Source organism: Mercurialis annua, linkage group LG6 (assembly GCF_937616625.2).
Source record: "Mercurialis annua linkage group LG6, ddMerAnnu1.2, whole genome shotgun sequence".
Taxonomy (NCBI): Eukaryota; Viridiplantae; Streptophyta; class Magnoliopsida; order Malpighiales; family Euphorbiaceae; genus Mercurialis; species Mercurialis annua.
This window is the reverse complement of record NC_065575.1, coordinates 11534100-11606188: the sequence shown is the minus strand read 5'-3', so window position 1 is coordinate 11606188 and position 72089 is coordinate 11534100. Positions and strand designations below refer to the sequence as shown.

The following is a 72089-nucleotide window of genomic DNA, read 5'->3' as shown; positions in this document are numbered from 1 at the left end:
GGAGAATCACTTCATGAGGCATGGGAGCGGTTTAAGGATTTACAACGAAGTGTACCCCATCATCGGCTCAATAGAGAGCATGTTATACAAATCTTCTATGATGGGACGAATGTCACTACCCGAGCCACTATCGATGCGGCTTCGGGGGGTTCACTTATGCAAAAAACCTATGAGGAAGCCCTTGAATTGGTGGAGAAATTGGCCGTGGTTAGTAGTACTTGGGGTCCTATGGAAAGAAGAGCGCCACCTACTCAAAAGTCACTCATGACTCTTGATCAAGTGAGGGAGATGGAGTCCATAAAAGCCGCAAATGCTTCGCTTCAAGCTCAAGTGGATGCTCTCAAGAAACAAGTCGCTCCTATGCAACGAAACGCTCCGGTGGCTTATGTTCAAGTAGGTTGTGAATTTTGTGGTGATTTTGGCCATTCGGGAGGAGAATGCTTAGTTACGGGTCAAGCCTTAAGTGAGCAAGTCAACTACATCGGGGGACAAAGGCAAGCTAATGACCCCTACTCTAACACCTACAACCCCGGATGGAGGAATCATCCAAACTTCGGGTGGAGAAATCAAGAAGGACAAGGCAATGCTCAAGGGCCTAATCAAGCGGGTCCAAGCTTCCAAGGTGGAAATAGACCTCCCCAACAACAAGGAAATTACCATCACAATCAAGGTCATGGCAACAATGCGAGTGCTAGACCTCAACATCCTCCCGGGTTTCAAACTCAAAGAAACATGGATGAAGGGAATATGCTTGCTAAGTTGATGGATGAGCTTAGAGAGATGAAGCAACTTCAAAAGAATCAAGCCGCCACTAATCAAATGCTTGAGACTCAAATCTCTCAACTTGCTATCAATCTTCAAGGTAGACCACAAGGGGGATTGCCATCTACTACGGAGAACAACCCTAGAGAACATGTTAAGGCGGTAGAGCTCCGAAGCGGGAGAAACCTTGAGAAAGCCAATGGAAAGAGGCAAGTTGTCGAGGAGGATGAGCCTCAAGTGGTAATTGACATAGCAAGTTCAAGTCAAGAGTTGCCAAAGGAATGTGAGGAAGTGGTTGTCGAGGTTGAAGAGCCCTATGTGAGGCCACCACCGCCGCCACCGTTTGTACCACCGGTTCCATTCCCAAGCCGGTTAAGGAAAGCTCAAGGGAACGAAAAGTTTCATAAGTTCCTTGAGATTTTCAAGAAGTTGCAAATTAATCTAAGCTTGGCGGACGCACTAAGGGAGATGCCCCAATATGCAAAATTCTTGAAAGATATAATTATGAACAAGCGTAGTTGGGAGCAAGGTGGGACAATACCGCTCACGGAAAATTGTAGTTCCATAATCCAAAGCACCCTACCAACAAAGCTTAAGGATCCAGGGAGTTTTTCTATACCTTGCACTATAGGAAATATGAATGCTATAAATTGCTTGTGTGATCTTGGGGCAAGTATTAACTTGATGCCATTGTTTCTTTTTAGGTCTTTGTTTGGTGATCAACCGGTAAAGCGCACCTCGATGGTATTGCAACTTGCCGATCACTCTCTCAAAAAGCCGTATGGGATAGTGGAAGACGTACTTGTTAAAGTGGATAAATTTATCTTTCCGGTGGATTTTGTGATCTTAGACTATGCGGTGGATAAAGAATGTCCTATGATCCTTGGTCGCCCTTTTATGAACACCGGGCGTGCTCTCATCGATGTTCATGCCGGCAAGCTCACCTTGAGAATTGATGAGGAAAGTGTGGAGTTTGATATGAAGAGAGTGATGCGGAATGCCATCGAGGAGGAGGATTGCATGAGGATAGACTTGATTGAAGAGATTGTGCAAGAACAACTTCAAGAAAATGTGCAAGTGTTGAATCAATCAAAGGGGGAAATTTCTGAAAATTTTGAGTTGGCAAGCTTCTCAAAGGAAAAAATCTCTGCTTCCTTTAACACTAAGGGCTCGATCGAGCCCTCCCTTTTAATGAAAGGCTCGATCGAGCCCCATGAGTTAAAGGGGGCAGAAATTTTTTCTCAACACATTTCCCAAGTCTCGTTTCATTCCGAGTCGGGGGATGATGAATATACTAGAGAGGATGAACCGAAGCCGGAAAGTTTAAACAAGAGCAATGGTGTGACTCCACCATCTTCGGAGTTGCCCCCGAAGGTTGAAATGAAGCCGCTTCCGCCACACCTCCGGTATACTTTTGTTGGGGAAAATGAGACCTTGCCGATAATCATCTCAAACAAGCTCTCTAAGGATCAAGAAAGGAAGGTTGTGCAAGTGGTGAAAGAACACATGTTAGCAATGGGTTGGCAAATCTCCGACATTCGAGGAATAAGTCCTCAAATTGTGATGCATAAGATTAATCTCGAGGACGAGTCAAAGAAGTCGGCTCAAAGGCAACGAAGATTGAATCCGAATATGAAGGAGGTAGTGCACAAAGAGATCGTCAAGCTCCTCGACGCCGGAATAATCTACCCGATTTCGGATAGTGAGTGGGTTAGTCCCATTCAATGTGTTCCTAAAAAGGGCGGTATGACAATGGTGGAGAATGAAAAAGGAGAGCAAATCTCCACACGGACGGTAACCGGTTGGCGAGTATGCATCGATTATCGGAAGCTCAACGAGGTAACCCGAAAAGATCACTTTCCGTTACCATTTATCGATCAAATGTTAGAGAGGGTAGCGGGACACAAGTTTTATTGTTTCCTTGATGGGTACTCGGGTTACAATCAAATATTAATCCTCCCGGAAGATCAAGAAAAGACGACCTTCACATGTCCCTACGGTACCTTTGCATACCGGCGAATGCCTTTCGGACTATGCAACGCACCCGCCACATTTCAAAGGTGTATGACCTCAATCTTCAACGATATGATTGAAGATATTATGGAGGTGTTCATGGATGACTTCTCCGTGTTTGGCGATTCGTTCGATGGTTGCTTATCGAACTTAAGGCGGGTTTTAGCAAGATGTGTGGAGACAAACTTGGTACTAAATTGGGAAAAATGCCATTTTATGGTGGAAGAAGGCATTGTACTCGGGCATAGGATATCGGAGGCGGGAATTGAAGTGGATAGGGCAAAAACGGCGGTTATTGAAAAATTAGTCGCTCCGACTACGGTCAAAGGAGTTCGGGCATTTTTGGGCCACGCGGGTTTCTACCGGCGATTCATTAAGGATTTTTCATCTATCGCACGACCTTTGACAAGTTTGCTAGTAAAAGATGCGTCGTTTGACTTCACAAGGGATTGCCAAGATGCTTTTGAGAAGCTAAAGTCGGCACTTGTGACCGCTCCCATTATTTCATCTCCGGATTGGAGTTTGCCTTTTGAGCTAATGTGTGATGCTAGTGACCAAGCATTGGGTTGCGTGTTGGGGCAAAGAAAGGACAAGCGGGTGCATGTGATCTATTACGCTAGTAGAACTATGGCGGGAGCACAACTCAACTATACTACTACCGAAAAGGAGATGTTGGCGGTTGTCTTTGCTCTCGATAAGTTTAGACAATACTTGCTTGGGTCGAAATGCATCATATACACCGATCATGCCGCTTTACGGTATCTATTCACTAAGCAAGACGCAAAGCCTAGGCTTATTCGGTGGATTCTTCTCATGCAAGAGTTCGATGTAGAAATCCGAGATAAGAAGGGTACGGAGAATGTGGTGGCGGATCACCTTTCGAGATTCGAGAATCCGGAACCAATTCCTATTGGTGTGGAGATTAATGAGCGGTTTCCGGACGAAACGCTTATGATGATTCGGGAAGTGGAGACACCATGGTATGCCGATTTTGCAAACTACCTCTCCTCGGGAGTCATGCCTCCGGATTTGACATCTCACAAAAAGAAGAAGTTCTTATCCGATGTTAAAAGGTACTTGTGGGATGAACCTTTCTTGTTTAAAATATGTGGGGATGGGATGTTAAGACGATGTGTGGCTTTGGGAGAAATGATGCCCATTTTGAGTTCATGTCATGAGACCGGACATTATGGTTCGGCAAGAACCGCCGCTAGAGTGCTTGAGAGCGGGTTCTTTTGGCCAACTTTGTTTCGTGATGCCAAAGAGTTTGTTGACCATTGTGATCGGTGCCAACGTGTAGGCAACATCTCGAAAAGAGATGAGATGCCTTTGACTTCGGTTCAAGAAGTGGAGATATTTGATGTATGGGGTATAGACTTCATGGGGCCATTTCCGGTTTCATTCAAAAACCAATACATTTTGGTATGTGTGGATTATGTTTCGAAATGGGTAGAAGCGGAGGCTTTGCCCACTAATGATGCTAAAGTAGTGTTGAGTTTTCTTAAGCGGCTAGTGAATCGGTTTGGGACTCCTAGAGTGGTTATTAGTGACGGAGGTTCGCATTTTTGCAATCGGCAATTTCAAGCTCTTATGAGGAAGTATAATGTGCATCACCGGGTCGCCACACCTTATCACCCCCAAACGAGTGGCCAAGTTGAGGTTTCGAACCGTGAGTTGAAAAGAATTTTGGAGAAAACGGTAAATGGATCCCGAAAAGATTGGTCCTTGAAGTTGGATGACGCATTGTGGGCATATCGGACGGCCTACAAGACTCCACTCGGTATGTCACCATTCCGCATTGTTTATGGGAAGGCGTGTCATCTTCCTCTAGAGCTTGAACATAGAGCGTATTGGGCTATTAAGAAGTTAAACTTTGACTTCAAGAAGGCGGGGGAAAAGAGATTGCTTCAATTGAATGAGTTGGATGAATTCCGATTCATGGCATATGAAAATGCCAAGCTTTACAAAGAAAAAACGAAGCAATGGCATGACGCCCATATTGCCCCCAAGGTGCTAAAGGTTGGTTCATTTGTCCTTCTCTATAACTCTCGTTTGCGGTTGTTTCCGGGAAAGCTTAAGTCCCGTTGGAGTGGCCCATTTAAAATCAGAAACGTGGCAAATCACGGTGCGGTAGAATTGGAGAATTCTAAGGGTGAGACCTTCAAGGTCAACGGACAAAGATGCAAGCCATATCTTGGGCCATTGATCAATCGGGTGGAAGATGAAGTTTCTTTCACCACTCCTACTTGAATTCACCGCGAGATAGTCGAGCTTTCGACTTTAAACAAGCGCACTCGGGAGGCATTCCCGAGAGGTTCGATTTTCTACCTTTTATTTTATGTTCTTAGCTTTTAATCTTGTGTTTTTGTGTTAATCTTTTTGTTATTTATGTTCGATTTGATGCCGGGTATGTTTCGTTTTTGGTGTGTAGGAATCAAGTGGAAAGGAAAAATTTTCTGCCCCCTTTTACACATAGGGCTCGATCGAGCCTTCCTTCTTAAGTGAAGGGCTCGATCGAGCCCCCTTTGTAAATGGAGGCAGGGAATTTTTCCCACATAGGGCTCGATCGAGCCATCCACTAAAATTCAAGGGCTCGATTGAGCCAAGCCAATTAAGGAAGAATGGGATTGTTTTATTTTGATTGGTTCAAAGATAGAGGTTTGGATTGATGATGTGGCATGATCTCAAGCCATTAAAAGAAAACACATATCACATGGATGGGTGAGGTGGCTTCATCTTAATCTTTCAAATTCAAAATTCAAAATCAAAGGTGTTTCCCCCTCATTTTTGCCATAAATGTCCACATTCATTCATCTTCTTCCTCACTCTTTTTACCCCATTTAGAAAACTCCATAGCTTTCCTCCTCTTCTTCAAAAAATTCGGCCACCACCTTACCCCCACCATCCTCCGGCGAACCTTAAATCTAACCACGCTTTCAAACACCCTTTTCCTTACTCTTCTAATGGGAAAATCCGGGCAATCATCCAAGTCCGCTAAAAATCCACCACCTCAAGAACAAGCTCCACGCACCTCCACCATTCGTTCTCGCCGGAAAACTACCGCCTCCGGAGCAAGAGAAGTAGGGGTTAACACTCCGGCATCTCTCACAAGACGTTTCAACGCACCTTTTCAAATCCGTTCCGAAGAGGAAGGCTTGCTCTATGAGAAACTCAAAGCAAGAGGTATTACAAAGCCATTCCAAATTGATTGGGAAACCATGAAGAAATTAGGGATTGAAGCTATGGTGAAGAAGCTTCTTTGGCGCTTAGACTTGCTTGAATTGGCACAACTCCCTCATGACTATTGTGAAGCTCTCGTTTATGAGTTTTTCACAACTTTGAAAACAAGTGGAGAATCGCTTACCGAGTTTGAGTTTCGATTGGGTGGAAGGCAAGCTCATTATGAATTGGATGAGTTGACATGGGATTTCAAAATGAGCAATGAAGGTTTGAAATGCATTCCGGGGGTCGGTTTTGATGAGCACGCCATTTGGAAGGAACTCTCCGGGTTGGATCATTACAACTCCAACACCTCCAAGACCAACGAAGTGATGGATACCGCACATGTGGTAGTCCTCAAATGGTACGGTCACACTTTTTGTGGTCGAAACGAATATAGCAAGTTGGCTAAGGAGGATCTTTTGGCTTTCAACGCCATGTTACACCCGGAGGTGGAAGCATACCGAGTTAATTCGGCGTATAGGCTCATGCGCAATATTGGTGAAATACCCGAGCTAAGTACGAAGAAGATTGGTTTTGGGTGGTTTGTCACTATGCTAGCAAAGAGTGAGACGTTGGAATTCGGTGACTACAAGTGGGAAAAGCCGAAAATGATCAACATGGAGCACTTGCGGGCGGCTTCATATGTCAAAAAAGGAGAAATTGTGCCTTACTATCGAAGAGCCGCTTATGTGAGTCGACATGGTGCTCGACCTCCATCACCGAGTGATGAGGAAGAAGACACCGAGCAAGAACAAGAGCAAGAAGATGAGGCGCCGAAGCAAAGGCCTCAAAAAGAACAAGTGCGGAGGAAAGACAAGGGTGTAGCGGAGACTAGCGCTCACGGAGAAGAGCAAGGTGCCGAATGGGAGAATTGGCCCGACACCGAGTTCCAAGGAGCCCAAGCTAGTCATCAACAAGCCCCGAGTGACTTTGAGGCGGAACAACGCCAATTCATGAAGGAACAAAGGTATATGATGAAATACCTTCGGGCTAGGCAAAGAAGGCAAGAGGAGAAATTGAGGGATTATCTCAACGCCCAAGGCGGGCCACGCTACCCTTCGCCCACACCATCTCCGGAACCCCCGACATTCGATTAGCAAGATTTGATTTCTCCAACTCTTTCTTATTCAATTTCACGCTTTATTTTTTCTCTATTACATGCTTCGGGACTAAGCTAGAAATAGTGTGAGGAGGGTTGGTTGTGAAATTGTATCTTGCTTTTATGTTTTTCTTATGTTTTATGCTTTCGTTTTTTTTTTTTTTTTTTTTTTAGTTGTTTTTAGTGTTTGCGCTATTTATTTTGGGTTGTTTAGAGTCACCTTAAGCACGAAATCTTTGGCTTTAGTTTGTTGAAAGCATGATTAGTGGCCTTGGTGTATTTTTGGAATTTGTCAACTAATGTATTTCCCGATCAATGAAGTCATCAAGTGTGTTTTCTAGTTTATTCAATCAAATGTTGATGCTTGCTTAATGAAATGCAATGTGTATGACATGTTTCAATGAGATTAGGGTGAATTCAATTAGTTGGTTGTTGTGATTCTGGCAATTTTCGTGGTACTTAATGAGGATGCATGATATGTGCTTTAAATTGTAAAAATTGGTGCCATTTTGAAATGTGATAGCATGATTGGCATGTTTTCATAGGAATTAAGTATTTGGCATGACACCACCTTTATTTGAGTGTTTGATTGAGCCTAATTATTTTTGATGAGTGTCGTTTGCTTGCTAATTCCTAGAACTTGCTTGGTGTCCGTTCGAGACTATATGGTTGAGTGTTAATAGCTAAATGAGTATGGCATTAGGACTAACCCCATTTTCGGATAAGACCACTTTAAAAGCCTACCCTTCACCCTTAGAATTCACCATTTGAGCCTAAACCCTTCCTTGATACACACCAATTATACACCATTATCCTTCAACATTTTACCTCTTAAACACCCAAATTTGATTTGAATAACTTAATTTTGAAAGATTGTGACACTAGCTTGATGATTAGGAAGAAAATGTGAAAGTGCTCAAAGAATAGGAATTTGCCTCGAGAAAAAGAAAATCAAAAGAAAGAAAGAATAAAAACAATATCAAGAAGAAAAAGAAAATAAAAAATTAAAAAAAAAAAGAGGAAAAATGAAGAAAAAGAAAAGAAAGAAAGAATAAACAAAGGCAATAGAAAAATAAAAGAAAAAAAAAATTTACAAGTGTTGAAAATCCGAGTTAGGTCAAAAAGTGCATAATAAGTTAGTTGTTCAAGTCAAGTTTTAGCCAATTATCCAAATTTTCCTACCCCTAACCCCTAGCCAAGCTACAACCCTTACACAAGTCCATATGATAGTTGTTGATTACCGAATCAAGTAGTGGAGTTCGGGACTAAGAGCAAGCTTATGGTGAATTTTCGCATGTAGTGAGCCTAATTGTTTACCCGAAACACTTGAGTGTTGGAGTGCCATCTTGAGAGAATTAAATTGCTTTTGCTTGATGTCTATGAACAATATGCCATGAATTGCCAATTCTTGTGGACCAATGTGTGCATGTCCCGTAGATGATTGTAACTTCGAGATTGCTTGACATGATGCCATATCGATAGTATTCTCAATGTCATTGGACTATGTCATTATAATTGCATTCCTCATTTGTTTGCATCGCTTGTGGTTGATAATACTAGTTGATTGTTTTTGTGTCTTCATTGATTGGGAGTTCGGTTGTTGACATGAGTTCATAATCACCAAGGTTGTTAATGTTGTTTTGTTAGTAAGATTCATTTCTTGCTTGGGGACAAGCAAAGGGTAAGTGTGAGGAGGTTTGATAGGTGCATTTTACACCTATGTTTAGGAGTTGTTTTCGCTTGTTTTTAGTATACTTTGAAGCGCTTTTTCCCCGTATTGGTGTGCTTATTTTGTGTATTAGTGTTTCAGGTAAAATGAAGCAATGCGAAGTGTTTTGGGCTTAAAGAATGAAGAAATCAAGTATCGGAATAGGAGCGAGTTGAAAGAGCGAAGAAACGAGCAAGATATGGGCGTTTAAAGGAGGGGCTCGATCGAGCCCTTCACTTATGAAGGAAGGCTCGATCGAGCCCTATGAACAAAGCTGTCCAGAAGTTTCTTCAAGGCATAAGGCTCGATCGAGCCCTCACTCTTAAGTGGATGGCTCGATCGAGCCCCTTAAAAAGAAGCTCAGAATTTGAATTTCGAGACAAGACAAAACTCAAGGGCTCAATTTCTATTTTAGGCCCAACACTCCTTAGAAGGGTGTCCTTTGTTTACCTCATTTGTAACCCATATAAATAGCACATTATCTTTTTTAGGGTACAACAAGTTGTAGACATTTTGATTTATTCTCTAGTTTTTACCTTTTTTAGATTAGCCATCTTCTCCTTGGAGATTCCTCCATTGTTGGAGCTTGATGCAAGTTTTATTTGCTTTATGATAACAAGATCTTCATTTTTATTACAAGCTACTTATTGTGAATCTTCATTATCTTTATGTTTGTCTGTTCTACTTATTTAATCAAGGTAATTCTTCTTACTTTAATGTTCTACTTTGCTCATTCCTTGATTGTTTGTGTTAATCTAAATATGAGTAGCTAAATTTCCTTTGTTAGGGGGTTAGTATGATAATTTAGGGGTTTGATTGATTGGTTGGTCCTTAGTGTTGTATGCTTTTGTTTCTTTCCTATTACTCATTGCTTGATTAGGATTAGCTACCTTAATCAATGTCATAGTTTGATTGACGCACCGAGAGGTGGTTGATTAGATCGACCTTTAGGTTAGAAAACCTAGATTTTAGAGCTCCACGAGAGTGGGTTTGAACCTAGGTGACCTTGGAGCGGATTGATTAATCGTTTGATATTGATTTAGTTTGCCTTGTAACACGAGAGTGAGCTTGGTGTGATTGAATGACTAGATAGCGGTTTTGGCATTCCTTGAGGCTCGAGAGAGCGGGAATGACGTTTTAGGCCTCGCTCGGTCCTTAGTAGTTTACACTTGACCAATCATGATTGCATAACCTAGGTTGGATTACTAACTCCTTGACATTCCCCTTTTATTGAATTAGATTCTTGATAATTAATTCTCTTTACTTGTTTAAATTGCAATTTCACGTTAGTTTAATTCTTAGTTAGTAATTGGATACTTGAACCTTCAATTGATCGTTGCTTTCCGAATTGAATTTCCAATTACGTGTTCGCTCACTTTAAACCTCTTGTCTTCGTGGGATCGATTCCGTATTTCCGGATTACTACAAGTTAGTATTTTTGCTAACAGCCACCCAAGTAGCCATCAAGTGTAAACATTCCTCCTCGCATCAAGGAACGAGAGAGTTCCTAACTGAAATTAATCTGCTCTCAACATTTCGTCACACGAACCTCGTTTCTCTCCTTGGCTTCTGCGAGGAAAAAGATGAACTAATTCTAGTTTATGACTACATGGCCCATGGTACCATTCGCGATCATCTCTATAAGAAAAACAATCCGCAATTATCGTGGAATCAAAGACTCAAGATTTGCATAGGTGCTGCTCGCGGATTACACTATCTTCATTCTGGAATGAAACAGTCAATTATCCATAGAGACATAAAGTCGACCAATGTATTGTTGGATGATGAATTTTCAGCTAAGGTCTCCGATTTTGGACTATCGAGATTAGGTCCGATCACAACATCAAATAGCCATGTAAAAACTGAAGTGAAGGGTACATTTGGATATCTGGACCCTGTTTATTATAGGACTAAAATGCTGAGTGCGAAATCAGATGTTTACTCTTTTGGTGTGCTGCTGTTTGAGGTGTTATGTGCAAGAGCAGCTGTAGTGGAAGGAGAGCAATTTTATAAGGTTAGTTTGGCCGAATGGGCTCTGCATTGCCATCAAAGTGGCGCCATTGATTCTATGATCGATCCTTTCTTAAGAGGAAAAATTGGTTTTGACTCTTTGATCACTTTTGTTGAAATTGCGATCAAGTGCCTGGCTAATCAACGCATCCAACGACCTTCTATGAGTGATGTTCTTCACAGTCTGGAGCTGTCATTGCAACTATAGGAGAGTCATCAGTGAGAATGTCTAATGGTTTAACATTCTTGTTCTTTGTATATTTGTAAAACTGTAAAGTTTATCAGTGATCACTGTAAACTTAGAATATTAACCGTTTATGACAATATCTATGAATTCTGGTGGAAAGATTTACAAAGAATATGATCTAAATAAAAATTCCATAAATCTTTCAGTATAACCTTTTTTATTGCAATTTATCTCTAGAGTACAAAGAATGGTTCATTAAGTTTTTTAATTCCTATATTTTAAATACTTCAGATTTAGTTTCTTTTCAGGCCAAATACTGAATTAAAGGGCATACGAATCTGTTAGAGTTTTGAGCAGAGAAGAAAAATATAAACAGCACATAAATTTTAACATTCATTTTTCCTCTAACTCACATCTGTTCTTGATTTCATAGATATATATAGGAGATTACATAATCAAAATAATCATTACATGGACATCTCCACCTTACATTACCATACTTCCAGCCATACTTTCAGCCATACTTCTAATCCTAATCTAATCAGTAACCTAACATCACATGCTGAACAGTAATCTGCCAGCATACCAAAAAAACAAATACAAAATACATAATTTAAGCTTCTAGAGTATCTTAAAAAGTCTCACAAGTTAACACTCCTCCTTGAGACTTTTCTTAAAGACTCCAAGCTTGCTTCCCAGAACTTCAACTTTCCATGAGGAAAAGCTTTGGTGAGTAAGTCAGCCAATTCCACTTCATACTTGCGATATTTGGCTGAACATGTTCGTTCATTCTGAAATGTTCAACTTCATGAATATCTTCTCTTGATTCTTGACTTCCATAAACAAAATTAATGCGGCTGCTCCTGAAATTATTTCCCAAATGAAATTTGTTGTACCAATATTTGGACGCCTCCATCAGCCAATCACATACATAATACTGTTGGAACTAATGAGATTGTTGCTGGAAACTTAGTTTATGTTTAGTTACTTTCTAATGTAATAGTTTTTGGAGGGAAACTAATATTTTGTGTAATGATGGCTTATGTCAGAAGTTTGAATTTAATATTAGAGCCAAAATGTAATCTTCCCTTGTAAGAAACAAGTTAATATATTTTGAATATAAGAAATATAGAAGCTGAGAGAATACTCTAGAGAACTCCAGCTTTAAGAAAAATCTTCTCTGTTTTTCATGCTCTGCTCTAATTTCTACAGTGGTATCAGAGCTTATTTCCTACGGGCTGTGAGTTTTTAGAAAGAGTTTTCTTTGAGAGTAAAACACGTGAGGGAGAGAAACACTTGGGGTTTGAGAGATTGAGAGAGTTGTGGGCAAAGATGGCCTCTACAAGTTCATCAACTCCTGGAGTTCCGATCTTTACGGGAGTTCACTATCATTTATGGTCTGTAAAGATGAAAACTTATCTCAAATCACAAGGGCTTTGGAGAGTGGTTGAGACAGATGAAGATCCACCAGCTCTTAGAGGAAATCCAACCATTGCTCAAATTAGAGCTCATGAAGATGAGTTGCTCAAGAAAGATAAAGCCTTGACCTGTATGCACTCGGGTTTAGCAGATCATGTTTTCACTGGAATCATGGATTTAGAATCACCAAAAGCTGTCTGGGACAAGCTTAAAGAAACATATGAAGGCACAGATCGAGTCAAGGCGATCAAGCTTTTGACTCTTAAGAGAGAGTTTGAACTCCTCAAGATGAAAGATGATGAGCAGATTAAGGATTATTCGGCAAGAATCATGGATTTAGTCAACCAAATCAGACTTTATGGTGAGACTTTATCTGACCAGAAGGCTGTGGAGAAGATTATGATCAGTGTTCCACAAAAATTTGAGGCCAAAATTTCTGCTATTGAGGAGTCTTGTGATCTGGAAAAGATGACTATTGCGGAGCTTACGAGCAAGCTACAAGCTCAAGAACAAAGATCCTCTCTCAGATCTGAAGAATGTACAGAAGGTGCTTTTTCTGTTTTTCACAAAGGAAAGAAGCAGTACATCAAGAAAAGAAAAGGGAAAGGCAACAAGAACAAAGATCTAGATGACTCAAGTAAAACAAATCAAGGCAAGTTTCCTCCTTGCTCACATTGCAAAAGAAAGAATCAAGCTGAGGGTGACTGTTGGTTCAAGAACAAAGAAAAGCCAAATTTCAAATGCAATTTCTGTAAAAAATTTGGTCACACAGAGAAGTTTTGCAGAGCCAAAAAGGGTCAGCAACCTCAACAACAATTTCAACAGCAGGCCAATGTTATTGAGGAGGAGCAGCAACAGCAAGGGGAGCATTTATTTGTGGTTTCTCAAGCAATGAAGGCATCTCAGAATTTTACTTGGCTCATTGACAGTGGTTGTACAAGTCACATGACACCGGATGCAACAATTTTCACCAGCCTTGATCAGTCTATCAAGACAAGGGTGAAGCTAGGAAATGGCTCAATTGTACAGGCAAGAGGAAGAGGCTCAATTTCAATCAACACTAAGCAAGGTACCAAGATTATTTCAGATGTTCTTTACATTCCACAACTTGATCAAAACTTGCTAAGTGTGCCTCAAATGATTAAAAAAGGCTATTGTGTTTATTTTAAAAATTCATGCTGCTACATAGTAGATGCTTGTGGTTTTGAGGTTGCAAAAGTGAAAATGCATGATAATGGCTTTTATTTGAAACTCGATGCTGTTAGTTCACGCGCATTTAGTGCAAAAGAAGATGATAGCATGAAATGGCATAGACGGTTGGGTCATTATAATTTCAGAACTTTGAAGCAGATGCATGAAAAAGAGTTAGTTTCTGATCTGCCTGAAATTACAGCATGTGAGACTGAATGTGAAGGTTGTAAACTTGGCAAATCCCATAGAACACCTTTTCCACAGGGTGGAGTCATTAGAGCTACTCAAAAGCTTGAGTTGGTCCACTCGGATATTTGTGGCCCAATGCAGACACCCTCTATTAGTGGCAGCACATATTTTGCTCTTTTCATCGATGACTTCACAAGAATGACATGGGTTTACTTCATGAAAACCAAGTCATCAGTATTTTCAATATTTAAAAATTTTAAGAAGCTTGTGGAAACTCAAAGTGGTTGTGTGTTGAAGGTGTTAAGAACTGACAACGGGGGAGAATACACGTCCTCGGAATTCAAGTCCTTTTGTCAACAAGAAGGAGTATTGCATCAGTTTACAATTCCTTATTCTCCTCAACAAAATGGGGTTTCGGAAAGAAAGAACAGAACAATGATGAATATGGCAAGGTGTATGTTGTTTGAGAAGAAAATGCCAAGATTGTTTTGGGCAGAAGCTGTAGCGACTTCAGTTTATTTGCTGAACAGAATAGCTACAAAGGCAGTTGAGGATAAAACTCCTTATGAAGCTTGGACAGGTCTCAAGCCTTCGGTTAATCATCTTAAAGTTTTTGGCTCAATTTGCTACTTTCATATTCCTTCAGTTAAAAGAACAAAGCTTGATGAAAGAGCAGCAAAGGGCATATTTATTGGTTATTCAAATGAGTCAAAGGGGTACAGAATATATGATCTTAAAAGCAAAAAAGTTGAGTTAAGTAGGGATGTCAACTTTGATGAGAACTCATTTTGGAATTGGGAGACACATGAAATTCAAAAACATGAGTTTACTTCCTTGTCCATTTCTGATGTCAGCCCTCAAGATGAAGATGAGGATGAATTATTTGACGTGCAAAGCACTACCGATTCTGCAGTCATAAGAAGCAGACCTTTAGCTGAAGTGTATGAAAGATGCAACTTTGTCTTTGCCGAACCAAGCAGTTTTGCTGAAGCTTCCAAGAATCCAGAGTGGATTGCAGCTATGAAAGATGAAATTGAGATGATTGAGAAAAACCAAACCTGGCAGCTTGTTGATCTGCCGCAAAATAAGCATGCTATTGGTGTTAAGTGGGTTTATCGGACCAAATTTAATCCGGATGGCTCAATACACAAGTACAAGGCGAGATTGGTTGTGAAAGGGTATTCTCAAGTTGCTGGTATTGATTACGGAGACACATTTGCTCCCGTGGCAAGACATGATACAATCAAGTTGCTATTGTCATTTGCTGCCCAAAAGAGTTGGAAAGTGTTCCACTTAGATGTAAAGTCTGCATTCTTGAATGGAGAACTTCAAGAGGAGATTTATGTATGTCAGCCTGAAGGTTTCGAAGTACATTATATGGAGTACAAAGTTTATAGGCTCAAGAAAGCATTGTATGGCCTTAAGCAGGCTCCAAGGGCCTGGTATCAGAAAATAGATGCGCACCTAATCCAACAAGGATTTAGGAGGAGCGAAAATGAGCCTACCTTATACTTAAAGCATGAAGATAATGATTTAAAGCTGGTATTGTCTTTATATGTCGACGACCTCCTTGTTACCGGCAACGACGAAAAGGTTGTGGCTGATTTTAAGAAGCAGATGAAGAATGTTTTTGAGATGTCAGATTTGGGTTTGGTGAATTACTTCCTCGGCATAGAAATTTATCAATGCTCATCGGGGATATTTATCTCACAAAGGAAGTATGCACTTGATGTTTTAAAGAAATTTAAGCTTGAAGCTTGTAAGGAAGTTGCAGCTCCTCTAGCTCAAAATGAGAAGCTGTCGAAGAGTGATGGAGAAAAGCTTGAAGATCCAACTATTTACAGAAGTATAATTGGGAGTTTGCTTTATCTAACAACAACAAGACCAGACTTGATGTATCCAGCTAGTCTCCTTTCAAGGTTCATGAGTTCACCTAGCAATATCCATCTAGGAGTTGCTAAGAGAGTGCTGAAATTTCTTAAGGGCACTTCAAGTGATGGAATTTGGTATTTAAGTTCTAAAGAAATTGAGTTGGAAGGATACGCCGATAGTGATTGGGCAGGAAGTGTTGATGATATGAAGAGCACTTCAGGCTATATTTTCACACTTGGTACAGGTGCCATATGTTGGAATTCGAAGAAGCAAGAGGTTGTAGCTCAATCAACAGCTGAAGCGGAATATATTTCGATTGCAGCGGCATCAAATCAAGCTATATGGCTAAGGAAATTGTTAGCAGATCTTGGTGTTGAGTTGAAGAAGGCAACTACAATTTTCTGCGATAATAAATCTGCAATTGCCATAGCAGAAAACCCAGTACATCATGGGAGAACCAAGCATATCAATGTGAAGTTTCATTCTGTCAGAGATGCTGAAAAGAATTTGCAGATCAAGGTTAAGCACTGCTCTTCAGAGTCACAACTTGCTGATCTGTTAACCAAGTCCTTATCAAGGCCCAGAATTGATTTTTTGAAGAATCAACTTGGAGTGTCCAACATCAATCTCAAGGAGGAGTGTTGGAACTAATGAGATTGTTGCTGGAAACTTAGTTTATGTTTAGTTACTTTCTAATGTAATAGTTTTTGGAGGGAAACTAATATTTTGTGTAATGATGGCTTATGTCAGAAGTTTGAATTTAATATTAGAGCCAAAATGTAATCTTCCCTTGTAAGAAACAAGTTAATATATTTTGAATATAAGAAATATAGAAGCTGAGAGAATACTCTAGAGAACTCCAGCTTTAAGAAAAATCTTCTCTGTTTTTCATGCTCTGCTCTAATTTCTACAAATACTCCTCCTGAATTTTCAAAAATGTTGTGCTTGATTCCTCAAAACAAAAGTTCCATCTTCCAAAAACATCGGCCATTAACTTGATTTTCAAACATGAACCATTAACTTTTATATTTACAGCAGTAATAACATCATCATCCGTGGCTTGAGATGCTGAAATAACACTTAGTTCATCATCCTTGACATCTTGCTTATCATCACATTCAACCATTTTGAAAAAATCAGCAGCCATACCATTATCTTCCATAAATGTATAAGTTTTGAAACTTTCATTTTCAAACTTATCACACCTGACAATACTTCCATTACATCCATAATTTTTCATAACATCAAGCTTTAGATAAAAGCTATTACCATCCATTTTAACCTTAACTATCTCACCACCATCACATAAATCAACAATTAAACAATAATCAGCCTTGAAACAAACATCATAGCCATCTTTTAACAATTGAGCAACACTAATCACATTTTGTTCTAACTCAGGAACTAGCAACACATCATGAATCAATTTTAAACCTTTGTCAGTATGAACAGAAATTGTACCTCTTCCTTTTGCTTGAACTATATCCCCATTTCCGAGCTTTACTTTGCTTCTCGCCCCATCGAGATAAGTGAAGAAGCTTTCATCTTTTGCCATGTGATTTGTACAACCACTGTCCACACACCACACGTCCTTTGGAGCTGAATAACACATTTGGGCAGCCATGAATAATTGTTCTTCAGTTTGAGGTTGCTCATCGACAAAGTTGACTTGTTGGGCAACTTGCATTGGAGTTTGATTTTGTTTAGCTTTGCAAAACATCTCCTTATGCCCCCATTTCTTACAATAATGACATTGAATTTGAGGCTTCCCTTTATACCAGCAATCTTTAGCCAAATGATTTGTTCTTTTGCATATAGAACAAGGAGAAAAGTTCTTACTTTCAGCTGATGCATTTGAGTTCTCACCCATTTTTCCTTTTTCCTTACTGTCACCACTGTTTTTTTTCATGTTTCAGCCATTTTTGATTCACTGTCGAAGACCGTTCTCCTGTTTGTTTTGCTTGAAATGCTCCTTCAGATACATCAACATTTCTCATAGAGTTCCTTTGTTCTTGAGCCTGCAATTTGCTTATCATTTCTGAAATTGTGAGCCTCTTTAGATCACATGATTCTTCAATAGCAGTAACCTTTGCTTCAAATTTCTCCGGTAAGCTGATCAGTATTTTCTCCACCACTTTGAAGTCTTCAACAACCTCACCATAAAGCCTCATTTGATTCACTAGTTCCAGCAGCTTTGAAGAATAATCTTTAACTGATTCATCCTCTTTCATTTTAAAGAGTTCAAACTCTCTTTTGAGAGTTAATAACTTCACTGACTTGACTCTTTCATTTCCTTCAAATCTTTCTTTCAATTCATCCCATATTTGCTTGGCTGTTTCAAGATGCATTATGCTTGTAAATATTGCATCTGACAAAGCTGAATGAAGGAAAGTGATAGCTTTATCTCTTTTCATCTTCTCCTCCTCGTGTAGCTTGATTTGCGCCAGCGTGGGATTTGCTCTCAGTGGTGGAACTTGCTTATCTTCATCTACAATCTCCCATAATCCTTGAGACCTCAAATAATATCTCATTTTAACAACCCATATTTGATAATTTTCCCCAGAAAACTGAGGAATAACAGGAGCTGAATTACTTCCTGTGGCCATAAAATCTCTCAATAGTGTTTAAACTCTCAAGAGCAAGTGTTTTATCTCTCAAAATCTCTCAATGATTTGTTGTTTTTTAACCTCACAGCCCTTAAGAATATAGCTCTGATATCATGTTAGAGTTTTGAGCAGAGAAGAAAAATATAAACAGCACATAAATTTTAACATTCATTTTTCCTCTAACTCACATCTGTTCTTGATTTCATAGATATATATAGGAGATTACATAATCAAAATAATCATTACATGGACATCTCCACCTTACATTACCATACTTCCAGCCATACTTTCAGCCATACTTCTAATCCTAATCTAATCAGTAACCTAACATCACATGCTGAACAGTAATCTGCCAGCATACCAAAAAAAACAAATACAAAATACATAATTTAAGCTTCTAGAGTATCTTAAAAAGTCTCACAAGTTAACAGAATCATACACGGCAAATGAAACTAAATATACATGCATTTGTCCATATCAGCCACCTCACTATTTTTTGACCATTCAAATGCTAAGTCTTAGGCATCAGATAGTCAATATGAGTGGGGATATTGAAGGCGACAGATATCAAATAATGAGTGACAGAATTAATTCTGATGCGTGTTTTAGTTGAAATATATGCCAAATTGTCTAAATGTGGGGCTGCACACTAAATTTTCCACACGGTTTTTAACAAGTATTCATGAAGATAATAATTCTTTTATCATCTGCATGTGCTACAGAATTCTTCATCTGTCACTACACTTGTTTGAAAAAGATCTTTGAAAATCAATAAAGAAACAATCAGTTTTCTGTTGTTAGTAAAAAAAGAAACAACACCATGAACACAGGCTCTAAGACCTTGCTCAAATTCATTTGTCTTCACCTGATCTACTTCTCCTTCATTCTGATAAAACCCGCCATTTCTGAAGTAGTCAATCCTCCTTATATGCCCGTGGAAAACATTGCTATTGATTGCGGTTCCGTTGATCTACATACAGTCTCCTTTGATGGCCGGAACTGGACTGGGGATGTCAGCTCACACAACATCTCTACGGCCTCTCCCGTAGATGACGCCATTGGCATTCCTGAAGTTCCTTACAAAACTGCTAGGTTATTCTACTCCAAATTCACCTACATCTTCAATGTAACACCAGGTCCTAAATTTGTTTGGATTCACTTCTATCCATCATCCTATTCAAAGCGTTTCTCTCTGTTTCGGATGGTGATAACCGTACCTTACTTAGCAACTTTAGTGCCACTCTTGCTGCAGATTACAGGAACGTGTACACAGTCTTTAAAGAATTCATAATTCAAGTTCAAAACAACTCACTTCATCTAACATTCACCCCTTCATCGAATGATTCTGATGCATTTGCTTTCGTAAACGGAATTGAAGTAGTTTCAATGCCGTTGCGTCTTTATATAAAGGGAGAAAATGATGTTCCTCTTCCTTTAGTTGGGTATCCTGGAGCAGTTATCATATTCGACGAGGAATCATCACTAGAGACAGTCTACAGAATAAATGTAGGAGGGGATGATGTTTCTCCTAAACAAGATTCAGGTTTGTTTCGGACATGGACGAGAGACCAACAGTACATATATGGAGCAGCTTATGGAGAGCAGGCCTTTGATTTTGATCTTACAGTTAGATATACATCAGATGTACCCGCATATTCTGCACCCGAATTAGTGTATCGAACTGCGCGTTATATGGGTAATAATTATGCAATCAACGTAAATTATAACTTAAGCTGGTATTTTCCTGTGGAGACTGGATTTAAGTATCTTGTGAGACTCCATTTCTGCGAGCTTGATCGATCAATAACAAAGGTAAACCAGAGGGTGTTTCAAATATTTATCAACAATGAAACTGCTGTAGATCAAGCTGATATAATTTCGTGGAGCAACGGACAAGGCGTTCCTGTGTATACTTTATCGTATTGATTTCGCAAATGACAGAAATGAATTTTCAAGATCTATGGCTGGAACTTCACCCTAACACAGACTCGGTATTAAAATCAGAATACTATGATGCAAGACTGAATGGAGTGGAAATTTTCAAAGTAAACAACGGCAGAAATCTAGCAGGTCCGAACCCTCCTCCTTCACAGAAAGAATTGCTAGTAAATACATTGCCTACATCATTCAGAAAATCAAAGAAAAAATCACTCAAATTCATCATTGCTTGTTCGCTTAGTGGAGTGGTAGTGGCAATAGGGATACTTGCTTTCTGGATTAGAGCAACAAGAGAAACAACAAAGAAAAAGGAGACGAGACAAAGTCAGTCATCAATCTGTCGAAATTTCACTATCAAGCAGATCAACACAGCAACTAATAACTTCAACGAGGCGCAGGTCATCGGTACTGGCGGGTTTGGTGTGGTTTACAAAGGTCACATTGATGACCCCGTGACTGCAGTTGCGATCAAGCGGGGGAATCAAGAATCCATGGAGCAGGGTTTCAATGAATTTCAGATAGAGATCAGTACACTTTCTTTACTTCGTCATCGTAATATTGTTTCTTTAATCGGTTACTGCAATGAGGAGAGTGAAAAGATTCTTGTCTACGAGTATATGCCTAATGGTACTCTGTTCGATCATCTTCATTTCGTGAACACCACAGACAAGTCACCACTTTTGTGGAACCAAAGGCTCGAGATATGTGCTGGAACTGCACAAGGTTTATGCTATCTCCATACAGGAATGAAGCATCCAATTGTCCATCGCGATATCAAGACAAGTAACATCCTGTTGGATCAGAATTGGATAGCCAAGGTTTCAGATTTCGGGCTGTCAAAAATGGACCCAACCAAAGGAAGCACACAAGTTAAAGGTAGCATCGGGTATTTAGACCCGGAATATTGCAGGACTCGCAAATTGACAGAAAAATCAGATGTCTACTCTTTGGGCGTGGTGTTGCTGGAAGTAGTTTCTGCCAAGCTTGTGGTGGATCCTGACAACTACAACGAAAAAGACGAAGATGGTGAAAGCTTTGTTGAGTGGGGTTTAAATTGTTACGAAAGAGGAGACTGGGATCAACTTATTGATGAAAATTTGAAGGGAAAGATTGCATCTTCATCTCTCTCAATGTTCATGGAGACAACAAAAAAATGTTTGGCAGAAGAAGGGGTGAATCGGCCATCGATGAATGAGGTAGTTTGTAGCTTAGAATTGTCACTAAAACTGCAAATGAATGTGCACAGCGATGATAGAAATCAGAACTTGACATCAATGGGTAATTCTGATATGAGTCCAGGAGCTGAATTCTCTGAACTCATGGTTCCAGTTGGAAGGTAGATTAGGAAATTTGAGAATCTGCAACAAAGAAATGTTTGCTTACCCTCTCTAATGTTAAATTTATATAAAATGTGTAAATCTTATTAAAAGTTATGGCAGATTTGAATAAGATTAGTGACGATATTTTAAATTCCAGAAAAGGAGAACACAAAATGAGGAATCGTAGAATCGCTATTATCTCAAGCGATAAATTTCATTAACATAAACCAAACATTATTCCATTAGTTATTTATTCCTTTCCATTATATATTCATTGGAAGGACTAGACATCAAAACATTTGTTGTTCACTTATTTCGTATGTTCTGAAAGTAAGCAGCAGGATTCTCCTCAAAAGTCTCCCTGGAAATGCGAGCGTCACTCCCAGGAGCTTTCATCGTTTTATCAGAAGCAACGACAGTTGATCCTGAGCTTGCGGAAACGCCACTGGCCGATCCAGTCACTCCAGTGGGATTAGAAGCTGTTGTTCTTGCCTGACATTTTCACTTGTATTCTTTTCTCAGTGTTAAAGATTTAGTAGTTTGTTTTTTGTTTGATTGTTACAAAAGTTTATATAGCGCAGTTCTTAGATTGGTCACGGTCAAATTTCTTTATGGAGTAACTTCCATCATTTTTTCCATTTGTCCATTTTGCAATCTTCTGGAATTTAAATTTAGCAGATTTGAGAATAATTTTTTATTCATGAAACAAACAGAATCAGAACTTGAATATGGTTTGCCAGGTTCGATCAGTTTAACCGGCTGGTCCAACCAATCCATTTAAAATACGAGTTAGGCTGGTCAGACCTGTCTTAATAAAAAAATTGTTTTTATTTTTCGGTTAAGTCGATCGGTCTTTTTAAATTGGCAACATGCCTTAAAAAACACCAATTTTTATAGCACCTTCTCAATTATGTTATGAACTTATACAATTGTCAATTTTATCTAAACTAGTTTCGCATTACGTGCTATGCACGTGGCTCGTAACGTAACTCGTCAAAGAACATATTAGTAAATTTAGTATAATTATATCAATTTTTTTATTTATAATTAATATTAAATTAATTAGTTAAGAATTTTTGTAAAAGTAAATATATTTAATATTCGGTTATAATTTTTTTTCCATACTGAATTTATTCTTCTTTTGGTTTTATAATAACCATAATTAAAAAATTAACTTAATTTTATTAATTTCTATCTTTAAAAATAATAAGATAGAAATTTAAATAATAATATAATGATCAAATACAATATTTTAATTTTGTAGTTCAATCAAACTAAAAGATAGGTATTCCTACTAATTTGAAGACAATCTAGTTATTTTTTACATACTAAAAACTAAATTGGAGATAATTTAGCTACCTATTATAATTAGAACTTTAATTACAATAGTGAATTAGTTAAGAATTTTCGTAAAAGTAAATATAATATATTCGGTTATAATTTTTTTTTCCATACTAAATTTATTCTTCTTTTGATTTTATAATAACCATAATAACCATAATTAATTTAATTTTATTAATTTCTATCTTTAAAAATAATAAGATAGAAATTTAAATAATAATATATTGATCAAATACAGTATTTTAATTTTGTAGTTCAATCAAACTAAAAGATATGTATTCTTACTAATTTGGAGACAATTTAGTTATTTTTCACATACTAAAAACTAAATTGGAGCTAATTTAGCTACCTATTCTAATTAGGACTTTAATTATAATAATGATTAATTAAATAACTAATTAGTTAATGACAATAAAACCTTTATTTAGTATTAAACTGAAAAGGATTATTCAGTAAATTTGCCTGTCCCCCCCAATCCGTGCTTTTATATATAGTATATATATATATATACATTTCACTTTCAAATTAAGAAAAATTGCAGATAAATTATTTATTTTGAATTTTTTATGTGAAAAAGAGTTCAAATAAGTTATCCGTAAGGATGATTTTAAATTTTGTTCAACGAAAAGAGGAAATTACCCCTGGCACGCTTTTTTCCAGAATCTTCTCAAAAGAACCGTTTCATCTTATAAGTTAGCAAGCGTACTCTTTTTTTAAATTTCTCTTTTCACTTTTACGCCTTTCTTCTTCACCATTACTCTTGCCGTCTTCCTGCTCGTATCTTCTCATCAGCGTCCTTCAAGAATTGATTTTTAATCTCTGAAATATTTGCTCTTCCATGATCATTAAGATTTTTACTTCAATCTCTACTATAAAAGTATAAATTAGATTTTGGTCTAGTTATTGAAAGTTAGGGTTTATTTGGTTTGTTTTTAACTTATTATTTTTTGCAGATTTGGAAATTGCAATGATGATTTTCAATTTTTTTTTCTGATTTATGGTCCTCGATATTGAGTAGTGGAATCGAATTTCATTCTTCGAACTACCACTGAGTAATCTCTATTTCCATTTGTATTATTGTTAAATAATTTTTATTTTTAAAATTAATTATTGGCAATGGCTTATTTGTTGGCTATAAAATGATCTGACTGTATTTTGTTGGTACTTCTCATTTAAGCATTTTCTTATGATTATTACTGTTTTTAAGTTTTTTGTGTTTGATTATTACATTTTAATTGACCATATTTTGTTTAGTGATGTTAAGTAGATTTTTAACTATTTTAGTTTGTTATTATGGTTACTTATGATATTTTAGGCTGTTTTTAGTGTTTGAATTTAGGGATTATAATAATCTTCTTTCTGCTAATCACAAAGATTAGCATATGTATCTTACAACACTAATGCAGTTAACTTGCCTTTAAATTAATTTGATTTTTATGTGGCAGTTCATGAAAAATGAAGATCCTAATTTGAAGGTATGTTAACTGCATTAGTGAAGGAGTTAAATCAAATTAATAAGTTGGATGGAAAAAGTAAGCAAAGTGAAGGAGGTAAAATTAAGTAATGATAGAAAATAGATTAAATGGAGATTAGGTAGTTGGTAGTATTGATTTTTCGACAGAAGCAGCGCAAGCAGAACACGTAATTCTGATGGTGGAGAATATGTTTATTAATACCAACTATGTCTTAGAGAATATAGATTAATTTATTAATTAATCTTATTAATACCAACTATGTCTTAGAGAAAAGAAATTAAATGGAAATTAGATAGTTGTTTTTTAGGAGACGTTCAATGAGGCTGTTTTCTAAAAGCATATGTTATAGATACTTGACATATAGTTTAAACATATTTGCTCCTATGCTAATTCTAGTAAATTTGTAGTATTAATATATTATATAACTTTATAGTAGCTTTATAGTAGTTTGACAGTAGCTCGACAGTAGCTTTGCAATCCAATAGAAGTTAACGTTATTTATTCATGAGTAAGATTGTCTTCTAAACCTGATTAAAGATTCTGGTTTTAGCCTACTGTGGATTATGTTAGTGTAATTTTTCAGTTTCTTTTTGTGATACAATTTGATGATTATATCATGTTTCTACTTTTTATATAGCGATTGTGGCATATATGTGGCTGCATTTGCCGTGTACATCATTGAAGGGAGGAAGGTGCCTTATCAACTTTCGACTGAAAATATAAGGTCTAGATATTGTATTTTCTTGTACTTTCATGCAAAGTCAAAGCAACCACCAATGGCGATAACCGATACTCAAGTTGCATCAAATGTAATAGAAGGCAGAGGTAAAAGAAAGAAGATTAAAGCAAAGATTGGAGACATTGAAGTTGCACCATTGGTAGAAGTAGGCAGAGAGAAAATTATGATACTTTTTTATTTTCATGTCTAAAAATTTGAAGTTTGTTGAATTTTTTTTTGTTATATTTTATCAGATGTTGATACTTTAATTTTATAGATTTTACATTTTATAAATGCGTGTTATTTAAGTATTTAAGTAAAAATAAATACCAACTCACTATAGTTCGTTTTCTCTTTTTTTTCTATCAAATATATAAAAACAAAAAAATAATTATACTTTTTGTATTTTTAAATTAAATATGAATTAGTATGATTTTTCTTCTTCAAATTCTTATATTTTATGAAATTTTGTCATTTAAGTTGAAAAAGATACTAACTATAAATACATGTTGTAGAAATACGTTAATTTGCCAAAGATTTACTTGAACTACTTCAATATCACTATATTAAACAAAAAAAATTATAAGTGTTTAAAACTATTAACGAGCTACTGAAAAACTACTAGTTATCAGCTATTAAAAGGCTACTAGCGAGTTACTGAAAAGTTACTAAAAATATTGAAAGTAAAATGTACATTTATATTTGCAATGAACATTGTTTTGAGTCATAGCTTTAAAATGACTAGCATGAATGAGGCAAGTTCAACACCATGTAGATTCTTAAGAGGATAGAGACATACTATTGAAAAAATGCGAACCGTTACCTATTAGTACAAAAGTCAATAAATATAAATTAAAAAAAAGCATAGTTAGTTATTATAAATTCACAAATAAATTACACATATTTTTAAACATCTATACATAATTATGTTAGTCATAATATGACTAGAATGATTGTGTGATCGTTTTTATTTAGCAATATTTTACAAGTTAATTTTTTTTTTTTGAACATTCATCATCTGCAACATCCCAACTGATTTTTAAGTATTCATGCTTTTTTAATTTTTCTCCTTTTAGGTCTTCTATACTTTAGTTCTATCATGTGACGAGTGCACTTTTTTGCAAGTCACATTTGATGATATGTATGACATATTCTGATTGTCAACTTGAGATAATCAGTTTGGTTTTGAGACCTGCAATTATTGATCAATTATAATAAATATTAAAAGCTATTGACGAGCTATTCAAAAGCTACTAACGATCTACTTATAAACTACTCAAAAGCTATTCAAATCATGCCATAGTAATATACTATGTAACTGCAAGAAACTGCACTAAGGAGACAACAGAACCAACAACAAAAAAACATTAGTTTAGCAACATAATACTCTAGCAAATACAAAATATAAATACTTTAAACAAGAAAATATTACGTAATGTTATTCACCTTCTACTTTTCATATTTTATTTTATTTTATATTCATATAATACATTCGTTAATACTAAAATAGACATATTATTGTTGTGTATATAACCATTGATATAAACATAAAAACAAATGGATGCCCATTTCTCAAACCGGTAACAGACGCTCGACAAATTAATCGCCTAAATCACAAATTAAGATAGTAATATATAATTATATAACATTCATAAATATTCAGAGTATGAAAATAACTTCAAATAGTCTTTTAGGCATTTCATCAAACATGTTGCATGCATTATAAGAAATAAGTAAAATGTATATATAAATATAATAGTGCTGTAATTGCCTCTTTTTTCCTTCTACAAATCCAAAATTTAAATCTTAATATTTACTAGTGACTGATTTTTTTTATAATTTATTTTCCTAATTGACAGCTAAGTAACAATTTCATCATTAGAGCAAAGAAGGAAAAAAGTAAAAATAGAAGTTTACAGAAAAAGAAACTTACACATAAGAGAAGAGATGATGGTGGGATCGATGAACACATATCGCAGTCCACTGTTCAACTAACACATATTCACTACTGGTGCTGTATAACCACCGCCTGAACCGCCGTTGAAAGGGAAACCTAATAGCAGTGGCGGATGAAGAGGAAATCGGGTGCAGCTCCGATGGAGAGTAGAAACCGAATAATTTTCTTTGCAATTTTGAATTTTTTTAATTAAAAATCAATTTTGAATTGTTGTTCTAGTTGAGGTATGTTTGCTATCTTTGAATTGCAAAAGGCATAATTGTGCTAACATTTTAGTAGGAGAGTGTTTTTGAAAAGATCAAGTCCAATTCAAGCATTTATGTACAAAACCCCAACGAAAAAGAGTGCAATCTATAAAATTGATACATATGAAAGTGAAAGATAGACATTTAGATAAAATTGGATATTTTATAATGTCATGATATAATTGAAAAAAAAAACTAAAAATTAGATGTTTTTTTAAAACATTTTTTCTTTTAAATTACTGCATTAATTTTGTTTCTTCTAAAAAAAATCACTGCAGATTTTAAGAGTTAGAATTTGCAAATCATTCAAAGGCTTTTATGAGCAATGTTTACATACATTGTCAATGAAATTTGTCCACATTGAGAAGATCACATTTGAAATAATTTATTGACAGCCCTAATATCTATAGCCATATCTATATACTTATATAATTTAGAAGATCAAATAAATGTTTTTCATTAATTTTCACCAAAGAAATTCTTCTCGAGAGATTCTTAGGTAGACTCAGTCTACCACGTCATCCGTAGACTAACCTATCATATTTTAACACGTCATTAAAATAATGGTACTATCGTAATTTTGTTTATTATTTATTTACACTTTTGGATAGTAATATTACGATAATGCCATTATTTGAATGACGTGTCATAATGTGGTAGGTTTAGTCTACGGATGATGTGGTGGACTGAGTCTACCTAAAAAATTCTCATTATTCTCATTAGTTCCCTCTTTCTTTAAACAACTTAACTATTTTATTTTTATATAAACATCCTAATCCATCTAAAACTGTTTATTTTAACTTATCTCATGTGCTGTTATTTTTAATACAAAATATAGGAAAATGCTAAATATAGCATTGATTTTAATTTTTTTACTCCCATGCACAATGCTATATTAAAGGACAAATTTATAATTTTATATTAATTTTTATTTTACATGCAATAAACATAAAATATTAATTAATAATTTCAATTTTTATTTAATATTTAAATCACATTAATAAAAACTAATTAAATATCATAATATATGTTCTAATAAACAAATTATTTATAATATATAAATATATATAATAAAAAAATTCGAAAAATATACAAAATATAAATATTTTATATTTTTTTTATAAATACGCAATTAATTAATTATTTAAAATATTACTTTTAATAATAATAATTTATTTATTTTTTTAAAAATTAATTATATTAAATAAAATTACTATTTATGGCACTTTTGTAATTCATTTAAATGGATAGAAAAATTTGGCATATTTTTAGCACGCATATGTTAAATTTAGCACGGAATATAGCATAATAATAGAGTTGTGTATTTCATTATAAATACTAAATTTAGCATTGTGAGGCTAGTTTAGCATAGGAGTGGAGATACTTAAACAGAACAAAAGGTATAGTGATAAAAAAGGGTTCATGGCAGTTGCCAACCATTTCTAATTTTTGTTAAAAAAATAAAATATATTTCATAAACATATTATATTAAACTATTATTTATCAGTCAGTCATTGTATTTGTATTTTAATAATATTTATTTAGAACTAAGTAAATATATTGTCCCTAACTTGAGCATATTAATATTTTAAAATTATTTTAACTAAATTTAAAAATAAATAAATAAATATTATTTACCAAATTTTAACTTTATGATATAAATTATTATTTTTATTATTTTCTTATGGCGAATACACTGCAGAAATATATAGATCATTAAGAGGAACACAATACGTTTTTTAATTTTGAAATTTTAGATGTTATGCTAAATATTTAACTTAATTCTTATTTGAAGAGAAATATTCTACCGTAATAATTTTATCTTAACTATTAGAAGAGGAAAGAAATCATAGAAATAAAATAAATAAAATAGTAGCATAACTCAATAAGAATTTCAATGGGTTGGCATATATGTATATGATATTTTAGTTCAAACTGGTAGACATTTAGTGTTCTTATTGGTTTATTGTTTGATTGAGTTAGTTTTGATCTTACTGGTAGCGATAACATCTGTTGAAAGAGCTTTTTCTGCAATGAACCACATCAAGTCAGATTTACGGAACAACATGGCAGATGAATGGTTGAATGATTTGATGATATGCTCATTTGAGAGGACGCTATTTACATCCATCGATAATGAAGACATTTTACAGCATTTTCAAAACAAAGAAAACCGGCAAATTCAACTTCGATCTCCTGCCCTTTCTAATTCTTAGTGTTTTTTTAATTTTTTTATGTTATTTATTATTATCAACTCAATATTTAATACTTTTATTTAATTGATTTTTTTATTTAATGTACCTTTATATTATGTGAAATCTCGACCCCCCCTAATTTACAATCCTTGTTTCGCCACTGCAAATGTGTCTTTATAAACGGGACGAAAGAAATATTAATTTTATAAATTAAAAATTCCTTTTAAGGAATCCGGATTGTATTATTGTACGATGATTTTGTTTTTCTTACTCTTGAATCGTAGCCTTAATTGTGCGTAAGCTATCGAGTTTTGGATTTTTTTGCGGCTTTAATATATATTTTACATTCATAAAAAAAAAAAAAGACATTCAAAACAGTATTGATGGAGTCTGCCTTCTGAACCGGTGAGTGAACCTGCAAAACAGGGTAGAAGCTAACCGGACGGTGGTTGTCCGATTAACTCTCCGATGCTAAAGTCAGTTTAGAGCTTTGAGCAGCGTTTTGAGTATATGAATGTAATTGTGATTCTAGGCATACCTCGTGCTCCTTTTATAGTAGTCGAATATACCTAGTAGAGTTGTATTAGGCAGGTGAATCCTACTTTGTAGGGATTCGGCCGTATCGTAAAGATTCTCCTGATTTGTCGGGATCTACCTTAATCTGATAAGAGTCCTATTTAGGAACGTCTTCCTAAATAGTCTTATCTTCCTAAAGTAGAGCTTATCCTTCCATATGTAGTGTTTGCGTCCAAATAGGACAAGATTTCCATATTTAGTCGTTTACCCGAATCCTGGACTCGAAGCGCTTTCGGCGGATCACGCGGGATTCGGTCTTTATTAGCGTGTTACCGAATCTTAGAGATTCGGCATCTCCTTCGTATCTTTCGGTCTTCAGGGGGAGTCCGGTGTCGCCTGAGAGTGGATCTCCTGCAACTCGGCTCCATTATACTTACAGTAGGATTCGGTATCCATCATTAGCCCCCCCGCAAGTGAGCTGAAGTAGTTTGGCATTTATGCCTTAGTGGATTTTGGCTCTTTTGGAGCTGAGTTCTTTTATACGGGCGAGTCGTTTTGTATTCCGGGCGAGTCGTTTCATATGTTTGTGGGCGACGTTTCATCTTTAGTAAGATTCTGCGTTGCCACGTGTTGTCCATCAGTAGAGGGTTATGACTGGATGAAGGACAAGTGTCTTCGTGCGCTATTAGTTGATCCTTATTTGTAATTATGGGATCTCGTCTTTTCGGTTTCTTTGGTTTAGGCTATATAATTGTTCATTTTCTTCAATTTTCTTTCTTCTTTAACCTTTGCTTTCTCTGCAACTGCTTAAACCTTCGATTTCTTCAAGCTTTCTGTGGGTTTTCTTCTTCTGCTGTCAAGATTCCTCGTTTTCAAGTTGCTCCTTATCTTTCTTTTGATCCTGCGTATTTGCTTGCGAGGTATTTTACCTTTTCTCTAATTTAATTTCTTGGTAGTTTTTCAGTTTTCATTTTATTCCTTTTGTTCTTCTTGTTCTTCGTCTTGTTCTTCTTCTTTTCCTTTCTTTTGATCTTTTAGAGTTTTAATTTCATTATCATTCCGTGTTTCCCCCCCATTTTAAAAATTTTAAAATGTCAGAAGTAACTGAGGGGGCGAAGGGTGCTCGTGACGAGCTAGAATATACCCGGAGCTCCTTGTCAAGAGAGCAGATACTCGGTTATTCCGAGGAATTTAGCTTTCCCGAGTCGTATGTTATTCTGAGACCGGCAAAATCGTATCGGGCGAATCGTAGCACCGATTCGCCTTCCAAGATAGTAATTTTTCATGAACAGCTTTTAGCGGGTCTTAGGTTTCCCTTAGAGTCTTTAATCGTAGAGGTCTGTCATAATTTAGGTGTTCCTTTGGGTCAACTGCATCCGAACGCGATTCGCCTTCTTTGTTCTTTTATGGAATCGTGTAGGGTTCGGATGCAGGAGCCTTCGCTTGCTCTTTTTAATTATTTTTATGTTTTCTCCCGCCGAAAGGGTGAGGAATTTATTTTTGCTGGTGGTCGACCGAATCGGTCTCTTTTTAGTCTTCCTTCTTCTTTGAAGGGTTGGACCCCTAAGTTTTTCTTGGTTCAGCACTCTTCTTTCTCTTCTTTTTCGCGGAGTTTTACTTCTAGTAAGGTTTCGCTTACTAATGTACCTGATCTGGATGATGGGGAGAAGGATTTCGCCCTGTCTTTGCTGTCGGATTGTCGTTTTGACAAGCCCAAGTACAGCGTTCTTTTAGAACAGTATTTGAGTCGCCGTGAGATACTTTTGGCGGGTCTTCCTTTAGAAGGTATTTTTCTAATCTTTTGTTGTTATGTTTTTGTTTTGTAGGATGTCGACTTCTCTTGAACATTTGCTTGACAATTTTCATGTCGATATGACTGTAGATATGGGCGAGGTCACCAGTGGCGTTCCTAATCCGTCTTCGGTCGCCGTACCGGATCCAACGCCTAATCCGGTGGATCTTGGTCTTGCTTCCGGCGATCAAGTTCCTGCTGCGACTTCTGAGTCGCCTTTGCTTCCTTCGAAGGAATCAGCTCCTTCTCTGAAGGGGTTGCCTACTGGCGGTCAGAAGCGTCCTGCTGAGGACCAGGCTGGGGCTTCTGCCAAGCGTCCCAAGAAGAAGAAATCTTCTGGGGTGTCTTTCGAGGAGGCACCTCGGTTTGCTGCTTGGGCGGACGCGCAAAATCCGCCTCGTCTTTCAAACGTCGCCATTCTTCATGCTTGCATGGAGAATATTATGATAAAGGAGGACATTGAGTCCATTGATCGCGAGCATGGCGATAATTTGGCTGAGTTCGCCTGTCTCGGCGGTTTTTCGGTATGCTTCTTTCTCTTTTATATTATGATTTGCTTCTTCTTTTTTCTTTTGTTTTTCTTATTTGTTGTTTTCTTTCGCAGGTGGTCCAGTCCATCGCCGTTTTGGAGCGCCGCCGAAGGGATGCGGTGGATCAATTGAAGAAGCTCCAGAGAGATTCCGAATCCTGGCTCTCCGAGAAACAAAAGATGGAGGAGGAGGCTGGCGAGGCGACTGGTCTGATCCAACAGCTGAGGTCCTCCGTATCTACCAAGACTCGGGAGATTTCCGCTTTAGAGGCTCGGGTTCGAACTTTGTCCGAGGAAGTCGAGTCTCTACAGTCTTCTTCAGGTGCTCTCACTAAGGAGAGGGATGATCTGAAGAAAGAAGAGGGGCGTCTCCGCCGGCGATTGGGTGACTCTGGGAGCTTTTATTCCCAAGTCATGACTCAATACCGGTTGGCGATCGGGGCAAAGCTGCGGGAGCAGAATCCTGGCGTCGATCTTTCTGGAGTCAATCAGTTGGATCCTGCTTCTTTGGCGAAGGAGGTGAAGGCGAAGCTTGATAAGCAGAAGCAAGACGCTTTGAATAAGGCTTAGTTTTTATTTTCTCCTTTTTGTATTTTTTGCTTTCGCCTTTTTATTTTTTGTATTGGATCGTGGGCGGATCCTTTGTAATTTTGCTTTTGTTAATATAATGATCTTTTGACCATTGCTTTTCTTTAGTTGTAGAGTTAATCTAAACTCGTTTGTTGTTTTGAGAAGTTAATCTAAACTTCTGCTGGTGTGATTTATTTGTAGGTCCGAATGGATCCTTTTATTTATTTGACTCGGACGAGTCTAAATTATTTTTAACTAAGATTCAAACGACTCTTGTTAAATTGTATGTATTAGGTCTCGAGCGAGCCTATAAGGTTTGTTTCGCCAAATCGCCTTTTATTTCAAAAATGGAAATAAGTACAAGCCATGAATTTATTGATAATACTTTCTCAGGTGTTCTACATTCCAATATCTGGGTACCATGGACCCAGTTATTGTCTTTAGTCTATATGCGCCTTTGCCAGTAGCTTCTTCTATGATGAAGGGGCCTTCCCAATTAGCTTGCATTTTCTTTACTCCTGCGTTTCCTCTGCCAACTTCCGCGTTTCGTAAGACCAGATCGCCTCTTTGAAATTCTCTAAAATTCATTCTTTTGTTATGGTATTTTGCGGCTTGCTTCTTGTATGTAGCGGCTCGGGCTACCGCTTCATCCCTTCTCTCCTCTAGTAGGTCTAGACATAGTCTTGTTCTAGCCTCATTGGTTTCTTCTTCTAGATAGTTTACTCTGATACTGGGTATGCCAATTTCTACTGGAATTACTGCTTCGGTGCCGTAGGCGAGCCTGAAAGGTGTTTCGCCAGTTCCTTTTCTAGGAGTTGTTCTGTATGCCCATAGAACGCTGTATAATTCTTCTACCCAGTTCTCCTTGTACTGAGAAAGTCTCTTTTTTATTCCTTGTGCTATGGTTCGGTTGGTGACTTCTGTCATTCCGTTTGTCTGGGGGTGCGCCACCGAAGTAAATTTCAAATTGATCATTAGTCCTTTGCAAAATGCCTTGAACCGCTTGCAATTGAATTGTTTGCCGTTGTCTGCTATTACAGTGTGGGGTATGCCGAATCGGCATATTACTTCGTTCTTGAAGAATTCCTCTACTTTGGCTGCGGTGATGGTTGCGACAGGTGCTACCTCTACCCATTTTGTGAAGTGCTCTATTGCGACGATTAGGAATTTCGCTTGATGTTTTCCCGTTTCGAACGGTCCAACTATGTCAATCCCCCAAGTGGCGAACGGCCATGGGCTTTCCATTGATCCTTGAGGCACTGCCGGTACACGACTGATGTTGTCGTGTCTTTGGCATTTATCGCATTTCTTGACTAATGCTTTTGCGTCTTCTTTGATGGTCGGCCAGTAGTATCCCTGGAGTATTGTTTTTCTTGCTATGGTAACTGCTCCTTCGTGCGCGCCGCATATTCCTTCGTGGATTTCCTTTAAGATGGATTCTCCTGTCTGAGGCGAGACACACCTAGACCATGGATGAGTTAATGAGGTTCGGTAAAGAACTCCATTGTGAAAAGAGTAGTTGGCAGATTTTCTGATGGTGCGAATGGCTTCGACTTTGTCTGTTGGTAATTCGCCGCGGTCTAGATATTTGATCAGTGGAGTCATCCAGGAGTCGACCTCCTCGATTGCCATGACTTCTGTTTTTCTGGTGCTTGGTGATTCGAGAATTTCCTTTAGCTGCATTTTAGTGAATAGATCTCCGAGTTCTGACGCTGATTTGGCGATGGCGTCGGCTTCGGTGTTTTCCTCTCTCGGGATTTGAATGATTTCCCATTGTCCTCCTTGTGCTTCCAGCTGTTGAAGCTGTGTTTTGACTTGACTCAGGTATTCGATCATCCCTGTTTCTTTGGCTTGATATTCTCCCTTGACCTGATTTACCACCAGCTGGGAGTCGCTATAGATTTTTAGGATTTCCGTTCTTATTTCTAATGCGAGGCCGAGGCCTGCAATTAGGGCTTCATACTCAGCTACATTGTTGCTGGCGGCGAATTGGATGTTTACTCCATATTCGATCTTGATTTTTTCGGGTCCTTTGAGGATGGCTCCTGCTCCAGCTCCTTTTTCATTCGATGCTCCATCTACGTGGAGTTCCCATACCAAGGCTGGTTTGGGTTGGCCAGTCTCGGTTGGAGTTATTTCTGCTACGAAGTCCGCCAGAGCTTGTGCTTTCAGAGTTGGGCGAGGTTCGTATCTTATGTCGTGTTCGCTGAGTTGGATGGACCAGTGGACTAATCTTCCGGAGGTTTCTGGTCGTTGGATCGCCTTTCGCAATGGTTGATTTGTCCTTACCACAACGTTGTGACTTTGGAAGTAGTATCTCAGCTTTTTAGCTGTGGTCAGTACGGCAAGTGCCATTTTTTCGATCTCGGGGTATCGTGTCTCCGCGCCCTTCAGGACTCGACTAATGTAGTAGATTGGCTTCATCTCGTTATCTTCTTCCCTTACCAGCACTGTCCCGATGGTCTCGTGCGTGGTGCTGATGTATAGGTATAGCGTCTCCCCTTTCAGCGGTCTGCTTAGCAATGGAGGGGTGACGAGGAACTTCTTTATTTCTTCAAAGGCGTTCTCGCAGTCTTCATTCCATTCAAATTTTTGTGTTCCTTTGAGGGCTTTGAAGAAAGGCAAGCATCTTTTTGCTGAGCAAGACATGAATCTACCGAGTGCTGTGATTCGCCCGTTGAGTTTTTGAATTTCATTTATGCTTCTTGGTGCCTTCATGTCCATAATTGCTTTGATCTTCTCGGGGTTCGCCTCTATTCCTCTTTGAGATATCATGAATCCCAAGAATTTCCCGCCTTGTACACCGAACGTGCATTTGTCGGGGTTCAGCTTCATTCCAAACTTATTCAGTATGTTGAATGTTTCTTCAAGATCTTTTGCATGGGTTTCTTCCTTCTCGCTCTTGATGATTAGGTCGTCTACATACACCTGGACTCGCCTTCCTATCTCGTCTTTGAACATGAAATTCATAAGTCTTTGGTATGTTGCTCCAGCATTTTTCAAGCCAAAAGGCATTGCCGTGTAGCAGTAGGTTCCTCCCTCCGTGATGAATGAAGTTTTTTCCTGGTCTTGCTCCTTCATCTGGATTTGGTGGTAGCCTTGAGCTGCGTCGGCTAGGCTATACATCGCGTGTCCAGCAGTAGAGTCCACGAGTTGATCGATATCTGGGAGAGGGTAGCTATCTTTAGGACACGCTTTGTTTAGATCGGTGTAATCCACACACATTCTGTTTTTCCCGTTGGCTTTCTTTACGATAACTACGTTAGCTACCCATTCGGGGTAGTGGACTTCTCGTATGAATCCTGCTTTCTCCAGTTTTTCTACTTCTTCAGCGATTATTTTCTGTTTTTCTTCCGAGAACTTCCTTTTCTTTTGCTTCACTGGGTTCGCCGCTTCTGCTACATTTAGATCATGAGTAATGACTTGGGGGTCTATTCCGACTATTTCTGATGCGTTTGCAGCGAAGGTTTTGACGTTGTTTTTCAGCATGGCCGTGATTTCGCTTTCGATCTTTGGGTTCATGTTTGCGCCGAGATTTACTCTTTTCTCCTTGTCGAGTTGGAGTTTCTTCGTTTCGCCTTCGGGTGCTGTTTCTTTTTCTTCGATGTCGTGATTAAGGATTTCTTCTATTGCCATTGCTTCGCCTGATTCTTTTATTGCTTGCTCGTAGCACTTTTTCGCCTCGGCTCGGTTTCCTTGTATCGTGATAATTCCTTGTTTCGTCGGTATCTTCATGGTTAGCGCCTTTATGCTCGTCACGGCGGCTGAGTCGTGGAGGAAAGGTCTCCCCAGTATCGCGTTGTACGGCAGGTCGATTTCTACGACGCTAAACCGTGTAGGTAATTCCTCGCTTTTCCTTGTCCTTCCTAGCTTGACATCGAGTGTAATTGTTCCGTTGGGCTTAATTGGCAAGCCCCCAAATCCTACCACAGGCGTGGCATTTCGTTTTAGTTCCGCTAGGTCTCCTCCTAGGCTTTCGTAGGCCTTTTTTGTTATTAGGTTTATTGCGCTTCCTTCATCGATCAGGATTCTCTCAACGTTCCAGTGTTCGATGATCATGGCCACCACCAGAGCTTCGTTGTGCTCTTCAGCTATTCTCCCGAAGTCCTCTCCGTCAAAAGTCACTGGAGGAGGAGTTGAGAGTTCTGTTGCTTTTCGTTTTCTCTGTGTCGTTTGATCCTTCAGGTTTACTCTTTCAGAAGTCATCTTCTTCAATGAGATTTGTATTTGAGTTCAGAAAAGCTCCTTCTTTTGAAGTTTAGTTAAGCTTTTCCCACAGACGGCGCCAATTGATGGAGTCTGCCTTCTGAACCGGTGAGTGAACCTGCAAAACAGGGTAGAAGCTAACCGGACGGTGGTTGTCCGATTAACTCTCCGATGCTAAAGTCAGTTTAGAGCTTTGAGCAGCGTTTTGAGTATATGAATGTAATTGTGATTCTAGGCATACCTCGTGCTCCTTTTATAGTAGTCGAATATACCTAGTAGAGTTGTATTAGGCAGGTGAATCCTACTTTGTAGGGATTCGGCCGTATCGTAAAGATTCTCCTGATTTGTCGGGATCTACCTTAATCTGATAAGAGTCCTATTTAGGAACGTCTTCCTAAATAGTCTTATCTTCCTAAAGTAGAGCTTATCCTTCCATATGTAGTGTTTGCGTCCAAATAGGACAAGATTTCCATATTTAGTCGTTTACCCGAATCCTGGACTCGAAGCGCTTTCGGCGGATCACGCGGGATTCGGTCTTTATTAGCGTGTTACCGAATCTTAGAGATTCGGCATCTCCTTCGTATCTTTCGGTCTTCAGGGGGAGTCCGGTGTCGCCTGAGAGTGGATCTCCTGCAACTCGGCTCCATTATACTTACAGTAGGATTCGGTATCCATCAAGTATTATAAAATTAGAAATATAAAATTAATAATTAAATCCACCCGCACAACCCCACTAGCATCTACCTAGTTATGTTATCAAACCAACGTACTATTTGAAACGAGCTTATAATAGATAATAGATGCATAGAAATACAAGTGTTATGGATTCCTAATAATTTAAATTCCAATACAGATAAAATCAACATCAACTGCAACACAATAAAATGGCAAGAACACCAATCTTCATATCATGCATATTCTCCATTCATCTTTAGCCAGCTACAGCATGCCATTACACATTCATCACTTCATTAATCCTGCGAAAACATGATAGCCCTATAATAGAATTAATTAATTATTCTTTATAATTAATGCATGCTTTGATCATATAAAAAAAAGCCTAGAAAAAAATAATTAAAAACAAGATTTATGGAAATGATAGATTAAGAAATTAATTAAGATTATTTACTAACAGTGTTGCAGCTGCTCCCAGATACTGATCCAGCTGCTGTTGAGTTTGGGATGTACCTAGCCCACTATTTATGTATTCATACACATAGAGATTAGATTAATTTAATTACAAAAAAAAAAAATTAATGAAACGAAGATTATGATAAAATTATAAACCCTAATAATAAAAAATGGTTACATTTTTAGCTGCAGTGCTGAATGCCTCTCGGTGCGGTATCTCAGGATTGGCAGCTTTAATGCGCTGTATCTCCTCCCTAATGCACATAAAAAATATTACAAAATAAAATACAATGAAATAATATTTTTTTAATGGAAAATGAGTTATTAAACGTCCAAACATAGGATTGGAAAAATTTAATAGGGTATTTCAGTAGCTTAGCAACAAAGTTATATATAATTTTGTCTTACTTCATAAAGCGATTATAAGCAGATGGAAGCCTGTGTTTCTTCTCAGGTGCTGCAAAATTTGTTACAATTAATTAATTTCAGAAAGATATAGAATAATTAAATCAATGGTTAAAGAATCTTACGTTTGACAACAAAGGGTGCTTTTGGTGATAACGGCTCACTTGATGTCGATGAAGACGATGATGATGATGATGATGATTGACCTTTTCTCAAGTCGCTGAAGAAACTCTGCTTAAATTAAATTAATCAAAAAAACTTCCCTTAGTTTAATTAGTATAGGTAAAAAAAATATTAATTTCTTTGTTCTTCTTTCGAAGGTTTCCTCATACTTGAAGATGATTATCAGTTCTATATAAAACCCTTTTGTTTTTTCACATTTGAGAGCAACAAACTCAAGCATGTAAGAACAAGATAGAGTAAAAGGAAAGGAAAACAAATATATGTAAGAATGTACAAGTTCATAACATTTAGTCCAATTTTGTAGGAATCATTTGAAGTTCGAAAATGTAAGGTTATGAATCCAAATCTACCCATAAATTAAGAAAGAATTTAGTTTAATTAAAGGATAAAGAAGCTATATATGTAGCACGCACAAACGCTGAAACGAAAAATATTGAACGAAAAACGTTAAACGAAAAACAATATTTTTCACATTTAAATATATATATATAGTTTTAGAAGCGTTTTTGTTTTCATAATAGAAGTCATTAAAGCCCTATAAGGTTAATGACATTTTTCCTTTTTGGTTTTTGATATAGCTAGTTACTATTCGATATTCAAAGTTATTGTCCTGATTAATTCAGAACGAAGCATATAAAACCCGTTAGGAGATAAAATTTGCCTGGTTTATTTTGAAAGTTGCTATTTATCCGACACTGGAACCCGAAACATCTAACTAAGACGAATGAGCTCCTTGTCTCCCAATCTGTTGTACATGAATGTTTTTGATGAAAGATTGATAGACAGATAAATAGAGAGAAATAGATATAAACCTGAAGAGTCAATTGGTGATCGAGGCATTGACCTTGAAGTGGAGGTCTAGTAGTGAGAAATGATAGGTTACTGCAATGACCACATTTCACTGTCACTGTATCCAGCATTCTCTTGCATGGAATTCCAACCTACATAAATTAAACAACTTTCACTTACATCATATATAATCCTCCCACATCTATTTTCCATGCAAACCCTCAAGAACTTAAAATCATCCATTTTCTTTTAATTTAATTTGATTTTTCCCCACTAAATTAAGATCATATCTAGTTTGCAAAAATGCCTTACACTTCAAGTTTTAAAAATGAAAGAGATTAGTCATACTTTTTGTTGAACATACTGCCCTAATTTCCTATATTAGGGTTGAACTATAAGGATTAAGGAGTAAAGTTTACCGCAAGAACAGTGTTGCAAAAGTTGCAGCGAACATAGCAGAGATGGTCAGATGGTGGTGGAGCTAATTCCATGGAAACTTTTTCCTCTAGATTCATTTTCAAACAAAGAAGAAGAAGATAGAGAGAAGGAGAGTTTTAGGGTTTGTGGTATGAAGGAATGAGTCAAAAAAAGAAAATCTTGGGTTACTAATTATATACTAGTCAGGCCTAGGCATTCATTGGTTTTTTTTAGCAGAAAGAACTGAGCATTTTGCAGAAGTTGGGCACAATTACTTAGGCATTATAACTAAATAGGTACCAACCAAAATCTATATCTCGTGATAATTTCTTTGTTAGTTTGTACAGCCATATAAAGTCTCATTTATGCACTTTTTTTTGGCTTCCATATGTATTATCTCCATGCCTTGTTTAAGTTCTATTATCATGAATTAGCTATAATAGAAAATCTATTTCGTCTCTCAAGCATAGCTTAATGAAATATATAGTTTAATTCGATATGAGAATTCTAGGTTTGGTAAAATAAATGTAAATTTAATAGAGAAAAGTTTTGATATGGCTGACAATCAACATGGTCCGTTTAAACGAGTTGACACAAAATTAAACGTATTCTTTTAGAAAAACTTGTGACATTCAAATCCATCAATTTTATGTTTTGTAACACTTACATCCAACTTATACTAAATCTAACTTTGAAATTTATTTTTATAGTTGACAATTTAGGTTTTGATTGTATAAATGATAATTTTTATATAATTGATATTTTATTTCTATTTAGGATGGGTTATATATTAGTTCAAAATAAAAATTATGTGTCCGAGAGTAGTTTAAATTGAGAATTGGATATATTTATCTCAATTTGCAAAATTGACATATTATATTAGAATACTAAACTTGTCAAGTCACTCAGTTTTTCTTAAATTACAGAAGGATACTTAGTTTAAAAACGTTAAAGAAAAAGTTACCAACTTTTTAAATTATTTCAACGGAATGTCACCCGAGTTAAAACGCACTAAATTTTTGCTTTTTTGCCTGCATAGCATGCCAATATTACAAAAGGAGATATAATTCGGTATCCTTTTTTAACAAAAGGTATAATTCAATACCTTATTTATAATTTGTGATAAATTCAATGACTTGTTTTTACGACGGTGATCTTTTTTAATGATTTAAAACATAGTACTTTTTTTAATGTCGAATAAACTGAGTGACTTATAAAGTTTAATATCCTATCATATTATAATAATAAAATAAAAATAAATTTATCTTTTTGGTGAAAAGAATTAATACATAAAAACCATATTGCCTACATTAATAAATGTTTAATTAATTATGTTAATGAATTGATTTTCTATAATTAATGGTAGTCATTATTAATATATAATCTATTTTTCTATGAATCAAATTTTATAAAAAGCAACAATAAATGGCAAAGAACCTCTTACTTATAGATTTCGTAAAAAATAGCACAACTTTGAATAAAAGAAAGGCAAAACTTTTGTTAACATAATAAAAAAATGAATTAACCTTAACTTTTAACTCTAAGTTAACTTCATCTTTTGAGTACTGATTTTCATAACTGGATCAAGATATTTCAACAATAGAAATGACATTATTTGATATAAATACATATTCTAATTTTTATAATAATTTATTATTAATATTTAATTAAATATTTGAATTTTATTTATTTTTCTTCCATAAATATTATTGTGCCTTCCTCAATGATAGTTGATTTTATCTTCCACAGATATAAGTTTATTTTATCTTCCTTCATTAAAATTAAGAAGACTTTGGTTGCATTGTTTTCTCTAAATAATTAAATTATTTAATTTGTAAATTTGACAGACAATCTTCGGATAATAATACACATATTTTTTCTCAAACATCTTATCATGTATCAAGTAAGTGAAAATGCATTGATACTTATGTATCGGCTTCTCATATTGCTCAATAAAAGTTTCTATAGTTCAAAAACAAAAACAACATGCATTAATTATAAGATGATATTGGAGATGTAAGGTGTCTAATTAATAAGTTCATGCATACATATGAGTGTTTTCTTGATTTTAATCAAGTTCTCATTATTTGATGTATTTGTTGAATTAAACAATGAATCATATATATGTAATCAATCACTTTACATCGATTTATTTTAACTATGATTAATTAGTGATAATCTAAATTGGAAGCTACATATAGTATACAAACAAGCCGAAGCAGCTTCACATCATGACTAACAAGAAAACTAATTATACACAAAAGACATGGATCACTTCTTCTTATAGTTGACTTAAACGTTGGAAGATGTCTAACGAATTGCATGAAACTAAATTCCACAGTTCGATACATCTAATCAAAAACAAAATCTTCTAACAGTCTAAACAAAACAAGGCTTGTAAACCCTAAGAAGAGTTAAGCATTGGCATTGTGAAACAATCATGAAACGAAGAAAAATATAAAGTTTTGAATCGAAGTGACAAGATAGTTGAATCGAAAAAAGTGGGTCCAAAATGTGAAGAAGAGAGGAGGAAGATGATCAAATCAATGAAATGAAAAGATAGTGAAGTTAGGGCAAGCTGTCCATGCATTCCGACTTTTGTGGGTGCAATGCTAAAGAAGGAAAATTGAAAGAGACGTGTGATACAAGCAAAGGTCGTTGTCAAAAACAATAGTGGATTAATGATGGGGTTGTGTGTCTTGTTGTGATGGGACGATTCCTCAGTTTCTATATTTAGTATCAAAGCTACAATAACGCTTGGTATCCACACCTTTCTCTGCTTGTATAAATCGACTTTCCCTAGGTACTCATTTACCCTCTAGTTTTCTCTTTAGACCGATGTATAATTTTCTTGCTTTAAATATATATACATTTGTTATCTAATTGTATTTTTAACTTCAATTTTTTAGAAATTTGAGGAATACTAGTCTAAAATGAGTGTGAAAATGGATTGGTGAGTCGTGTTTGTCTCATGTCAACTCACTTTGTTGACAGGATTAGGATCAACACAAACATAAAACAAATACGTTAAAAAACATGTTAAATTTCTTAACCCTAACATGATGCAGATTTTAAACAGGTAACACGACACGATACAATTAGCAAGTTAAAATAAACGAATGACATGATAAATAAAATCACATGACTGACACGACCCACTCAACGTTTAATAATATTTAAATTTTACAAATATAATTTTAATCTCATATTTATCGATAATTACTCAAATTATTAAATTTTAATATAATAAATTTTATTGTTATATTAATATAATCATATTTAATTTGTTTAATAATTTTTTTAGATAAATGGTGGGTATAATAGCTCAATCACAAAGCTGTGATTGGAAAAAGCCCATTAAAGACAAATAATTCTTAACATCTTGATCATTTTTGGTTCTTTGCCTTCCACTAATTTGTGGAAATGCTAATATATCTATCATTTACCAAAAAAATAATAATAAAGTTAAGCAGAGTTAAAAAAAATTAAGTTTCGATAAATATCATTCCCAGAATAATCAAATCATAATTGCTGTCCTTGTAATATTCCACCGCCTTGTAAATAGCTATGAACACCATTATAGATCAACTTCAATAAACTCGTTGTTGAATACCCTTTTTTCCTTACTTTCCACAACTCTCAAACACAATACAACCAAATAGTCTGCCATAAAACACGATATCTCTTATGCTCCAACAATTAAATAATTCAATTAAAGTATAAGGCATCACCATGTGGATACTATACATTCGAAGCAATCTATTCTAAATAAGTCAAGCGAACCGATAATGAATAAGAATATGAAGACTTTTTTCATCACTAGAACAAAGAGAACAACCAGAGTTTTCAGAAGAAAGAATACCTTGATAAACAAGTTTCACATTAGAAGAAATTCTATCTCTTGCCAACAACCATAAGAAGAAAAGAATGCGTGGAGGTAGCTTGTATTTGTAGAAGAAAAAAACAGCAGTTGAAACCGAAACTTGTTGATTTCTTGCTGCTCGAGGAGTACCCAGAAGATTAGAATGTAGCAACACAGCGGTTGTACCTGAAGCTCGTCGAGAGCGTGGTTTTGCACATCTGCTCGACGAGAATTGTTGACTCGACGAGTAGCCGAAAGTCTATCAGCTCCCACGTACAACAATTTGTCATAGCAGTTGAAGTGAAAAGGTTCTTATTGTACCAGAAAAATTCATAGTAACTAATGGATCGGGGAAGAGCAGTAAAGATCTGTCTTTTGGATGGTTTGAGATGCGGTCCGGACTACCTACACTGTCACGATCCAAATTTCACCCGAAATCTCGAGCCGAGAGCGGCGCTAAGGAATGAGAGTGGTTCCTCCGAAATCCGTAGCAAGCCTAAAAGCCTTTATAAAGTTTTTGCAAATTGTTGAGCAAAAAGCACAACTTGTAATAATCCGGAAGTCGGAATCGATCCCACGAGGAGTGAATCTAGAGCGATTGATGAGAATGAATTTTAGTTGCGATTCAATTCGTTTAGCGAAACTCGAATGGTGAAGTTCAAATAAGATTAACACTAAATAGGCACTAAACAATTAAACTAACAATTCAAGTAACTAAAATAAGAACAAGTTTAATCAATAAGTAAAAGATGTCTAGGGGTTGAAATCATTCCTAGGTCATGCATACATGGTAATGGATAAATTGGTATAAAGCAAGGGCCGAGTTGTGCCTAGCGCACCGTTCCCGCTCTCTCGAGCCTCTAAGAACGACAAAATCAATCATCAAGTAATCAATTAATGCCTAACTCACTCTCGTGATACTAAACAAAACCAATTACCCAACATCAATTAATCAACAAACTCAAGGTCACCTAAATCCTAATCCACTCTCGTGGTATTACAATCTAGGCTTATAATTCCCAAAGTCTATTCACCTAACCATTTCTCAATGAGTCAAGCAAACACTAAATCATGCATTAGATAGCTAGGCTAACACAAGCATTAGGAACTAGAATTAGAACAAGCATTTAACCAATCACCATACCATTTAACATAACAAGAAGGAAATCATCTCAACCCCCAAACATGGGGGATTAGTTACACATTTCAAGAGCTAAATCAACAAAATGATAAATGGAAGACATGGGTAAAGAGTACTTACAATAAGATGAAAAACCCACAAATAATAATTGTAATAGAAAATAAAACTTGTTCATTCAATGAAGTTTCAAAGATCTCAACAATGGAGGAAAATAAAAATCTGGAAATTCTATTGAAGAAGAAGACTAAAATTAGGAGAAGATTCAAAAGTACAATAATAGAATAAAGTCTAGCAAAATCTTCTATACCTAAAATAAAGATAAGGCCCCATATATATAGTACTTACAAAAGAAGGAAAAAGACAAACATTCAATTACACATGTGTTGGGCCCAAAATAGCAAATTAATAAAGCCTTAATGCATCTTGAATTAAGATTTCCCCATTCCAGCAAGCCCAAGTTCGAATAGAGCTCCTTGGGCTAAATGAGAAGCCCGATTCGAGCTGCCATTTTCTGCTCCAAATCTCGATCTTCAAACCTTCGTAACTCGGTGTAGAAATGTCCGATTCAGTCGATTCTTGAACCGTTGGAAAGCTCAGGACGTCTACTTTAACTTTCATGAAGATCACGAGTTCATTTGAGGTTTCGAGCTAGTCCAAATTGGTCAATTAGTGCCCCGGGGTCAGCTTTTCAGATTTGCAAATGAGCTTCCGCATCACTTTTGTCGTCTTTTACAACTTTTGCACCAAAATGCTTCCGCAATGCTCCTAAGTACCTGAAATACTAAAACACGTAATAAGGCATACGAAATACCATAAAACCGTGATAAAACGTTAATAAAGCATGCGGAAACGACGCTAAAGATAGGAGTAAAAATACTCCTATCAAACCTCCTCACACTAAAGCTTTGCTTGTCCCCAAGCAAGAAATGAACTTAGGCAAATCAACCGGAAACTAACCATGGCGATCTTGAACAAGTATCAACAAATGAACTCCTATTCAACAATGGCTCCAATGATCTCGCCTAAAGTCAACAACCGCTAATGATGCACACAAGAGAAGAATGCACTTTTAATGACAAAATGAGATGACAATTAGACTACACTTGCATTGGCTTAAGGTTTTTGTTGAACAAATCAAGTCATTAAGGTCATCTAAGGGACATGCATTACTTGGTCAAGTGATAAGAAGGCAATCAAGGCATAGCAAACATAGGCATCAATTTAAAAGCATATTAATTCTCACAAGATTCACTCTAACACACAAGTGTTTGGGGGTGCACACAATTAAGCTCAAGAAAAATGCTTATTCACCATAGGCTTGCTTTTAGTCCGATTCTCCCCTACTTAGTTCGGTAATCAATTGCTATCATATGGTCTTTTGAATGGGTTGTAACTTGGCTAGGGGTTAGGGGGTAGGTAAAGAAGGATAATTTTGGCTACAAAAAATTTGACTTGACAACTAGATATTTATTCACAATTACTTGTCTAACTTGGAATTTTCTTGCACATTTGAACTTCAATTTGATTTTCATGCCTTTTATTCAACTTTTCTTCTACTCTCTTTCTTTTTTTTTTTTTTTTATTATTTTTATATTATTTTTTTTTCTTTTTATTTTTTCTTGATCTTTCTTTTTTCTTTCTTTCTTTTGCTTTTCTTTCTTTTCTTTAGGCATATAATTACTTCTTTGCTCATGCCTTTCCTATTCTTCAAGTTAGAGAAACTTCTTAATAGTTAAAAGTCAATCAAGTCAATTTTTGGGGTATTTTTAAAGGGTAATTTGTTGAAGGGATGGTGTGTTAACATGTGTTGCAATTTGAAAGAAATGGCTTAAGGCTCAAAGGGGTGACCTAGTGGTAAGGGTAGGCTTTTTAAGTGGTTTTAACAAAATGGTGATCCTAATGCCATAATCATTTAGCAATTGACACTCAACTATATAGTCTTAAATGGACACTAAGCAAGTTCTAGGAATATAGCTACACAACACACAAGAATTATAATCAAGGCTCAACATTTTAGAAAAGAATGTGGTGTTATGCACTAATTTAATTCCTATGTTCTCATGCCAATCATGCCCAATTTTATTCACAAATGACCCAAAATTTTCAAAAATTTGCACATCATGCATCCATATCCCAAAACAACTATCATGCTCACAATTGTTTTCACCAAAGAACATTTTCACCCAATTTCCATCAAAATTTTGTCACATAAAAGTATTTTCATCAATCAATCATCCTTGGAAGTTGCTCAAATTAGACAAAAACACATTCATGCCATTAAAGATCGGGAGATGTCATAAGTTGATAAATTTCCAAATTCCGCCACAATCACAACATAAAAAGCATTCAATATCATGCTTAGAGCAAAGATTTAGTGGAGGTGACTCAATAACTAGACTACTACAACAACAAAGTAAAATAAAACACACTAAAGCATAAAACAAGATAAATTTCAACTAACGACATACAATTGACTAACCCTCCTCACACTATTTCGAACTTAGTCCCTAAGTAAGAAATATAAAGCAAAATTGTATGAGTTGAGTTAGAGAAATGCAAATCTCGTTTTAGTCGAATTCCGGTGGTTCGGGCGATGGAGTTGGAGATGGATAGGCCGGCCCTCCTTGGGCCTTGAAATAGTCACGTAATTTCTCTTCGTGACGCCTTTGTCGATCATGAAGCCTCTTTTGGCGATATTCCATACGTGCCCACATCTTGCGTTGATCCTCCATGAATCGGAGTTGGGCGGCTTCAAAGTCATTCCTTGTATCCACATTAGGAGCGGGAGGCTCCCATTGCACGCCCTCCGGTATTGCTCCTCCTTCGGCGCTTGTTCCGGCCGCATATTTGTCTTTCCGTCGCACCGGCTCTACTTCTTGTCTTGGTGATGCGCGCAAACCACGCGGAATTGGCATGCCGGGATGTGTTTCCACCCAATTATCGTGTAAGTATTTCCCCACTATTTTCTCTTTCCTCACATATCCTCCTATACCCAAATGATCCATATCAATCATTCGTGGTGATTGAATCCGATATTTGCTTTCATCAAAATCCGGGTCTTGTCTTGCCAAGAACAACACTAACCATCCGAATCCTAGCTTCTTTGGAACTTTTGGAATCTCCCGGAGCAATGCCATCAAACGATACCCCATACTTAATTGCAATTCTTTTTCCGTTGGATGGTCTAAAGCTCGCAAAAGGAACAAATCCGACTTTGATACTTTGTTATGCTCATGGCGACCATGGAAAGTGTGACCATACCACTTAAGCAAGATTATGGTGACAAAATCCCGAACCTCTTTCAATTTGGCGATGTGTGAGTTGTAACTCGGCTTCCCCGATGCTTTATTCCAAATCACGTTTGCCTCCATATCGTCTAAACCCGGCAACTCTTTAAATCCGAACTCATTCAATTCAAGGCCTTGGATCAAACTTTCCATGGAGTATTCCCGCTCTTTGCCATCTAACCGAAATGTAATAGAAGTGTTGTCGGATGACGCAAGAGTGGTGAAGAATTCAAATGTGAGTTCCTCACATTGATCATGTGGTATCTTAGTTACTTTATCAAGGTAGAGGAAGTGAAGACTTTCTTCTAGCGCGTCATCAACTTTCAACTTCTTCATGGTTTCCCAACATATGGCATAAGCATCGGTGATACCCCATTTCTTAAGCTTCTCGTAGCGTTCACCCTCACTATCCGAGCGGATTTCGAAGGGTGCCTTGTATTTCCGTGAAAGAGCCCCGAAATTGGTTGTCTTTCTTGAAGAACGGATAGGTTGTGGTGGTAGCTCCTCTTGAAATTCTTGCTCATTAGGAGGTATGGATTTTTTCTTGGAGGCTCGGCTTGCTCTTGTATTCCGAGACATTGTAGAGGAAGGAAAAGGGTGTTTGAAAGTGTATTTAGTTTTGAGTTTGGCTTAAAAATGGTGGAGATAGAGCTTGGAGAATTTTGCTAGAAGAAAGAGAATGGAGGTCTTGGCTATGGAGTTTTTGATAAATGGGGAAAAGAATTTGGAGAAGAAGAAGTGTTGGAGTTCTTTTTGGGGTAAGATTTGAAAAATAGGAGAAGAGGGGTGGAGATCTTGCCATGTCATGAATCTTTGTGAAATGCTTTTCTAATTTGAAGGCCAAGATTAAAACACCTCATCAATCCAACTCCCCTCAACACCAACCAATAGGAACATTCCAAAAATTCAACCAATAGGAGCAATTTTAAAAAAAAAATCACCCCCCCCCCCCTTAAATGAGGTGAGCTCGAATCGAGCTCACCTCTTTGAAAGCCAAGCTCGAATCGAGCTTCCCCTTTAAAAGGCCAAGCTCGATTCGAGCTTGGCAATCTGGTTGCCCAGATTGCCTAGCTCGAATCGAGCTTCCCTTTTACAAGGGGAAGCTCGATTCGAGCTTGACAATCTGGGTAACCAGATTGTCAAGCTCGAATCGAGCTCTCCTTTTTCATGGGGAGCTCGATTCGAGCTCCCTATTAAGAGGGGGAGACTTGATTCGTTTCTTGGTCTCTTCTTCTTCTTTTTTTTTTTTCATTTTTCGCCACACCTACGCACCAAAACCAAACACACCGGCGTTATCTTGAACAAAAAGACATAAAACTAACAAAAAAAACAACATCTAAACAATCTAAAGAAGGTAAAACAACAACAAAAACATTAAATCGAACCTCTTGGGAATGCCTCCCAAGTGCGCTTGTTTAGAGTCGAAAGCTCGACCGTCTCACGGTGGACTCATGTAGGATTTGTGAAAGATATCTCATCTTCCACCCGATTCGTCAAGGGTCCAAGATATGGTTTGCACCGGTGGCCATTAACCTTGAAAGTTTCACCCTTGGAATTCTCCAATTCCACCGCACCGTGATTCGCCACATTCCGGATTTTGAATGGGCCACTCCAACGAGATTTCAATTTTCCGGGAAACAACCGCAAGCGTGAATTGTAAAGAAGTACAAACGAACCAACCTCTAAGACCTTTGGGGAGATGTGAGCATCATGCCATTGCTTCGTTTTCTCTTTATAGAGCTTGGCATTCTCATATGCCATGAATCGGAATTCATCTAACTCATTCAATTGAAGCAATCTCTTTTCCCCCGCCTTCTTGAAGTCAAAGTTCAACTTCTTAATAGCCCAATACGCTCTATGCTCAAGCTCTAGAGGAAGATGACACGCCTTCCCATAAACAATACGGAATGGTGACATACCAAGTGGAGTTTTGTAGGCCGTCCTATACGCCCACAATGCATCATCCAATTTCAAAGACCAATCTTTCCGGGATCCATTCACCGTCTTCTCGAGAATTCTTTTCAATTCACGGTTCGAAACCTCAACTTGGCCACTCGTTTGGGGGTGATAAGGTGTGGCGACCCGGTGATGCACATTATACTTCCTCATAAGAGCTTGAAATTGCCGATTGCAAAAATGCGAACCACCATCACTAATAACCACTCTAGGAGTCCCAAACCGATTCACTAGCCGCTTAAGAAAACTCAACACCACTTTAGCATCATTAGTGGGCAAAGCCTCCGCTTCTACCCATTTCGAAACATAATCCACACATACCAAAATGTATTGGTTTTTGAATGAAACCGGGAAAGGCCCCATGAAATCTATACCCCATACATCAAATATTTCCACTTCTTGAACCGAAGTCAAAGGCATCTCATCTCTTTTCGAGATGTTGCCTACACGTTGGCACCGATCACAATGGCCAACAAACTCTTTGGCATCACGAAACAAAGTTGGCCAAAAGAACCCGCTCTCAAGCACTCTAGCGGCGGTTCTAGCCGAACCATAATGTCCGGTCTCATGACATGAACTCAAAATGGGCATCATTTCTCCCAAGGACACACATCGTCTCAACATTCCATCACCACATATTTTAAACAAGAAAGGTTCGTCCCACAAGTACCTTTTAACATCGGATAAGAACTTCTTCCTTTTGTGGGATGTCAAGTCCGGAGGCATGACTCCCGATGAGAGGTAATTTGCAAAATCGGCATACCATGGTGTCTCCACTTCCCGAATCATCATAAGCGTTTCGTCCGGAAACCGCTCATTAATCTCCTCACCAATAGGAATTGGTTCCGGATTCTCAAATCTCGAAAGGTGATCCGCCACCACATTCTCCGTACCCTTCTTATCTCGGATTTCTACATCGAACTCTTGCATGAGAAGAATCCACCGAATAAGCCTAGGCTTTGCATCTTGCTTAGTGAATAGATACCGTAGAGCGGCATGATCGGTGTATATGATGCATTTCGACCCAAGCAAGTATTGTCTAAACTTATCGAGAGCAAAGACAACCGCCAACATCTCCTTTTCGGTAGTGGTATAGTTGAGTTGTGCTCCCGCCATAGTTCTACTAGCGTAATAGATCACATGCACCCGCTTGTCCTTTCTTTGCCCCAACACGCAACCCAATGCTTGGTCACTAGCATCACACATTAGCTCAAAAGGCAAACTCCAATCCGGAGATGAAATAATGGGAGCGGTCACAAGTGCCGACTTTAGCTTCTCAAAAGCATCTTGACAATCCCTTGTGAAGTCAAACGACGCATCTTTTACTAGCAAACTTGTCAAAGGTCGAGCAATCGACGAAAAATCTTTAATGAAGCGCCGGTAAAAACCCGCGTGGCCCAAAAATGCCCGAACTCCTTTGACCGTAGTTGGAGCGACTAATTTTTCAATAACCGCCGTTTTTGCCCTATCCACTTCAATTCCCGCCTCCGATATCCTATGCCCGAGTACAATGCCTTCATCCACCATGAAGTGGCACTTTTCCCAATTTAGCACTAAATTTGTCTCCACACATCGTGCTAAAACCCGCCTTAAATTCGCTAAACAACCATCGAACGAATCACCAAACACGGAGAAGTCATCCATGAACACCTCCATAATATCTTCAATCATATCGTTGAAGATTGAGGTCATACACCTTTGAAATGTGGCGGGTGCGTTGCATAGTCCGAAGGGCATTCGCCGGTATGCAAAGGTACCGTAGGGGCATGTGAAGGTCGTCTTCTCTTGATCTTCCGGGAGGATTAAGATTTGATTGTAACCCGAGTACCCATCAAGGAAACAATAAAACTTGTGTCCCGCTACCCTTTCTAACATTTGATCGATAAATGGTAGCGGAAAGTGATCTTTTCGGGTTACCTCATTGAGCTTCCGATAATCGATGCATACACGCCAACCGGTTACCGTCCTCGTGGAGATTTGCTCTCCTTTTTCACTCTCCACCATCGTCATACCGCCCTTTTTAGGAACACATTGAATGGGACTAACCCACTCACTATCCGAAATCGGGTAGATTATTCCGGCATCGAGGAGCTTGACGATCTCTTTGTGCACTACCTCCTTCATATTCGGATTCAATCTTCGTTGCCTTTGAGCCGACTTCTTTGACTCGTCTTCGAGATTAATCTTATGCATCACAATTTGAGGACTTATTCCTCGAATGTCTGAGATTTGCCAACCCATTGCTAACATGTGCTCTTTCACCACTTGCACAACCTTCCTTTCTTGATCCTTAGAGAGCTTGTTCGAGATGATTATCGGCAAGGTTTCATTCTCCCCAACAAAAGTATACCGAAGGTGTGGCGGAAGCGGCTTCATTTCAACTTTCGGGGGCAACTCCGAAGATGGTGGAGTCACACCATTGCTCTTATCTAAACTTTCCGGCTTCGGTTCATCCTCTCTAGTATACTCATCATCCCCCGACTCGGAATGAAACGAAACTTGAGAGATTTGTTGAGGACAAATTTCTACCCTCTTTGCTTCATTCAACAATTGCACATTCTCCCGGAGTTGCTCTTCCACAATCTCATCAATCACATCAATTCTCATGCAATCCTCCTCCTCGATGGCATTCCGCATCACTCTCTTCATATCAAATTCCACACTTTCCTCATCAATTCTCAAGGTGAGCTTGCCGGCATGAACATCAATGAGAGCACGCCCGGTGTTCATAAAAGGGCGACCAAGAATCATAGGACATTCTTTATCTACCGCATAGTCTAGGATCACAAAATCCACCGGAAAGATGAATTTATCCACTTTAACGAGCACGTCTTCTACTATCCCATATGGCTTTTTGAGAGAGTGATCGGCAAGTTGCAATACCATCGAGGTGCGCTTTACCGGTTGATCACCAAACAAAGACCTAAAAAGAAACAATGGCATCAAGTTAATACTTGCCCCAAGATCACACAAGCAATTTATAGCATTCATATTTCCTATAGTACAAGGTATAGAAAAACTCCCTGGATCCTTAAGCTTTATTGGTAAGTTGCTTTGGATTATGGAACTACAATGCTCCGTGAGCGGTATTGTCCCATCTTGCTCCCAACTACGCTTGTTCATAATTATGTCTTTCAAGAACTTTGCATATTGGGGCATCTCCCGAAGTGCATCCGCCAAGCTTAGATTGATTTGCAATTTCTTGAAAATCTCAAGGAACTTGTGAAATTTTTCGTTCCCTTGAGCTTTCCTTAACCGGCTTGGGAATGGAACCGGTGGCACAAACGGTGGCGGCGGTGGTGGCCTCACATAGGGCTCTTCAACCTCGATAACCACTTCCTCACATTCCTTTGGTAGTTCTTGGCTTGAGCTTGCTACATCAACAACCACTTGAGGCTCATCCTCCTCAACAACATGCTTCTTCCCATTGGCTTTCTCAAGGTTTCTCCCGCTTCGGAGCTCTACCGCCTTAACTTGCTCCCTAGGGTTGTTTTCCGTAGTGGATGGCAACCCTCCTTGAGGTCTTCCTTGAAGCGAAATTGCCATTTGAGAAATTTGAGTTTCCAAATGATGGATAGTAGAAGCTTGATTCTTCTCCCTTTGCTCCATTTTTTCTAACTTCTCTAGCACTTTGGAAAGCACATTTCCCTCATCCGTATTCTTTTGTGGTTGGAATCCCGGAGGATGTTGAGGTCTACCACCATAGTTGTTTCCTTGCCCTTGATGGTTATGATAAGGGCCTTGATAAGGACCTTGTTGTTGGGGCCTATTTCCTCCTTGGAAACTAGGACCCGCTTGTTGATTTGCTTGCACATTGCCTTGGCCCTCTTGATTCCTCCATCCGAAGTTAGGATGGTTTCTCCACCCCGGATTATAGGTATTCGAGTAAGGATCATTCCCTTGGCGTTGACCTCCCACATAATTCACTTGTTCGCTCCAAGTTTGACCCATGGCATAGCACTCATTACTTCCATGATTGAAATCTCCGCAATGCTCACAACCTACTTGGACATATGCAACCGGAGCATTTCGTGGACCCACTTGTTTCTTCAAGGCATCAACTTGACTTTGTAAAGAGGCATTCATAGCTTTCATCGCTTCAAACTCCTTGGATTGGTCAAGTGTCATCAATGCCTTTTGAGCCGGTGGTCTTCTCCTCTCCGAGGACCAAGTGCTACTCACCATAGCTAATTTTTCAATCAACTCATTAGCCTCATCAAGCGTCTTTTGCATCAAAGATCCTCCCGCGGCCGAATCAATAGTAGACCTTGTGATCTCACCCAAACCATTATAGAATATTTGAAGCACATGTTCCCTTACAAGCCGATGATGAGGTACGTGCCTTTGGAGATCCTTGAACCTCTCCCAAGTTTCATAGAGAGATTCCCCCTCATATTGGTAATAATCAATGATGTCCTTTGTCAACTTCGCGGTTCTCCCCATCGGAAAGTACTTGTGAAGGAAAGCTTGAGCAAGATCCCGCCAATTGTGGATAGATGCATTAGGAAGTGATCGAAGCCACAAGCTAGCCTTGTCTCTTAGTGAGAACGGAAACATTCGAAGCTTGATTTGATCGGAGGTGACATTATGGAGCTTGAATGTGTCCAACACTCCCAAGAACTTGGCTATGTGTTCATTCGGATCCTCACTTGGTAACCCAAAAAATTGGCACCGATTCTCTAGGAGTTGAATCGTGCTAGGCTTGATCTCAAAAGTAGCCGCGGTGACCGGCCTTGCAAAACACCCATAGGTAGCATTATCCACATCTGGGAGGAAGAAATCCCCCAAGGTTTGTCTTTGTGCTTGATGGCCTTGAACTTGAGGGTGATTGTCCCCTTGTTGCTCTTCCTCATAGTTATCATCCCCACGTTCCATGATAACGGGTATACGATTTTCCCTTCTCACACTTCTTTCAAATTTCCCGAGGTTGTCTTGAAACGGTTCTAGTGGAAGATTGGCCCTTCGTGTATTGTGCATACACTATAGTTAATCTCCTACACAAACAACAACAAGCAAACCACGCGTAAATCCGGAAAGAAGCAAAAACAACAAAAGTGATAAAAAACAGAAAATAAAGCTAACTCGACCGAACAATAACTAATTTCAATCAATCAATAAACACTCGTCACTCCCCGGCAACGGCGCCAAAAACTTGTTGAGCAAAAAGCACAACTTGTAATAATCCGGAAGTCGGAATCGATCCCACGAGGAGTGAATCTAGAGCGATTGATGAGAATGAATTTTAGTTGCGATTCAATTCGTTTAGCGAAACTCGAATGGTGAAGTTCAAATAAGATTAACACTAAATAGGCACTAAACAATTAAACTAACAATTCAAGTAACTAAAATAAGAACAAGTTTAATCAATAAGTAAAAGATGTCTAGGGGTTGAAATCATTCCTAGGTCATGCATACATGGTAATGGATAAATTGGTATAAAGCAAGGGCCGAGTTGTGCCTAGCGCACCGTTCCCGCTCTCTCGAGCCTCTAAGAACGACAAAATCAATCATCAAGTAATCAATTAATGCCTAACTCACTCTCGTGATACTAAACAAAACCAATTACCCAACATCAATTAATCAACAAACTCAAGGTCACCTAAATCCTAATCCACTCTCGTGGTATTACAATCTAGGCTTATAATTCCCAAAGTCTATTCACCTAACCATTTCTCAATGAGTCAAGCAAACACTAAATCATGCATTAGATAGCTAGGCTAACACAAGCATTAGGAACTAGAATTAGAACAAGCATTTAACCAATCACCATACCATTTAACATAACAAGAAGGAAATCATCTCAACCCCCAAACATGGGGGATTAGTTACACATTTCAAGAGCTAAATCAACAAAATGATAAATGGAAGACATGGGTAAAGAGTACTTACAATAAGATGAAAAACCCACAAATAATAATTGTAATAGAAAATAAAACTTGTTCATTCAATGAAGCTTCAAAGATCTCAACAATGGAGGAAAATAAAAATCTGGAAATTCTATTGAAGAAGAAGACTAAAATTAGGAGAAGATTCAAAAGTACAATAATAGAATAAAGTCTAGCAAAATCTTCTATACCTAAAATAAAGATAAGGCCCCATATATATAGTACTTACAAAAGAAGGAAAAAGACAAACATTCAATTACACATGTGTTGGGCCCAAAATAGCAAATTAATAAAGCCTTAATGCATCTTGAATTAAGATTTCCCCATTCCAGCAAGCCCAAGTTCGAATAGAGCTCCTTGGGCTAAATGAGAAGCCCGATTCGAGCTGCCATTTTCTGCTCCAAATCTCGATCTTCAAACCTTCGTAACTCGGTGTAGAAATGTCCGATTCAGTCGATTCTTGAACCGTTGGAAAGCTCAGGACGTCTACTTTAACTTTCATGAAGATCACGAGTTCATTTGAGGCTTCGAGCTAGTCCAAATTGGTCAATTAGTGCCCCGGGGTCAGCTTTTCAGATTTGCAAATGAGCTTCCGCATCACTTTTGTCGTCTTTTACAACTTTTGCACCAAAATGCTTCCGCAATGCTCCTAAGTACCTGAAATACTAAAACACGTAATAAGGCATACGAAATACCATAAAACCGTGATAAAACGTTAATAAAGCATGCGGAAACGACGCTAAAGATAGGAGTAAAAATACTCCTATCACAAATCAAGACCATATATCACATATAATCTTTTCTAAAAAAACGTCGTTAAAACCTTTCTCTTGTTTAAAGAAAACACATTTCTGAAAATTGAGTCGTAAAGCACTGATTGTATTTCAAGAAACCAAAGCGCAAACATCAATCTCATATGATGCACGTTCTCCATTTCCAATATAATGCTAAAATACTAAAACATAAAATCAGTGTAACTCTTTAAACAACTGGTCAAAGAATTTTAGAAAACACGCAACTTTTAAAACATATATCATATACAGTAGTTCAAATTAGAGTTATCAAAATAAGATGAACTATTGTAAACAGAAAGACAAACTTCACGATATCCAACCACGTGTAGCTCCAGGGGTATAATTGACATTGACTTCCAAAATTATTGTCGAAGCTTGACCTCGTAACTTGATAACCTAAAAGGTAAAATATATGGGGGGGTTAGAAATATAAACATCTCTGAACGAGTCTATAATTTTACAGTTGAATATTAAAATCGTATATATAAGAAATCAATTTTATATAAAAGTATTAATTATCAATTAATCGATTAAAATGAAACCTTAAAACTCGGTCCATAATATCTATATATAATCCTCCAAATCGTCCAATAAGTCTGAACTATGCACATTAGATCGTTGTCTCAGACTATCAGTTAATACAGTATCTGGACCGTGAACTAGGTTAACGTTGTCTCAAATCTATTTCTGGTTCAAGACCGTGAACTATGTTACCGTCGCCTCATATTTTCCCGTTAAATTTAGGCTGTTAACAATTTACCGTCACCATATGACTTAACATATCGATACGCTTACCTCTACACCAGATAACAGTTTGTATCTAGAACAGTACTGGTGCTCACACAATCCTATTAATAACCAATATGAATCTTGTTCCAATAGATCTTTATTGATTTAGTTATACTAGTTCCATTTGCTATTTAAAAACAATTTAAATATAAATCTTCAAAAGAAAAACCACAAATTAAACTCACAAAACGGATATCCCCCAAAGCATATGCTCCTGATATCTCAGTAGTCAAACACTCTAGTGTCTTAACTTGGCACATTGATACTCGTCGTATCTAGTTAGAATTCAAACGTCAAAATATAATTAGACTTGGAATTCCTAAATTTAGTCCTATCGTATAAATGATAAACACAATTCCCGTATATGAACGACTCTATAACGAAAACATGTAAACCAATATCGATATTGAACTTCTCGTTCAAATTGTTAAATCACTCCTCGTATAAACCATAAGTTCTTTTATCATTAATCATTTTGATTAATGTTTAGGTTAATTAAAACGTCATAACGTTTTAATAGACCGAATCCTTTTACTTTAATATTCTTTTGATTCGTTTAAAAATATGTTAGTACGTGTTAAAAGTCCATTTAGGTTGTTTTTTGATCGCATAAACAAATCAGATAAAGTCAGGTTTGAAAGCCCTAAGTTTTCTCCCCCTTGGTCGCACAGCCTCCTGTACACCCGCACAGCACGCCGGGCGTGCAGCAGCCCCGGGAATTTCAATTCTCGCACCATTTCGACTTCCTCCTTACGTGATTTTTCCTATCCGAACATTAAACGACACTTCAAACATTCCAATTCCGCAGTCGGAACATGAAATCAATTCGAATTCAATTTATTCGATATGATAACTGTTTTAAACTCAAATATAATTTAAATTAATAATAATCGGATTAAATTAACGGTTATTCACTCGAATACAAGCGGATTATCGAAGAAATCAAAGTCATAATCGAGAAATCGGACTAACCGCGAAAAAATCTAAGTTTTATTCTTTGGAAACTCTAGAAATAGAAAGGAAATGAATGAAATGTTGATTCTGTTAACATTCCAAATGTTTGAAATTTTTATACTCTTTGTTTGTTAAAGTGTCATTTAATACTAGTTCAATCATGCACTTTAACCCTAAAATTTAATTAGTCGTCTGTAGTGCAAACAAAGACTAATTTTAGATTTCGTGAAACTTTAAATTCAATAAAATATAAAACAAATAAAAATATAATTTTTATTCGCATCTATATTTTAGTTTTAATAAATCACTGAAGATTTATTGGGTACAAACAGTCTCGCTTAAAATAAAAACTATGTCCAAATTTTATAAAAATTTGATGATAGCTTCTTAAAATTATTTAACGAATATTGACATCAAATTTCGATCGAGACTTATAAATTATTTTAATTTAATTTATAATCTTTCTTTAGTCCCGATAAATCTATTTCATTTAAAATTTAAATTCCCAATTTAAATTTTAAACTCTTATTATTATGATAAATATTTAGGGACACTTATTAATTTAATTTATGTTTAAATTTAATTTATATACTCTTGGCTTATTAAATCGCTTCCCATGATTCAATTAACGGCCCTTAATTATCAAACTTGACTTTTATCCTTGACAATTCAAATGAGATCTTTCACGAATATTTTTCTTAAAATTTGTACCTCAAAATATTTTGATTATCCAAATTTGAGCTCGTGGCATATTTTATTTTACTTAAAATTACAGGGTGTTACATTCTCCTCTGCTTATAAAAATATGTCCTCGAATTTAAAATTTAAAGTCACGTACTTCAAATAACTTCATACCACCTAATATATTTCAATTACGTTGCACTTCCCCTAAAAGGAGAGAGTCACGACGTGCCTCTACCTAGTGTGTCTCACCCCATTACTAACCGGAGGAGCAGCGGGGGAGATCGGTGCCGACAGTGGTGGTGGCAGTGCGCGAATGGCAGCAACAAAAACGTCCCAAAATGCGTAAAACAATCCGGGAAAGAACCCAATGATGACCCAACGTGAAAATAGGAAGAGGAGTGGCGGTGACGGCGGTAGGAATTGCAGAGAGGAGTGCGGCGGCGGTAGGAATTGCAGAAGGGGGAGTTTTAGTTTAAAGAAAGAAAATGGGAAGAAGGTTTGCTGGAAACGATATAAGCTTAATTTAGAGACGGAAAAGCTGTCATTGAACTAAATGAAACGATTCGTTTCAATTGGGAGGTTAGTGATGGAATATGTATCCGTCGCTAAAAATTAGCGACATAATAAAACATTCCTCGCTAACTTCCCAACTGAAACGAACTGTTTCAATTTCAGCCTACATTAGCGACGGATGTGAATTTTGGCTGAAATTTTTTTCCCTCCAAAGCCCGCCAAATTGGCGATGGAATGGAATCAATCGCTAATTTTGCGAGATCATTCCCGCCTTATTTTTTGCCCCAATTAATAGCGACGATTTTGTGTTCTGTCGCTGTTTTATTGTTTTAGCGACAGATTTAACGTCCGTCACTAAAATTCGTCGCTAAAACAATGTTTTCTAGTAGTGAACTAAACCTTGATTCAAACTAGTGGATCCGTATCAACGAGCGTGTTCTGACCAAATCCTGATTTCGACCACATCAACAGCCTAACCACATCGAGGGCCAAGTTCCATTTTATCAGTTAGAGTTTGAACTCAGAAGAATAATTGAGAATTAATATAGACTAGATTCGATTATATGTATGTACAGTTAATAAAATTTGAATATAAAATAAATATATTATATAAATAAATATAATTTTAAAATATAAAATTAAAAGTAAACTAACGAGAGCTCGTTTAGACTCGCGAGTCACTAGAATAGTATACTACACATGAATTGGTTTAGTAACTTATCCAGTTAAATATTTAATGCTTAAGTCCATCTCAGTAATTAACTCGAATAGCTTGAACTCGAACTTGACTCGATATTAATTGCGACGATTCAAATATTTTTTATTTAATTTTTCGCCTCGACTCAGACACAACCCTATATGAAAGCACATTACTATTCTTGCATTTTGAGTTAGTGTTTTAACAATTCTCTATTAAAAATTAAAGAGTGGCCGTAAGCTTGATTTTGAGCTATCACTACAAATTATTTATTCATCTTTGTAAATTCTAAGTTCTTAATTTTCTATCATTTAATTAATATCTATCCAATATACAACTCTAATTAATTGCATTTCAAATTTTTTTATTGATGTGAAACAAAATTAGTTAATGAACTTTTGCTAAAACAAATTATAATATCTATGCAATATACATTTTAATTATCATTTCATATTTAATGATTTTTTTATTTTAAATTACAAGGTGACATCAGTTTTATCTTAAAAAAAAGTAACATCAGTTCCATTTGTTAAAATTATCGCCCTTCTAAATTTTTTTAACGTAATATACTTTAATGAATAATCATATTAAGTTTCTTTCCCGATTTAATTTGGTTAGAATAAAAATATTATCAAAACACAAATTGCTTAGTGGCATTATTGTCAATCATGAAACTGAAGTTTTTTTTTCATAAAAAAACAGCCCAACGGTCATATTTTTCCCCAACAAAAACATTTTCTTTTCCTTTTTTAATATGGCTTAATTACTTAAAAAACCTCCACCTTATAATATTTTTTCGTTTATACCATGACCTAGGAAAAAGTTCATTTGTACCATTTTTTTGATTTTTCATTTTCATCTCTACTCCAAAAAGAATACAATTGACTATATAAAAATTTTAAAGATAAAAATGTTAATAACAACTAAATAGAAGGGCACCATATTTTTCCTTATTTTAAAAAATACAAATAAGTCCTTCAACTTTAAAAATGTTCAAATTAATCTTCTAATTTATTATTTTTAAATATTTTAATAACAAATTAAATTATTTAAAAAATTATTTTCGGCGTACCATCGTACTCCCCCGATTTATCGAACCCGCTAATTTTTTTTAATTTTTTTTATCGTTTTAATGCCGGAGGAGCTCTCCGAGGAGCAGCTCCTTCCCCCATGGGAGGAAGGAGCAGCGAAGGAGCAGATCTGCTCCTTCTTCCCATTGGGGGGAAGGAGCATATCTGCTCCTTCCTCCATGGGGGAAGGAGCACGCTGCTCCTCTCCCCCATGGGGGAAGGAGCACGCTGCTCCTCTCCCCCATGGGGGAAGGAGCACGCTGCTCCTCTCCCCCATGGGGGAAGGAGCAGATCTGCTCCTTCCTCCATGGGAGGAGGAGCTGAGCTGCTCCTCCTTCCATGGAGGAAGGAGCAGCTCGTGCTCCTCCTTCGAGGAGGAGTCCGAAATTTTTTTTAAAAATAATAATATAAATTAAATATTTATTATTAATTTAATTTTTTTTTTGGAAAAGAAGGTATTTTTGAACTATTAATATGATTAATATTTTATTAGAATAATAGTTAAATTTAAAGGATTATTTTAGCCTTTTTTGTATATGAAAAGAGATCAATTTAGTATTTCGGGGTACAGTTGAAAATGAAAAATCATAAATAGGGTACAAATGAATTTTTTCCTAGGTCATGGTATAAACGAAAAATTATTACAAGGTAAGGGTTTTTTAAATAATTAGGCCTTTTTAATATAAAAATTTTGAATTAATTGAAACGACTGAACTAACCAAATAATTATAAATCGTCATATTATTTCCCAACAAAAATATTTTCTTTTTCTTTTTTAATTTTAATTTATTTTTTTTCATCTCCAACCGTCATATTTTAGTTTGAGGTAGGTTCTTAGACCTCTCCGACGGTCATGTTATTACTCTAATTATTTCGAACTCTCTTCTTTCTCACCTCCACTGCAACAAATCCGTGACTATGAAGTCAATTACACTATTCGCCGAAAACAACAAAATTACTAGAAATTATTTAAATAAAAAACCTCTTGTGATCGAGTTGAAAATTTTGTAAGAATTTTCAGTAATTACTGTAATCGATTTAATTGTTACGGATTTGTTGCATTGGAAGGAGAGGGAGAGAGATTTGTTGCATTGGAGAGAGAGAGAGAGAGAGAGAGAGAGAGAGAGAGAGAGAGAGAGAGAGAGAGAGAGAGAGAGAGAGAGAGAGAGAGAGAGAGAGAGAGAGAGAGAGAGAGAGAGAGAGAGAGAGAGAGAGAGAGAGAGAGAGAGAGAGAGTCTATAAAAATTTGGAAACCTACCTCAAACTAAAAAAATATGAACATTGGTGAAAACAAATTTATACTATATATAAAAGTACGGATGTTAGAGGGGGATGTGGAGGAAGGGCACTTTTACGTTAATGTCCTTAAAATTATTCAATTATAATTAAATAATAATCATTCTATCTAAATTTTAACTAACTCAAACTATTTTTAATTCAATTAAAATACTCTTCTATTTTATAGAATTGTCTACAATATTTTTAGATACTTTCTTATTTTGTAGAATTGTCTACCATTTATCTACGTTTTTATCTACCTTTCTCTATATTATATTAAGATGTGCACTCCTTTACTAAAATTATCATTCGAATTCATAATTTTAATAATTCTATGTCTATTTAGTTGCTATACTATTATGGTGTTATTAAATCAATTTAGCTATAAGGCACATTTATGATAATATTGTGCTGGGTTTCAATGCGTAATTTTAATTGGACACCAAATCTTTTAGTGGTTGAAACCGAACAAATAATTGATTTCTATCTCAAGGTAATTGAGTACCAAGTCTTATAAGGCACATATATCTCATGGTAATATTATACAAACTATTGGTTAAGTTTTATTACAATACAAACTCTTAATTGGATTAAAAAAATTAACTAAATTAAATTTTTCAATTATAATTAAAACTACCTGCTATTAGTAATTTACTGAAATATTTATTAGGAACAATTACATTTCCTAAGTTACACTAATATATATATATGATTTAAATTGTCTTAGCATGTCAACTCTAAATTTTTGCATGTATAAATTGCATCATCTACGGAATTTCATTATGAAAGTTTTTCAACTTACGGTTTTTTTGCTCTCTTTTCTTGGTTAGTGAAATGGACTTGGGTAGATAAAGTAACAGTAACCATACTATCTATATTAAATAATAGGTCTAATTACTTAAAAACACCCCACCTTGAACTTTTTTTTCGTTTATACCCCGACGTAGGAAAATTTTCAATTATACCCTATTTCGGGTTTTTCATTTTCAACTCTACCCCTACTAAGGGTACAATTGATAATTTGAATAATTTATGGATAAAAATGTTAATAACAACAAATAGAAGGATTATATCATCTTTTCTCTTATTTGAAAAAATACAAATAGATCCTTTAACTTTTAAAATATTTAAATATATCCTAATCATTAATTAAAAAATTAAATTATTTTTTAAAAAAGTCTGATCTACCATTATACTTCTCCGATTTAAAGACCCGTCATTAAATATTTTTTAAAAAAATTATTTTTAAATTTTTGTACTCCTCCTTCCATGGGAGGAGCTCTTCTCCTTCTTTCCATGGAAGGAAGGAGCTTCATGGAAGGAGCACGCAGCTCTTTCCTTGAAGGAAGGAGCAGCGGCTCCTTTCTTCCATGGAAGGAGGAGAACGCAGCTCCTCCTTCCATGGAGGAGGAGTTGCTGCTCCTCCCTTGGAGGAGGAGCAGATTGACTCCTCCTTCGGAAAAAAATCGATTTTTTTTTAATTATTTTAGTTATGTATTAATTTTGTTAAGTTTTTAAATTTTGAAGAAATTAATGATAATTAATATAAATTAAATAGTTACTATTAGTTAATTTTTTTAAAGAAGATGATATTTTTGTATAATCAATAACTTTAACGTTTAATTAGAATATAAGTTAAAAATAAAGGACTATTTTAATCTTTTTTTTAGATGAAAAAAGAACAATTTAGTACTTCAGAGTAGAGTTGAAAATGAAAAACCCAAAATAGGGTATAATTGAGAATTTTCCTACGTCGGGGTATAAACGAAAAAAAAATATAAGGTGGGGTGTTTTTAAGTAATTAGGCCTATTAAAAACCTAACCGAATTGATTAAATTTTTAATCCATAATCAAACTGAATTAATCAAAAATCAAATTAAAAATAAAATTTTCATTCAACACGTTTGGTTAATTAGGTTATACTCCAATAGCGCACAACCCCTACTCATATGCTATTTGTTCAATTATCTTTGCAATAAATTTTTCTTTAAAAAAACTTTAAACAAAGGTCAACGCGCCGCGAACTTATAACACGAGTTCATTAAATCCAGTTTGTATTTTGAGTTCTATATGAAGAATGAAAAAGAATAGAACCCCCTTCTTTTTTTTGTTGCCCCGTTCTATGATTTAGCAACTAATTCCAAAATTTATCATTTTTGGATCAAATTATCCCACAAATATATTTTTAAAACGCGTAAAATACAAATCGGAGGTGAGAGATTCGAATTTTTTTTAGAGAATTTCTTAATTGTTATGATTAAATTATTCTAAACTTATTTTTTTTAATAAAAATACAAATTATCGGATAATCTGATCCAAAACTGAAGAGTTTTGAGGTTAGTTGTTTAAAAAATTTAAATTGGATTAAATAATCTCGTATCAAAAGTTTAGCGAGCGCGTTGAGCCTTTATTCCAAAAACTTCTATCTTCAATTAATTACAATTTACATTCAAAGATTTCTTTTTAATTTCAATTTTCAACCAACAGTATATAGATCGCAATGTAACGCCCAATTTGTTTTTGTTGAAATAATCACCCCTTTTTATTTTGTTTGACATAATTTACTCAAATGATTTTTAAATTTTATTTCCTTTCTATTTATAATTAATTATTAGTGTAAAACCCATCAATAAATCATCATGTTAGTGCCCTCCCCGATTTAACCGGTTATTATAAAAAAAAAATTATCAAATCAACCCTCTCAATTAATTAGGGGCATTTGACAAAAAAATAATTAATTAGGGGCATTAGTGTCATTTGTGAAACTGAAGCTTAAGAAAAGAAAATTCAAAGATCAAAAATATAATTCTCCAACGGTTATGTTATTTCTCTAAGCAAAAACATTCTCTTCTTCCTCTTCAATTATAGCCCTTTTAATTTTGTTTCATCCCCTAACGGTCATATTATCTCTCTCAACAAAAACATTTTCTTTTTCTTTTTCAATTAGTTTCATCCCCCAACGGTCATATTATCTCCCTCACCATTCGAAACATTTCTTCTCTGTCTCTCGCTCCCTCTCCCTCATGACCTGCCACAAAAGGTATGCATTTAAACAATTTCTCGCGATATTGTTCTTATTATTGACAGATTCGTCATTTTTAATCTGTTTAATTTTGCAGGTAGAGGTTTATGGGTATGATAATCTAAGTTCAGATCCACCGGTTAAGGTTTGTTTCTGATATAATTTCATATCATATCGTTTTTTTTATTTGTAAAAACTTAAAGTCAGTTTGGTCAGATTGAAGTTAATTTAGGTGCATTAGCGATTAATACGTTGTAATTGGATAAGTTATTAGGAATACAGTCTTGTGATTGAAAATTTAGCTGTGATTCCATTATTTTTCATTCTTAATTAATCAATAACCTGTGAAATTGAATATATTTACGAACAAATTAATTGATCCGAGTTCAAGATCTTGTTTACTACAAAAATTATAATTAAATTGTGTTAGACGAGGGTCTTGCATCAACTTGAAATCTGACTCCATTAATTTTGTTTTTTTACAATCATAACAGTTGCTTGTGTACCTCATCTAAGTGTTAGTTTTGTTAATTTTAAATTTGTTATTAACTGACCAGACTAAAGTAATTTCTATTTCTCTTAGCTTGTTTTGTGATTGGGGTATATTTTGATTGATTGATTTTATTTGGTAGCCTTATTTGATACAATGCATTGCTTTATCTAGATCTGGCAATATTGAAAAGTAATTTTGGTATGGTAATTTATTTAATCACTAAGCTAAGGATCAATTGATTGAAGTAAATTTATTGCATATTAGTTTCATTTTGTAGCTTCTTTAATCTGTGATACATTTTTTTGAGCGATTTCATATTTTTTTTTTTGGTTGTTTTCCCTTTTTCTTATCATATTGACATCTGTTTTTTCTTTTAGAATTTTTTATGTGAAGAAAAAGTACGCTTAGAATCCATCAAATTAGATGTATTTGTTGCATTCTTAACTTGGTATAACCTGTGAAATTGAAGAAGTTTTTACCACAGATTTCTTTTCTGCTCACCTAATTCTTAGGATCCAGCATCATTATAACTGTCCAAAAATTGATACGAGTTTAAGATCCTTAGTGCAAAAACGATTGTTAAATTGTGATAGTATTGTGCCAAGTCAAACGATTGTTAAATTTTGATAGTATTGTGCCAACTCGATTAATTTGTTTCTTTATTTGCATTACCTAAGTAATCCATGACAGTTTCTTGTTTATGCTGAGAGCATTTTCAGAGTCCATCTCATCCAACTGTTCTTTTTGTTAGTTTTTTTATTGACCGATATGAAATTTTATTGTCAGTTCTTGGTAGGACTGAATTTGGTTGCTGCTGATATTTCAGCAACTTCAGCAAAAGAGGAACAAAATTGTGTATACATAGCCTCGATCAAAGTAAGAGAAGATTGTTCTTACTGTATGATTTAAGACCTCTAAACAAAAAATAAAGCAGTTAGGGACCAAGTAACCTGGGAGTGTGTTGATGATGACCACACTATTGTAAATAAGCCGCCAACTCAGGGCCGCACAGCTCACGCCTTTCACATTTGTCATGATTCTTTCTGTTATCTTAGTAATTACGAGGATTGTGTAAAAATTATGTTAAAGTTTTTGGTCCCAATTGTCAAATTGAATCTATTTACGAGGATGGTGTAAAGAATGGCATCTGCTTTGAATGAGATAAATGTATACACTATACTTACGCATCATTTTGTGTTATCTTTTATCTACGCTTGAGACTAAATTTTGTGTTTATATAGCAGCGGGAAGACGTATACAATGAGAAGAATAATAGAAAAAGCTGTTGATTGTCAGCATATATGCTTACTGGAAGCTGGTATGCAAGTTGGTGAAACTGCTCTTAAGCTTACAGTCACATCAAATTAAAAGGCTGGCAAGATTTATAATTATTCTTTTTATTGATGCAGTTGGACAAAGGCATTATCCGAGAACTGAGTCTCATTCTTTTATTGATAAACTTCTGATAAAGATATATATCAAAGCTTATATGTGGTTAGTATGGCTGCTGCAGACAATTGAAGTACTCTCCAAGAAAATTCAGATTGTGTTAGATCTTTTGTAGCATGCCTGGTAAAAAGTTGGTAACTTTTGCCAATATAAGCAAACTACATATGCAATTTTTATGTTAGAATTTCACTGTGTAGAAGTTGCTAAAGTGATCCATGGTTTTCAGAATTTTGTAGATAACAAATCTCAGGTCAGACAATAACATACTACTATTGTTATTTTGATTTAGCCTCCAACTTTACAAGTTCAGCAAGTTTCATATAGACCCCTTACATGTTTTCACTAGGTTTCAGATATGCTAAATTCCTGTTGCAACACTCTCTTGGTGGTATTGCACGTACTGCCATCATATGTTACTCTAAGCCGCAGAATTTGCCATGTTGAACAATCTCGAAACACTCTACTTTTGCCACAAGAGCAAAGTAAGACTACTAACAATGCCCAAGTCAAATGGTACAAATCCATGTTTCTTTCGTTTGTTTTGAACATCAGGTCTTGAAGAGTGGAAAAATAATGTTGCATTAGTTAGGTTTTTCCTTCATGATTGTTGTTTTATTAGTAAATTTATTGGATTTTCCATAGTTGGTCTGTTGATATCATTTTTTAATTAGTTTTTACAAGGCTTGTGTAGGTTGTTTCTGGTTTGAAGAATGAGTCATGGGGAAATTAGAAAACAAATGCAGCTTTATGTTATTTAAGTTTTAACATTTCAGATTCCACTTTCCAAGCATGATTTGTTTCATTTTATTCTAACTGAAACAGCTGGTTAAAACACACATTGCAGAAGGAAGCCAGGCCTCCTGCGGACCGTTAACCCTTCAAAGTAAAAAAAGACGTGATATTCAGCAGGTGAATTTCTAGCTTAGTTGAATTTAGAAGCTTACATCTTTTTTTCAATTTATTACAGATGGAGAGAGAAAATGAATCTAGCTCCAAATGCGGTTCGGTGTTTAAATTTTCAGCTAATCGATCCAAACTTCCTGAGAGACTTGATGATTAATTGAAATTCAGGTAAGCTTAAAAAAATTCAATTGTTAAATCGTATGAAAAAATTGCGATATCACTCAGTTTTTTCAAACTTAACATTAAAAGTGGTTTCTGAGATTCGCTATAGGATCAAAAGAAGAAGACCCTGTTTGTTTAGAGTTTCTCCCTTTTCGACCTATATTGAATTGTATAGGACTCGTTGGAGTTCCCTTCGATCACTGAACTTTAGGAGTTCAAAACCTTTTAGTAAAATTATGCTTATTTTATTTCATATGAAATAACGTTTATATAGAAAACAATGTAAGGTAGACTAGACTAATCCTACCTTAATTAGGAAAACATAAAACAAGCTAAGACCTGCTGTACTAATCCCACTTTAATTAGGAAAATCTAACCAGCCAAAATAAGGAGAATAACAATATCTAAATAGGAATATAAAGAAAATTAATTTAAGAAATTGACTGACTGGTTTCTGAGTTTCAGGAGTTCCCTTGCTATATTGCTCATAACATCACTCTCCTCCTTAAAAAGGCACTTGTCCTCAAGTGCTAGTGAAGGAAACTGTTGCATAAAGATTCCAATGAACTAGAACTTGATCCGGAGTGCCAATAAATTTCTTCAAGTAAGACGCATGAAAAACTGGATGCATTTTGGTAGTGGAAGGAAGTTCTAGTTTGTATGCGACCGCACCTATCTTCGCTAAAATGCGAAAAGGACCGTAGTACTTAAGAGCAAGCTTGCGATGCTTTTGAGCGACCAATGACAGAAGACGATGAGGATGCAACTTCAACAACACTAGATCACCAAGCTTGCGATGCTTTTGAGCGAATCATATGAAGCCTTCATAGTTTGTTGAGCTTGCAACAATCGTGAACGCAGTTCTTTCAAAACCAAGTCCCTAGCACGTAGTTCATAATCAACAGCCTCCAACTTAGCTGACCCCGCACAATAAGATAGAAGACATGGTCGGCCATAAACTACTTCGAATGGTGTTGTGTGTAAAGAAGAACGATAACTTGTATTATAACAATATTTTGCCCAAGCCAGCCAATTAACCCATTGTTTTGGTTTTTCATCTACATCTCGATGGTACGATTAACAACTTCAGTTTGGCCATTTGACTGTGGGTGATAAGCTGAACTATAGTACAACTTGGTGCCACTTAAACAAAATAATTCTGACCAAAAAGAACTAGTGAAAATAACATCTCGATCACTAACGATAGTCTCAGGCAACCCGTGTAGCTTGAAAATAAAGTCAAAGAATAAGCGAGCCACGCTGACGGGAGAATAAGGATGCGATAAAGGCACAAAATGAGCATACTTAGAAAGTCGATCAACTACCACCAGAAGAACATTTTTACCATGAGAGATATCCAAATCTGATGTGGAATAGGGAGAGGTTGCAAGAGGCCTGCAGGATGAAGGTGTTCAGTTTTGTGGCGTTGGCAAACTGAGCAAGCACGAACAAAGTCTTGAACGTCAGTCTTCATACCTATCCAATAAAAATCAGAAGTAAGACGATGGAGAGTCTTTTGGTATCCTTCATGGTGTTGATTGTGGATGGCAGCTAGCAAGCCTGGCTTTGAACATGATCAGCCCATCCTGCACTTTCAAGTGGTTGTTGGCTGTACCCGTTTGAATTTTGGCTAGCATTAGTTTGAGTTCTTCGGATTGCATAACTTCTTTTCGAATCAAAGATACCTAACTGAGGTAATGAAATTGCAGCCAGGGAAGCTTGATCTTCCGATTATCGAGATAAGGCATCTGCCACCACATTTTGTTTTCCCGCCCGATATTCCACCGAAAACTAAAATCCCATCAATTTGCTGATCCAATGTTGTTGTGGAGAAGTGATGATACGTTGCTGTAAGAGAAACTTCAAACTATAGTGGTCAGTTCTCACCACAAAAGGTTGCCCCCATAAATAAGGACGCCAATGACGCACTGCCTTTGACAAGGCAATGAGCTCTATTTCATAGGCATGTAATTTGTGATGCCTAGCAGCCAATGATCTACTATGCAATAGGACGGCCCCCTATTGAAGTACGACACCAATGCCACTCTCTGACGCGTCACATTCCACAATAAATGGTTGTGAGAAGTCCGGAAGAGTTAGAACAGGAGTGTTAGCCATAGCAGTCTTGAGTTTTTCGAAAGATGCCAACGACGATTCAGTCCAAGAAAAAGAATTTTTCCGAAGCATGTTGGTTAATGGAGCTGCTATTGAACCATAATTCAGCACAAATTTGCGATAATAACCTGTGAGACCTAAGAAACCCCTCAATCCACGAGTAGTGTTAGGTTTTGGCCAACTCAATATTGCCTGTACCTTACTTGAATCTACGGATACCCCCTCTGCTGAAATAATGTGTCCCAAATAAGATATAGAGGTCTTCGCTATTAAGCATTTAGAATGTTTCAAGAATAATTGTTGATCCAACAATATTGAAAAAACAGTGCGCAAATGGGCCATATGCTCCACCCAAGTTCTGCTATACACAAGAATATTGTCAAAAAAAACAAGGACAAATTTACGCAAGTAAGGGCTGAATATCGTGATCCTTAAGGACTGGAATGTGGAGCATTAGTGAGGCCGAAAGGCATTACTAAAAATTCAAAATTCCCATGGTGAGTTCGGAAAGCTGTTTTCTCCACATCATTGGGATGCATGGGAATTTGGTGATAACCTGCCGTTAAGTCAAGTTTAGTAAAATATCGAGCACCATGTAACTCTTCCAATAACTCCTCGATAACAGGGATAGGAAATTTATCCTTCATTGTTTTAGCATTCAAAGCTCTATAGTCAACACAAAAACGCCACGCATTGTCCTTTTTTTACTAAGAGTACAGGTGATGAAAAAGGGGATTGGCTGGGACGAATAACACCTTGGCCAACTGGTTCTTCATGAACATCGTCAAAACTGCTGTTCTCGCCAAATTGAAAATCACTTTCCCAAATTTCCATGGAAAACAATCGCTTACATTGATGACCTGGCACATATTGTTCATCACAATTGAAACAAAGTCCCTTGCTTCCCCTTTCTTCCATCTCACCCCGCGATAGACGTTTCACTAGGCAGCCTAGTTGAGTTGGTTGTGTTGGTATTTCGACGAGCCGGTAAAAGGGTGAATTTATTTCCCCCTCCACGTCTTCCATACAAC

At 36.5% G+C, this 72089-nt stretch overlaps 4 protein-coding genes, 1 long non-coding RNA gene, 1 other non-coding gene and 1 pseudogene across 7 annotated transcripts in view; 5 read left to right on the top strand and 2 right to left on the bottom strand.

Annotated features, from left to right (window-relative positions):
• LOC126687581 (uncharacterized) overlaps positions 1 to 1225 on the top strand; it is a 1807-nt gene extending 582 nt beyond the window's left edge. The window contains exons 2-4 of the mRNA XM_050382140.1: positions 1 to 397; positions 575 to 862; positions 1209 to 1225. The exon at positions 1 to 397 is cut by the window's left edge and continues 204 nt beyond it. Of these exons, the coding sequence (XP_050238097.1) occupies positions 1 to 397; positions 575 to 862; positions 1209 to 1225 (702 nt within the window). The remainder of the gene's footprint in view (positions 398 to 574; positions 863 to 1208) is intronic.
• A 9188-nt stretch (positions 1226 to 10413) lies between these two features.
• LOC130015685 (receptor-like protein kinase FERONIA) lies at positions 10414 to 11022 on the top strand. Its single transcript, XM_056106327.1, has one exon. It carries the CDS (start codon positions 10414 to 10416, stop codon positions 11020 to 11022), a length of 609 nt encoding a protein of 202 aa, XP_055962302.1.
• A 6539-nt stretch (positions 11023 to 17561) lies between these two features.
• Positions 17562 to 18575, bottom strand: LOC126687580 (uncharacterized). The gene is made up of 2 exons (XM_050382138.1): positions 18554 to 18575; positions 17562 to 18268 (listed from the first exon to the last, which is right to left on the bottom strand). Exons 1-2 carry the CDS (start codon positions 18573 to 18575, stop codon positions 17562 to 17564), a joined length of 729 nt encoding a protein of 242 aa, XP_050238095.1.
• Positions 18576 to 18735: 160 nt separating this feature from the next.
• On the top strand, positions 18736 to 22173 carry LOC126685977 (receptor-like protein kinase FERONIA; annotated as a pseudogene).
• A 15628-nt stretch (positions 22174 to 37801) lies between these two features.
• On the bottom strand, positions 37802 to 40365 carry LOC126685797 (protein CRABS CLAW). Of its 2 annotated transcripts, none has more exons than XM_050379755.2 (7): positions 40007 to 40365; positions 39611 to 39739; positions 38741 to 38846; positions 38619 to 38667; positions 38389 to 38464; positions 38213 to 38275; positions 37802 to 38075 (listed from the first exon to the last, which is right to left on the bottom strand). In XM_050379755.2, the coding sequence occupies exons 1-7, from the start codon at positions 40100 to 40102 to the stop codon at positions 38043 to 38045; spliced, it is 552 nt and encodes a 183-aa protein (XP_050235712.1). In that variant the 5' UTR covers positions 40103 to 40365; the 3' UTR covers positions 37802 to 38042. The 2 variants fall into 2 exon arrangements, with proteins under 2 accessions (XP_050235712.1, XP_050235714.1); XM_050379757.2 differs by having other exon boundaries at positions 37802 to 38056; positions 40007 to 40358.
• A 14206-nt stretch (positions 40366 to 54571) lies between these two features.
• Positions 54572 to 54678, top strand: LOC126654200 (small nucleolar RNA R71). The gene has a single exon (XR_007632456.1). It is a non-coding gene; the product is annotated as a small nucleolar RNA R71 (small nucleolar RNA).
• Positions 54679 to 65736: 11058 nt separating this feature from the next.
• On the top strand, positions 65737 to 68838 carry LOC126687291 (uncharacterized). Its single transcript, XR_007644099.2, has 6 exons — positions 65737 to 65954; positions 66034 to 66081; positions 67671 to 67747; positions 67839 to 68128; positions 68225 to 68391; positions 68701 to 68838. It is a non-coding gene; the product is annotated as an uncharacterized LOC126687291 (long non-coding RNA).
• The last annotated feature ends 3251 nt before the right edge of the window (positions 68839 to 72089 follow it).

Coding starts and splice junctions, on each gene's coding strand:
- LOC130015685 (XM_056106327.1), top strand. CDS start 10,414: ATGGCCCATGGTACCATTCGCGATCATCTCTATAAGAAAAACAATCCG.
- LOC126687580 (XM_050382138.1), bottom strand. CDS start 18,575: ATGGCTGAAAGTATGGCTGGAA. Junction 18,269..18,553: donor GGCTGAAAGTATGGCTGGAA/GTATGGTAATGT, acceptor TTATGGCCACAG/GAAGTAATTCAGCTCCTGTT.
- LOC126685797 (XM_050379755.2), bottom strand. CDS start 40,102: ATGAATCTAGAGGAAAAAGTTTCCATGGAATTAGCTCCACCACCATCT. Junction 39,740..40,006: donor TTTGCAACACTGTTCTTGCG/GTAAACTTTACT, acceptor TAATTTATGTAG/GTTGGAATTCCATGCAAGAG. Junction 38,076..38,212: donor CTGGGAGCAGCTGCAACACT/GTTAGTAAATAA, acceptor ATTCTATTATAG/GGCTATCATGTTTTCGCAGG.